Source organism: Equus asinus, chromosome 20, assembly GCF_041296235.1.
Source record: "Equus asinus isolate D_3611 breed Donkey chromosome 20, EquAss-T2T_v2, whole genome shotgun sequence".
Classification (NCBI taxonomy): Eukaryota; Metazoa; Chordata; class Mammalia; order Perissodactyla; family Equidae; genus Equus; species Equus asinus.
Window position 1 is genome coordinate 105,475,023 of NC_091809.1, and position 72,089 is coordinate 105,547,111.

The window sequence follows — 72,089 nt, forward strand, 5'->3', positions numbered from 1 at the left end:
GGCTGTGGCTTTTTCCGTATAGAGTGGATCTTGATAAGATCCACAGATAACCCACAAAGTTTTTACAAGAATGATATATTCAGAAACACTGCCAGCTTGCACTCAAAGTAAAAAAAAACAAGTGAAAAATAGAAAAGAGGTCTTTAGACTCCCAAAATTCCCCTGGCAGGAATCAATCTGAGAAATCTACTCAGCGGCCAGATGTACAACCTTTCATAAGAAAGAGGAAGGATGATTCAGAGCATGGAATCAAGAGCACAGACGGCAGCCATTAAGAATATTTCCTGGTACTTGAGACCTAATCTGGAAACATCCATCATCTGCCCAAACTGATTTCAGAATTGCAATGGACCAATAACTCTTTGATGCCTCCTATTTTCTCCCTTTTTTAGCAGGAATATCTATAGTGACAATTTTATGCCTGTCCTACCATTGTATGTTAAGTGTGTCTGGGGAAGATAATTTTTGTTAGTTTCACAGGTTGAAGGGACCTGTACTCAAGGAGTCATAATTAATGAGCTATCTCAGAGAAATCTCATCTGCACCTTGCTTTAAGTCTCACTTAGAAACAACATTCTGGGCATTGGATGTGAGGGGAACATGAGTCATCGTGGAGCAGAGGGCAGACTGGGGCAGTCAGATTCCAAGATGGTTCCAAATGATCACTGCCTATGATATTCACACCTTTGCACAGTCCCTTCCCATATTGTACTAAAGTTGTTCTGTGTGACCAATAACATATGGTAGAAGTGATAGTATATAACTTCTGATGTTAGGTTATAAAAGAGGCTGCAGCTTCTCTCTTGGTCTCTCTCAAAACTTTTTCTGGGAAAAGGAAGCTGCCGTGTTTGGACCAGCTCTCTGATGATGTTGTCATAACATGACAAGTTACTGAAACACATAGCCAATCGCCGGTAGGGAACTGAGGCCTGCCAACAACCATGTAAGAGAGCTTGGAGGAAGACTCTATAGCCCCAGTCAAGAGTTGAGATGATTGTAGCCGTGGTCTACAGACACTGAGCCAAAACTATCCAACTTAGCTGCTCCTAGAATCCTGACCTATGTTAGATAACAAATGTTTGTTGTTTTAAGCTGCTAAGCTTTGGGATCTAATCATCCCAAGTCAAAGAACTTAGATTTTCTTCTGTGACACATATTTTTGAGAAACAGAAATTTAATGGAGTCATGAGTAAGAGGTTACTAAGTAGGTCTGTACTGAAAAGTTAAAGACTAGATGGGCTGTGCACTTGTATGCTAGGTAAACCAAACCATATTCTCAACACCAAATCACTCTCTGCTCCCTTAATCTTCTTAATTAGTTTCTTTATAAAGTACCATGAAAGAGAAAGTACTTTCTCCTGCAATTGCTAAACATCTTCACTGGACATAAATGTTCTCTACCTTTGATATAATTTTCTTTTTCTCATTTAAAAAAGGATCAAAAGACAGCACAGGCGGATGAATAAATAACACTGCCAGCATGTGGAACAGCTACGTAGTCTCAAACAAAACGGGATCTGAGGTAGATGCAGACACCACAGGGCAGCGCTTCACAGGCTGAAGGGAAAGAATCCAACTGCATCCCTGATGGAGGTTCTCAGCTCAGTCAGCTGGGCCGTCTGAAGTCAAGCCCCTTTTCAATTAAGAGTGTTCTGGCCACTTTCTACATACACCTGGGAGGGAGCTCATCTGGCAGCGGTGGGGGAAGAATTATGGGGCGTGATGTCACCAGGTAATCAGGTAACCCTGATATGGTCTCTCCAACACAGGACGTCCCCAGCCAAACTAGACCATTCATATTCATTAAACGAGCCCCACACTCCTAGTTATTCTCCCTTGCTTATAAGTCATAGATTTCTGATTTCTATCGAAATTGAAATAATATATTTAATATCTGTTTATATTTCATTTGAATTTCCTTTAAATGTCTTTGAGAACTTTGCAAACAGCAGAAATTCATTTAGCAGCGAAGTCATTTGATACAGCAAAACATCGACCAGGGTATGTGTACAATCATTTTTATTAAAACTCTAAATCATCTGGAAGAACAGTCTTTAAAGACTACCGTCATTAATTTAAGGAACTTTAGAGTCTCTAAGGCAAGTTGCAATGCAGAACTCAGGAGGAATCAAGACTCTGCTCCACACGAGTGACATAGCTCACATCTGTTTCTATAAAATGAATTCAGTGTCTCTCTACGTGAACCAGCACTCTAGGCAGCCTGGGTACAAAGAAAGATGATGTAATCTTTATCTTAAAGGGAACTGTAGTTGAGAAGAGGTGTTAGGAACACAGAAATAAACTTTTCTCTCTAACTGACAGACATAGGATGGCAGGTGATCAGATGGGCACGTGCAAGGTGCCTCAGGAGCACAATGCAGAGAATATCCTCTCACTAGAAAGATTTCTGGAGTAAAATACCCACACATTCTATAGAGGACCAGTGGGAGCAAGTAAGGTAGAGTGGATTTTAAAGCCATTCCAGACTGACAACAGCATGCAGATGAGAACAGAAATGTGCTCTATGATAGTGTGAGGCACCGTGATCAGTTTGGTATTATTATAGCATCACCTAAGGGTAGGCCCAGATGCACCAGTTGTGAGGCTTGGTGCCAAATGAAAATGTGAGACCTGTGTTTGAAAATGATTAAGAATGTCAGGATTGCCTCAGTAGGGCATGAAACCAAGTGCTGGGCCCTTCTGAGCACCAGGGCCTGAGCAATTGCTCAGGTCACATGCCCATGAAGCCCGGCCTGTGTAAGGGGCCACATGCAGTGGTTAAAAAGATGAACTCTGGAGTGAAGCAGACTGGATTCACACCCCAGCTCTGCTCTTTATATTGTAAACTAAAGAGCACAGAAGTGCCATCTCGGGAGGCCACATTTGGATTCTGTTTTCCGTGAGGTCTGAAGGAATGGAAAGCTCCAGGGCAGAGGCCTGCAGTGAGCCTGTGCCCTGGGCAGGGAGCCTGGGAGTGAAGCTCTTCCCTAAGGAAAGATTCAGGTCTTTGCACAGAGGAGGGAATGGGGGAGTCCATCCCATAGGAGCCTGAGGGGAAGGAAGTTATTTACCAGGGACCCGGAGGTCTGGAAGGAACAATATCTGAGAGAGGCGAAAGGAGCGAGAAAAAATTACATATGTAACAAGAAAAAAATATGTAACAGAAGGAATTAGGAATAACATTAAAATACCAGAATAGAGTCCTCAACATAGGCGTTTATTTTGATCGTACAGTGATATGTCTATTTGAAATATTCCATAAAGATCATTTTGCAACTCAGCTTTCCTTATGTGCCTGCAGAGAAGTTATAGGACAGACACCAACTCAGTTTTATTATGTTACATAAGATTGTCTATTTTTTAATGTAAATTTACATGACAGGGATGATTTGCCACCATAATTAAATCAGGCTAATGTCTTCTTGGTTATCTGATGTAGACATATAATTATGCCTTTAAAAAATATCACATTCCCGTTTGAATCTACACACAGAGCAAAGGAGTGGCAGAGAAAAAGAAACGGAGCAGTTGGATTGGAAGAAGGAAATAAGTAAACAAGGCGTCTGATGGGCTAAATATAATCTCAAAGCACAGGTGTAGTAAGAATAGGCAAGTAAAATAGCCTTACTCCACACCAGCTTTCAAAGCAGCCTGGCAGCTCTTTTACTTATTTTTATTTTGTTTATCCCTGCCAATATGAATGAAATAGCTAGGACAGGGCATTTTAAAGCTCACTGATCAATGGCAACTAAGAGTATGCCTGTAGTGAAAAAGAAAAGAAAGAAAGCAGCACAGAAAGGAAGGGAGAGAAGGAGAGAGAGAAGGAGAGAAAGAGAAAGACTACAATTAATTTGCTGTAGCGAGGGAGAACAGCACCTTTCAGAGGAGCTTTTGTATTTCACTGGAAGGCACTGGGTTTTACTGATGTGAATTCAGGTTTAATAATTCTAAGGAGGGACAAGGGAAGCAGAGACCAGCTCCGGACTGAATACTGTCAAGAAGCAGGGCCAGTTCAGTGCTTGCTGCTCAGGAGGAGGAAGAATGACGTGGGCTGGGCACAGGGACTGGTGAGAAAGCCAGTCACTCAGAAGGAATTTGTGTCATTTTAGGTTGTGTCCACTGTTTTCTGTTTGGCCCCGGTCCTGTCCAATTTCAAAGCTTGTGGATATCCTGTTAGAAACATCACAGTCTGATTAGCAACAGAGCTGATTTTCCCTCTCTGATAGACCATTAGGAAAAAAGAAGCAAATTGAGGCACAGAATAAAGAATTTCCATCGGTCACTGAACTCATTGTAAGTTCATTTAGCACCAGAAATCAGGTTTCATAACTCCCACGATATCCATCTTTCTAATACCAACATAAAAAGAATTATGAAAAATCTGTCCATTTTTTGTGTTGGTGTTGTTTATGATTAGCAAATAGACAAACTTTCAGATAAGAGTCCTTTTGTGTGTGTGGGATTATTTTTGCATATCACATTCCTATCAAATTCTAAGTAAACATATTCTTAGTAATTAGATTTGTGTGTGTATCGGCAGTAGCAGATTTGTTCTGCAGCAAAATGATCAATTTTCAGGATTTTTTTCCCTTAATGACATCTACAGAAATGATTATATTAAATAAATACCCAGACTGTGAGCGATCTCTTGTGCTCCACTGCGTGTAAAGCTACCCAGCTGAGGGTTTCAGCCCCTGGGCTCCTAGAACATCGACAGAGCTTAGGGAAATGGCCCAAAGTGTGAGTGGAAGCTCCAGCTCTTTGGAGGGGCGCTCAATCCGAAACCCAGAAGACTTCTTGGTAATGCATGTATTTTTCACTATTAACAGACAAGCGTCTTCTCCTTTGTGAATCCATGTACAGAAGCAGAGTGTATATACATGCAAATCCTCAGACTAAAATGAAGATTGGAATGGTACCTTAACCAGAAGCATTCATTTCAGTTTAGAGATTAGGTACCTTCTGAGGTTAAAGAAACTCCTTCTGAGTCATGATTCTCTTATATGACATTAATCAGTGTAATGATGGCAAGTCCTGCCTGACTATGATATGCCATATTAATCAGTGCTTAATCCCAAACCCTGCCTGTGTACCAGTCTCATACCTTGCCTATATCTCACACACGTAGTTTCTTTTTTTAATGTTTTCTATACAGCTTTATTGAGGTATAACTGACAAATAAAAATTGCATATATTTAAGGTGTACAACTTGATGTTTTGATGTACATATACATTGTGAAATAATCACCACAATCAATCTAATTAACATTCCATCATTTTGCTTAGCTACCATAACTAGAATCCTTGTCACCAGGCTTGTTCTCTAAGATGCTCCCATTTCCTTAGTCCTGTTGCCAGAGTCACTTCCAAACACTAAGCTATATTTTGTTCTTATTAAATATAGTTGAAAAAGTTGTAACTTCAAAATATCAGTTATATCATGTACTTTGGACTATTAATTTTCTAAGACTGCTTCCCTATTGTCATAATGTGCTTAGACATCATGAGTGAACAATATTAACTATTATAATTATTAGTGCTAATGAACAGATTTCTGAGCAATGAAGCAAACAGATTATTGTGGTTGTTTTGAAAGAAAGGAACTCTCATCAACAACACTCCCTGGAAACTTACCATTTTAGTACCAGGAAAATGAATAAATTTACCACCTCCTAAGGCATTTTATAATGACAAATTGATGAAAGTCTTGCTCAATTTTCAAACATACCCTCTTACCTTCTTGCCCAGACACCTTCATTACAAACCATCCCTCCTGCTGGAATATCCACATCTCACTTTGACCATAAATCCTTTTCATCTTTCTAGACTCAAAATAAACACCAAGTTTCTGATGAAGTTGCCAAAGGTTTCTACTTAACTGCTCTTGGCAAACCCCACACCTCATGGTTTGAGTGTTCCTTCCTTGTTCTCTCTTCACAAGTCCAACAGCAAGTCCTGTGGATATTTTACCTTCGAAATACATCTTCAGCTATCTCAGATCCATCCAATCCTTTGCATCTCCTTTACTGCCAAGGGCCAAGTCATGATCACTTTTCTCCTCTTCTCCATTAACAGTATTCTGTTTGGGACCATCTGACGCATACCCCTAGTCCATTCTCCACACAACAACCAACCCGACTTTCTAAAAGTCAAACTAAATCATGTCTTTCTTTACCTTACTCTCCTTCCATTGCACACAGATTAGTGTCTCAACTTAGAGTGGCTGGTAAGGTCTTAGAAAAATGTCTCAGCATGCCATCTCTCTGTCCTCATCGATCTATTTTTTCCTCTTGCTATGGTTAAATTATGCTCCAGTCTCTTTCTATTCTAAAATAAGCAGATCTTTTTCATAAGTGTCTTTGAACTTCTCTTCATTCTGCATAGCATGCTCTTTCCCTAGGTGTGCGCATCATTGTCTTTGCTATAATACACCTCCAGCGAGATCTTCTGCAGCCACCCTTTTTAAAATACGCTGCTCACTCCCTGGCATTTCACATAGTCACTTTTTGTCACATCACGTTTTCCCTATCCCTATAAAAATTATTACTTGAAATTATTTTTTTATTAATAGGTTTATGTACAGCAGCCTGCAGCTCCATGTGGGTATTTTGGTTTACATATGTATTTCTAAAATCTAAGAGAGTCACATAGGAGGCAATGGAAAAATAATTTTTGAAAGAATTACTCTCTCCCAACCAGACATCATATTTCTTTGCTCTGATTCCTTATAGCATTTTATTTTCATCTATCGTATGAAGCATATCGTCTGTGCTATAAGTATAAGATGTTGTGCATATGGTCTGTCAGCTTAACTGAAATCAAAGTGTCTTGAGGACACACTCAATGTCTTCCAGATCTTTGTTTCTCTGATGGGAAGCAGAAGGTTGTGAGGAGTATTAAGAAAGGTAAATTATAAATTCTGAAGTGGAAAGTTATATAATTTTCTTTCATATGTGTCTTTAGGCTAGGTATAAGAGAATAGCATAAGTATCAAATATAGGTTAAAAAAATATAACTTTAAGAGATTTTTCCCTATCTTTGATCATATTATTTTTATTGCATAAGTACTTTAATTACAAACTGTAGAAAATGGTAGTAAAGTTAAATTCACCAGTTTTCAGCATGTTATCTCATAATTTCAATTAGTATCTGGGGATAAGGTGAAACGGTCTTATTAACTGCAATAGTGTTTCGTATTTTTGTGCTGTTTAAAGGAAAAGAATTAGAAATCTTTAGAGTAGAGGCTCCTGGAATAGGACACTCCCCTCCTGGAATACAGCTCTCATGTGCATCTTCTACAAGGAAGGACTAAGTATTGAATTTACTTCAAAATAAAACAGCTTCTAATATCTCAGTGCCACCACTATGTAAGTTTTAGTCTTTTTCTATAAAATGCCAATTAATCTCAGTGTGCTACGGAATTGATGTGTAATCTAACAAATTGTCCCTCTGAGTGATATCTGTCTTCACCAAATAAATTCCACTTGTTTGCATCCTTCATCCATTTGTTGGCTCATAAATTCAGTGAGTGTGATGTTCAGGGACTGATTATGCTTACTTAGCTGAGATATTCCCCTTTGCTGTCAATAACCTGTACATTTCTACTTATCCAGATGACCCCAGCATCTGGGACCTCTCGCATTATTCAGTGTATAAGCAGGATGGAAAAAATTATAAATGATTTAACACTACAGACTCCATTTATGTATATTTTTAATGGCAACATTGCTCAGTTTTTGACTTTGTGGATGTGATTTGATTGTTAGTGAGTTACTGCAGAGGAAACTTTTCTCTTTAATTTCCTAAATTGATTTTTTGGTTAACCTGGTTTGTTGCAAATTGCAAAGATGAGGTGGTAAGCTCTCTTGAGCTCACTACTCATTTTGGAATGAATATCTCTAAACTCGTCTTCATTCTCTTTTTCTACCCTATGAACAATGACTGTGATAGCCAGTGTAACATAAGTCAGGTGAGCACGTTTTATCTTCTAAACCAAGCCATTTTGATCATCAAGTCAATACTACTAATAATTACCCTAGGATGGCAGATGTGATCCAGGACCCGTGTCCTCTGCAATCAGGTTGTGTGTCACTATAAACATAAAAAAAGGGCGTGGAATTCAGGTTCAGACAGGCATTTGAAGATTACTACTGCCCCGTGGGCTGTGTGAATTTATGCAAGTTACCTTACTTCCTAAGTGTTAGATTGCTTATCTGAAAAGTCAAAATAATAATCTAGTTGATCTTATAATTTGTGATGCTTATATCAAATTGTAGCAAGTAAAAGAAGGAATTCAATAAATCTTTCAGACATAGGAAAATGAAGTAAAGAAAACAACCCCAAATTTAACATTATTAAGCAGAAAAGTAATCCAAATATTATTATCCTATATCTATTTAAATCCCCAGGGTGACTTTAATCATAATTTCTATGTATTTGTGTTAATCATATAAGAGATTAAGAAATTTTGTATTTTTGTTATCAAATATTTAGGCTTTTCCTTGTTCTCTTTTAATAGATGTCACATTAATTATGATAGCCTGTTACGCCACATTAAACAAACAACCACACAATATCAAATGCAACAAGGACTTATTTACCATGTGTGTAGAGGCCTCTCTGGCTCCAGGTCACTCTACGGGCATCTGTCCTCATTAAAGTTGCTGAGCAGCCAGAAGTGCTCAGAACTTGTGGCTCCATCATCTCCACACAAGGGTTCATCTCTGAGGTATTTGATGAAATGCTGTTTTCTGTTGCCTGCTCTTTCCCTGTGACTTGGTCCCACTGGCCGTTTTTCATAATGTCCTGTAGCAACCTCCCTCCTTGGGACTTGTTTTTGTCGTTGTTTGCTTGCTGACTTGTTTAGTGACTCTGCTGGACTGTTTTAGTGAAATCTGTTCCCCACACGTTGTGCAGCCATGAGTGCGCACACAGCCATCCTGGGATACCATGGCTGTAGCTGGGTTCTCTTTGACTCTCCTTTGCTGATCTCTCTGTTAAGATGTCTGTCTGCCCTGTTAGTAATATGGCCAGCTCTTAGCCTCCACTCCTGGCCAGCTGATTGCTCTACTGTTTTCTGCAATGCCCTGGAGGCACACATTGTTCCACACTCTGATCCCATTAAATCCAGGCTCCTTTGCAGGGATGGTTTTCGATACCAGTCTTTTAGGTATTTTTTGTTTTGTTTTGTTTTGACTCCAGGTGGGTTCTTCTTAGTTGTTTCTTTCCCCTGTTCTCTTCATTAATTAGTTGGGTTTAAACTGTTGTTCTCATGAATCTACCAGCCCCCTCTCAATTGCTTACTGCCCAAATCTCCATTATTTCTGGGAATGCCCTTAGACTTAAATTTCCCCACACTGTGTTGCAAATAAAGTCAGTTCCCCTGAGAAAGCTTTGAATATCTCTGTTCTGATGGTTGGCCTCTTTCCTTTGGCAATATCTCTGCTGCTACTCTGGAAAAAGTACTCTTTTCACTCTTGCTTTATAAAACTGGGAGCTGGCAGGAGTCTCTGGTATTCTTGGCTCACTTCTCATGGTAGGGAACCTCCACCCTATGAGCAAGCTGGAGAAGGGGCAATAGTGGCCCCAGTATTCTCAGTCAACTCGGGTAGAGCCTCCACCTACCAGTGGGGACAGAGTAGAGGAAGGGAGCCTGCAACTTCTCTCACTGGCCTAGAATTTAACCTCTGAAACAAAGAGAAGGGGAGAACGCGAAATGATGGCAATCTGTCCCTCCTGGGAGATTCCACAGCTCTTGACCATTAGCTGGGAAAAGAAGAGATCCACCCCGTCAGCTCGTGCCCAGAGTGGAACTTACATTACAGTGAGCCGGGCAAGAGGGAACATGCTGTGGCTCAAGTACCACAGCTCCCTGTTCTGAACTAGATTTAGTATTTTTCCTGAATAAATACTTCTTTTTGTGCTGTGTGCCCTTGGGGCAATTTCCAGAGACTTTAAATGTTGCGTTTTTGATATTGTTGTTGTTTCACTATCTATGGTTGTTAGCTACCAGGAGGAGGGTTAATGGAGCTCCTCAGACTGCCACTCTCTACTTCCATATCTCTATTAGTGTTTCTTAGTTCTCACTACACATTTTGATAACTTAGGGAGCTATATGAGAATATCAATGCCTAACCCAAACTTGCAGAAATTCTGATTTAACTTAACAAATGACATTAAAGACAACCAAATTAATAGTTATCAACCACATTTATTTATAGTACACTTTAATATCATACTATTAGATAGTATTGATGTTAATAAATATTTCCTTTGTCCTCCTGTCCCTGGAAAAGCAGAATACTAATACCGACCCTAATATCAGTTTCCCCACATTAAACCCAGCATCTATAGGGTTAAAACCAAAACATTCATTCCCTGCTTATTCTCTGGCTTCCTGGTTCCACAATCCACTATCCTCCATGGAGACAGACACCATCAAGGACAAGCACCTGGATTATCCCCTCCCCGCAAAGAGATACAGGCTGGTGGGAAAGCTGCTGACCAGCAAGGTCACAGGCTTCCTCCTCTCTACAAGTGTCTCAAGGCCAAAGATAGGCTGGTGGGAAAGCTCTGACCAGCAAGGCCATATGCTCCCCCTCCCCTACCTAAAACCCCAAATAAAAACCCTTCCTTTTCGGGGAGTTTGGGATTTCAGCATTAGCTGCCCTCTCTCCTTGCTCAGCATTGTGCAAAAATAAAATTCCTGCTTCCTTCCACCACACCCGGTGTCAGAGATTGGCTTGCTGCGCAACGGGTGAGTGAACTCACTTTATGTTCGGTATCAATTCTATTTTTTCCCTCCCCTTTAAAGTTGGATAGATCTATGCGACCAGATATTGTGAAAGACAAGAGGTGATATGTATCATCATTTTGGGGACCAAACGCTTAAGCTCTGATGCTCCATTTTCCATTCTCCTTTTATTTAATTATTTTTTCCTGCTCTGATAAACCTTGAAACCTCATCTTGAGGTTGAGGTGCGACAAGATCAATGCAGCCTGGAATTCTAAGTCCCGGGCAGAGGTCAGTAGCATCGAAGCTTGATATCTGAGCCATCACAGAGACATAAAACTTTGTTGTGTTGGTATCTTTATTTTTACAGTAAAACCTAGTTTTACCTGACTGATACAATTATTATTATCAATTCTCCCCAAAGTGATTTATAGATTGAATGCTATTTAAATAAAGCTACCGACAGCATTTTGGGGGAACTTGACAAGTTGATATTCAAATTGACATGGATGAGCAAAAAATTTCTTAAATAAGAAGTAAAAGTGCTAACAAAAATTATTGATGCATTTGACTACCTTGAAGCTAAGAACATTTGCTCAAAAGACATGGTAAAGCTATAAACAGGAAGTATTTGCTACATCTATCACAAAGAATTAATACCACAAATATATGAAGTTAAACTTTGTCTACAAGAAAAATGCAGAAAAAAGGAAGCAGATATAAAAATTAACATTTCATAAAAGAGCAAACACAAAATGAGATACTCAATCTCATTAGAAATTAAGAAAATGCAAATTGAGACCATAATAAGATAGAATTTTTAAATCACTCAATGGAATTAATTAAACAATCTGAAAAGATGTGTTAGATAGTTTATGGTTCAACTCAGTTTGTTATACTGTTTTTGGATTGTAGTATAAGTTCATTATCCACTTTGGAAAACAATTTGGCATTATCTTTTAAAGTTGAACCAGAGTATGTACTAGCAATTCAGCTCCTAAGAAATATGTATGCAGATATATTCATAGCAGCACTAATTTAACAGCAAAAACTATCTGGATATGGGCTGGCCCCGTGGCCGAGTGGTTAAGTTCGCGCGCTCCACTGTAGGCAGCCCAGTGTTTCGTTGGTTCGAATCCTGGGCGCGGACATGGCACTGCTCATCACACAACGCTGAGGCAGCGTCCCACATGCCACAACTAGAAGGACCCACAACTAGTAATATGCAACTATGTACCAGGGGCTTTGGGGAGAAAAAGAAAAAAAATAAAATCTTTAAAAAAATAAAAACTATCTGGATACAAACCAATAAACAAATTGTATTATAGTCACACAATGAAATGTTCTACAGCCATACAAAAGAATGAGCTACTGCCACATACAACGACACAGCTGAAACTTTAGAGCATAATATCGAGTAAAGAAGTGCAAGACCCCTGAGGTGATATTTAATATGATTACCTTTTAAAGTTTAAAATAGGCAAAATTGAACAATATATTGTTTTGAAGTGTATGGATGTGAGTGTGTGTATAAAAAGAAAACAACAGAAAAAAGTGACAAATACAAAATTCAAAATGGTGGTTCCCTCTGAGAATTGGAGGAATTGGGATAAGGGAGGCATCACATATATAAGCATAAATAATAAGTAATGTCCTAGTCCTTCCACTGTGTGGTGAGTTCAGGAATAAAAAAATAAAAATGCGCCAAGATTGAACTGATGATGCTATCATGTCTTGAAACAAGGGTTAGTTTTAATTTAATTCTGTGCACCTGAGATTCAATTAAAACATTCCCCTGGTAATTGGAGCGTGTAGCCAAGGTTGAGAATCACTGCACCAAGTCAATCCTTAATCCTCGCTATTTATCTCGTGATCTGACACTTAGCAGAGTGAGGATCTCCCGGGAGCTGGTTAGAAGTACTGAATACCAAAGCCCATCCCAGACCCACTGAATTAGATCTGCATTTCCTCACATCCTGAGGTGGTCCTCATGCATGGTGAACTTAGAGAAGTCCTGCACCAGATTATCTCTAATGTGCCTGTTAGTATTTTTTTATATGCTTGAAAATAATTCCAAGCAAAAAATGAAGGGGTAAAGATTAATTTATAAAAGTTACTTTGAATTATTCTTTGAAAGAATAAATTTTGAAACAAATTAAACTCCATATTATTTTAAGCTTTTTGATCTATAATAACTGCTTGAAACAAAAAATTTCAAATGCTAAAAGGTTACATTTGATTTTATGATACCAACTCAAATAGTGAATAAAGGAATTATTGATTAGGAAAGTAATGCTATCTATGAGTGGAAAGCCTTTAACCTACCATGAAATATAGAGATTGTATCAGGAAGTCACATAACCTAACTAGCTCATTTGCATACTTTATAGAGAGTATGTGAAAACTATCAAGTAGATACTTTAAATCAGTGAAACTTCAAGGGTGTGATGACTTTAGTCTTACTGGTACTTCAGGATCTTTGCCTCGAAACCCAATATCCTTTTTACTGTTTTTATGAGCACAATGCAAGAACATACTGGCTTTCCATCCCCATGAACATGTTGTGTATTTTAACACAAATGAAAGCCAGTGGACAGTAAGAAATCTAAGAGATAAACAACTTCAACAAGCTTCCTCAGTTTTAAGTAAGGTTACTTCTTCAGCTATTACTCATTTATCTCACTTTCAGTTTTCAAGAGCTTCCGGCGATTGCTTTCTAAACACGAAAACCAGGTAAAGGGAGTTAATTTAAAAATACAGCCAGTGCTTTCCTACTGTCTCTTGGGTTGGACAGCGGTAGGTATTCCAGAGAGGGTCTGCATGAGGTTGTTTTATCATAATCACTGTAGTAAAAATGATAATATTGAGAAAGATAACCTTTTAAAGGACACAAGTGGGTGCATATATGATAGAGAAAAAACATAAATCAGTTAAAAGAAGTTTGTAGAAAATTCAGGGAAGATTGGGAAGATACTGGTTTGAAATTACATCCCTGACTGCTCCCCTTCTCAGAGCCACTTTGGAAAGCTCTAACTCCTAGAGGAAGGCAAGCTGGTGGAATCATTAGACCCTGTGCTTGAGGCTGAGTGTTCCCACTGGGTGGCAGTGGTTGCAAGCCTAGATCAAGAAGGGGCAGCAGCAGCGGAGGCTGGTCTTGTTTCTCCTCAGGTCTAGATAAAGAGGAAAAAACATGTGAATCCCTGAGGAGCCCTCAGGAAAGAGAACCCGTGAAGTCCTTTAGAGCAGGATTACACCTGCTTGCCCCCAGAATGTGTCCAGGCTGGTTGTGCCTAATTCTATCCTCTTGCCATTTCCCCTGGGTGAGGGGACAAGGGTCTGGTGTTAGAGATTGCGCCCCACCCTCCACTTGGAAACAGCACTTGCACTCCCAGAAACCCGAGGGCAAAGAAGCTCTTTTCTCTTCCTAAATGGAAGGATAGTGGTTCAACCATCTGACTTTTTTTGTGGTAATTCATTCACAAGTCACAAAAGTAGAAACTGCTGTGTCATCCACTGCTTGCTGGATTGCCATAGCACGAGAAACCTTAGTGGCCTGATTGTTCTGTGGTTGGAGGAACAATAGATCACTTAAAAACCAAAGAAAGCAATGAAAAGTAAAAAATTCATGTAAAAGACTCAGACCCTGCTGATGTAAGGTTGATATGTACATACAGACCAAGTGGCTTCCTTGAGAGGGAACTGATTGAAGACTCAAAAGGGAACTTTAACAACAAATTGGAACTCTCACTGAGATGCTACTTAGGCATACACACACAGGCGTACACAGAAAAATTCTGGGCCGATAAAATAAATACAGTTTTTGTAAATACAAAATTTAATAGACAGGATTGCTGTTTCCAGCCACAATATTATAACCAACATGAGGTTTACCCTACTACCTTCAACCAGAAGTGCAATCCTTCTTCACGTTTCCTCAACTTTCTCTCATACTCTGCCTCTTTTCCGAACTCTGCTGTGCCTTCTGGTCTGAATCCTCAACAGGTTCTAATCTCTAATCTGCTCTTCATCTTCCGTTCTAATCAGCTTATATACACAGAGTATTTTTAATTTTTTTATTTCAAAATTAAACTTCTCTTCTTGGGAAGCTTTCCTTTTTGTCTCGTTGCTGATGATTCCAGGGATGTGGTATACCTCTTATCACTTTGAGGTGATTGAATAATCCATATAAAATTAGTACCTCTGAAGGACTAAGAAGGGACTAAGTGCCTCGACAGGACTCAGGAAATGTTAGCCATCACTACTATGATGATGACTACTGCTGCTCTTACTACTGCTGTTATACTTACTTTGAAATCCAATACTGCTGTGCCATTAGATTTTTCCTCAGGTATCAGTTTTACCTTTTGTAGAGATTTTTTTCATTTATTCGTGTATCGAGTTTCTTCAATTGTTTCAAAATTCTTGATTGTGTGCTCTTAGGGAAAGTGCCAAGTGTCATGAATTCTGGCTCATTTTCAGGAAGTTAAGGAAGGTGAATTACGTGGTATCTCGAGGTGAGCTTCAGTGCTCTCTTCGAAGTGTGGAATCTCCCTGTTTCCCAAAAATGTTGCCAATCACGACGCAGCCCCACCTTTCTCGCCTGAGATCCCTCATTCTCTGTGCTGGCTTAGAAAGAAACTCCAGGACTTCACGTCCTTGCAGAATCCTAGTCTAGCTATTCCGGCTCCATCCAGTTCTTCAGTGCAGAGTACTTTCTTGGCATTGCTTTTGCCTTGGAACTCGTAATATAATTTTCTGATACAATCACCCTATCTGCTTTCCATTTTAATCGTAATCATTGTTCCTTGTTGCTATGGGCTGAATTGTGTTCCCCCCAAACTCATACGTTGAAACTCTACCCCCTAGTGTGATGGTAAAGAGATGGGGCATTGGGAGACAATTAAGGTTAGATGAAGTCTTGAGGGTGGGACCCTTGTGATGGCATTGGTGCCCTTATAAGAAGAGGAAGAGAGAGAGAAATCTCTCTTTCTCTCTCCATTACCTGAGTACATAGAGAGAAGGGAGCCATCTACAAGCCAGGGGAGGACCCTCATCAGAACCTGACCATACTAGTACGCTGATCTCAGACTTCCAGCCTCCAGAACTGTGAAAAAATAAAGCTGTGGTTGTTTAAACCTCCTAATCAATGGTGTTTTGTTATGGCAGCCCGAGCCCTAAGACACTTGTCCTTGAAATATTCTATTTCTTGTTTTCATGATATTTCCATTTCTTCATTATTTTTTAGGAATTTGGAGGGAGATAGGAATCTAGTAGCCTCTTTTTATGAAGTGGTTCTGACAGGTTTAGGGTGCAGTTTTCTATAAATCTTAAAATAAAATATTTATTTAGGCCAAGGAGAAGTACAGAAACATTCCAACATTTCATACCCCAAGGCTAATTTACTTCATCATCAATAGAACTTGTTCAACCAATAAATGAAAGAAGAAACGTCATATAATTATATGAACATAAACACAAAAACACTTGATGAAATTTGCCAGAGATTCTCAATGAAAATTGGAATAAAATGGGAATAATAGCTGTAACAGTCAACTTTCACTGATCTATGTTGCAGTAACAAACAACCGTGAAATCTCCATGGCAATAAAAGACCATTTCTTTTTCATATTCCATTTTACTGTGGTTCAACTTCTCTCTTCTCTGCTGTTTCATGTATCTTCTCCACTTAATGATCCAGGATGAGGAAGCAGCCCTGATCTTGAATACACTGTTCTCACTTCAGAGGGAAAAATGAACTTTGGCAGAAACTTGCAATGTCCCAAGGTTTGAATTGGACATTGTGTACCACGGTTTCTGCTCATGCCCTGTTAACTAGAGCAAGCCACACAGCCCAGACTGCTGTCCATGGAACAGGGATGTAAATCCTTCCACAGGAAGCAGCACGAGGCAGATTACAGCAGACAGGGGAGTATAATGCTTCTGTATCGAGGGCAGCGACTAACTGGGAGCAATAATTCAATCACAGAGGTGACCAGCTTCAATATGAATACATTTCATAAGGAACGGTTCTTAGCATACCTCATATTTAGTGGTAAAATGCTACGTTATTTTTATTAACAGCATGAATGAAACAGGAATGCCCGCAATCAGCGTTATTAGTAATCTTTGTTTTACTGAATCAATGTTTTAGGAAAAGAAAATAAATAATCAATATAAATAGTCAAAAAGAAGACAGTACATTGTTGCTATTTTGATAATATTATTCAATATTTAGAAAGCTCAAGTGTCTCTATTATTAGGAAGAGAGAGAGAAAGAGGACTCGGGAACAAGGTGAATTTACAAAAAAAAAAAACGAAAATTCTCTACATAAATTGGTGATGGAAAACAACAAAATCTTCCTTACACTATAGTGGGGAAAACGATACAACAACTAGGGATAAAAATAAACAAGATCATTTAAAAATATAGAAAGTTTCAAATAACGTAAGGCAACACCTGAAGACAAGATAAAATGCAAAGTTCCTACATAGAAAGATTTAATGTCATAAAGACAATAATACTCCTAAAAATTAAATATAAATTTAATGGTACTCAAATCAGTACCCCAGTTGTTTTTCACTCAAGAAATATATTTTCAATTTCATATGGTTCCAATGACACTGCCTACACTAATTGTCCTTTTACCTCGTTGGTTACTCCCTTTCTACATCTTTACAGCTCTCTGTTTTCCTATTCATTATCTAAATCTTAATGTTTCTTGGAAATACGCTATAGCACCTCTTTCTTACTTTTGTTACGCTCTCTCCTTGAGTGACATCAGTCATTTTTATTTGAACTACCAGTCTATGTCCGTAATTCTCAAATTTGCATTTACAATATTACCACATCCTTTTAGGTTTAGACAAGTATATCTAGTCAACTGATTGACATATCCATTTACAGATTTCATAAAAATTTTAAAATTCATCTATCTAGAACTTAACTTCTAATTTCTTTACGCAACTTGCCTGTTTATCTCTTTCTCAGAGCAGCTTTACATGGAATAGCCCCAAACTGGAAACAACTCAGTCCACCAACAGGTGAATGAATAAACAAGTTATGATATATCCATACACTGAAGCACTGTGCAACAATAAACGGAAATAAACTATTGATACACTCAATAATATGGATGAATCTCAAAATAATTGTGTTGAATGAAGTAAGTCAAACAAAAAAAGAGTGCATATAGCATGACCATATATAGAATTCCAGAAAATGCAAACCAATCTCATACGACAGAAGCGTATCAATGATTCCCTGGGGATGGATGGAGGTGGGGGACGGAGGGATTATAAAGGGTCATGAGGAAACTTTAGGGGGTGATGGATATGGTTCTAAGGTTTTTACATATGTTAAAATTCACCAGATTGCATACTTTAAATGTGTGCAGTTTAGATCATGTCAATTTTACTGTAATAAATGTGTTAATAAATGTCTGCACCTCCTACTATCTGAAGACTTTCCCTCTTTAGTGTCTATCATAGACACTTTCTTTCCTATATCTTGTTCTTTGTCAATGCTGTTTCCTCTGCTTTAAGCACTCTTCTCCTTGCTTTTTATATGGTTTGCTTCTTCTCATCTTTCAAGTACTTTTCTTTAGAGACAATCCTACTCAAGTTGAGGGCCTCCCTTATAATCGCTCCCCTTTATATTTTGCATGTTTACATATTTTCACCAATATTAGTTTCTCTTGCTTCCTGAAAGGAATGCAGCCCTGTCAACACCTTGGTTTTAGTCCAGTGAGACCATGGTGAGCCCATGTTATAGTTGACCTAGACAATTATAACATATTAAATTTGTGAGGTTTCAGCTGCTAAGCTTGTAGTAATTTGTTGCGGAAGCAAGCACAGCAAAAATAATACAATCAGTCTCTGCAACTTGACTCCAAATTCAGTTAGAGCAAGGACCAGGTCAATGTTGTTAACCATCAGAGCCCAGCATCCTGTAAAACTGTAAAACCTTGGTGCGTGGTAAGAGTCCAGTAAATGTCAGTTGGCTGAATAAACTACAACATTATCAACAATCTAAAATCTAAAATGTTATATCAGATTACTATATTAAGCACTTTTCTTAGTTCTATCTATGTTTTTGGCGATATTAGTATGTACATGCATAATGCAAAATGTTGTGGATTGTATGAAGATGAATAAGCTTTGTCTAAGCCAGTAAATCCTTAAAAATGAAAAGACGGGAGAAAAGAAGGACATGATCCTTGCCTTGAGGAAACATTCTATCTTATGAGTATGACAGATAGATGTGCAATGAAATATTACACAAGACATTCACTAAGAGACTGAGATCAGAAACAGTGCTGTGTGAAAGAAAGTGAAACTAAGAAGTGATTCTGATTTGAAATGTCAGAAAAACTTTTATGGGATTTGATACGAGCATCAAAGAATTAGTAGAATGTCAATAGTCAGAAATGTTGGAAAAGTCGTTCTACCCAAAGAAAGTTAATTTTGCTATCAACCTATGTCAAAGTGAAAAATTTTAGAGGTAATCATGATGCGTTCAATGCATCATATTTATTCTAAATGCAAAAATCAATTGTTGTTTGATTTTTCTGGGCCACAACTTCACTTGATTAATGAGATGTTTATTTGCTGACTATATTTAACTTTGGAAACTTGACAAAACGGAAAATATTTTAGATTTTATTTATTGAATATACTTAGTATAATTTCCTCTTTGATTTTCTCTCTGCCAGTCTCTTGCCATCTCTACTCTATTCTCCTTTACCTGTCCCAAGTTTGAAATCTTATCACTCTCAAAATTAAAAAAGTCAGCGACCTCTCCCAGAGCCTCACATGTACAGCAGGCGTAGAATACACTACTGAGAGTCTGAAGTTAGAAACTAGATCCAGGTTCAGGCAAAAAGGGTGGTGAGTTCAAGACATGTTGCAAAGCGTGAAGCTCAGATGGAGATCTAGTAAATAAAATTGATTAAATTATTTATTTCAGGGCACATGCATTCAAAATTCATTATGAGCTCTACAATTCACAGGTCCTAACAATACGCAGAAAAAGAATGTGACAGAGAAACACGTCTCCACTTTCAAGAAGACTGAACCTGCATATCAGCCTTTCCATGCAACACTGACAAATGTACATGGAGACCATTTCATTATTTACAGAATATCGTGTAAGTTTCCTAAAGGCATTTCATTCTGTGAAACACAATCTATCATGAAAGGAAATTATAAAATCTGTGTGGATTACAACACATTACGTTTCAATCTGTAAAGTTTATCTGTGGGGAAAAAACCAGTAGTTTGTTGGTGAATGTGTAACAGCCAGCTCTTTATGTGTAGTTCTGACATGAATGCTAGTTAATGCTTTTAAGCTAACAAGTGAGATAAAAGAGAAACAACTAAGACGTGTCAGAAGTTCACCCATTTGTCAATGACATGAGTGACTTCTTTGCTCATTGGATAGCAGTGTTCAAATTCTAAGAGAATATTTCCTCATTTTTTTGTGCTATTTACAGTGTAATGCTACAGACGCAACACAATTTTAAGTTTAATCTGTATTATTAACATTGTGTTTCTTAAATCAAGACAATACAGAAAACAATAAACCAAGCCCCGATCTGTAGTTTCTTCTCATTTTCATGGTGCAAATATTCCCTCCCCGGCCAATTTCAAGCTAACGGTGTGATGTCACCGAAGGCAGAGTTGGAGTGAGGTACAGAGCAGTGTAGCATGATATACCTGTACCATACGATACACCAGATGTGCAGAACCTCAACAGATAGCAGTGAAACATAGTAAAATAATAGAAAACGATCCATTTGAGAATTTATTACCTTTGTTTATATTATAATTTTCAACTTAATTGCTATAACACCAGGTAAGTTTTCATTCCTACGGAAGCTTGCAGGTAAAAGACAAAGCTGTAAGTCTTTCTATTTCCTTCTAAAAAGCCAAAGAGTTTCCACAAAACCTGATGTAGGTAACTCCTTATCTCCTTGGCGTGAACTATGTCAATTGACAACAATTTTTCGATACGTGGTGCCACTAAGTGCAAGCAACTGATGTTAGCCCTAGATTAGTGTGGTACCTCTCACTGCCCTCATCGTTGTCCTCTTCAGACCATTTTCCTTACCCCGTAAAAAGTGGGCTCCTAAAGTGCAATTTTGATTATGTAACTAGATGGCTTTTAACCCTTAATATCATTGTTCTTCGTAATGAACTCTGTGTTCTTTAGCACAACATACAGAATCCTTTCTCTCCCTTCCATTCTGGTCATTCCCAGCCCTACCACGCTCAGTCTTCCTTCAAAGGATTTGGGGAGGAAGTGGATGTGAACGGAATAAGGAGTTGAGACTTGAGATCATCTCATTCAGAAGGATCTTTCTCCGCTTCCCTTTGCCAATTTCCTTCTTTAAAATCCCTCCAGGACATCCTTTTTGTCACCATCTGGAACTGAAAAAAATGTGAAATCAGAGTTGACAGTAAAAGAATGGAAAGGAGTTTTAAAATCCTGGCCAGACTGCATCTGTGGAGTCTCCTCCAGTGCACATCCATTTCTTGATGCAAAATCATCTGTGTGTCAGGCCATTCCAGCCCTGAATTCTCATCTAATCTAGATACCAAACCAGTGATCTTAGAATTGTGCATTGCTTCCGTGGAGTTTTGGTCCTTATGCTAACTAAAAGATGGAGTCAAATTTAATTTTTTTAGCATCCTGTAGACAAATCATCTGTATGATTATCTGAATTGATTAAATAGTTTGTAATTCTGTGGTTGCAATAACTGTCCAGAATGGGCAACAGGATCAAAGCAGCTATTAAAATGCAGAGAAGGATGTGGGAAAAAAATCACAGGCAAGTTTTTTTCAAAATTATATTACACATTAGAAGGGGAAAGAAACTAGCACTAATTGAGCACCTCTTCTCTATCAGACACTTTGCTGTACTATCTACGGACCGTACCTTCTCCACATAAATGCCCTTTGAAGTCAGAATTATCATTTTCATTTCACAAATGAAGAGATAGAAATATAGGAAAATAAGAAACAACAAAAATCACACAGCTATTCAAAGGCTGATCTCGAGTTATTATCCAGGCATTTTGTTCCAAGGTAGACTCTTCTCTTTCCACTACAAGTTTACCAAATGGGAAGTGATTTTCATATTATCTGTAAATAAAGGAAATTCTGAGAGAAGAAATCAAACCTAATATGAATTTAGTACCCTATGTAAGGCCTCACATTGAAAATATAATCAATAAATAGATATACGATTGTTAATGTTTTAAATATTTACTATATATTCTGAATATTTACATTTGAGATATAGAATTTATGGTTCTTGTTTTCAAAAATAAAATTATCCTACTGGCATGTGTGACTGGGTGTATAATTCAGAGTGAGAGAAGCTTTTAAAATTTTGTAATAACTCATTGTGAAGAGGTTCTAAAGAAAACGGATAGATGACCATTTCATTGATTTCCAGTTGAAAGTTTAATTAGGTATATAATGAAAGTGTTATCATTCTTGGGGGATAAGTAAACACACCGTGTTGATTTCTGTCTGAGTATCACTCTTAGAACATGGACATTTCAAACCTAAGAGGAGATCAGGAAGAATTACTTTAAGGACTTGCTGTATAGGTTTTGCTAAAACACACAAAACTATGAAAAAACCTTATTTAATATCTGAAGAGGAAGATTTTTTTCTAAGTTCCAATTAAAGTCTACCTACCAAAGTCAATAAACATCACAAGTGTGTGTAATTCTTGTGAAAAGAGAATACTCTAGTTTCTGAAATGGTGCTATTACCAATTTGAAAGGGTAAGCTCTTGCTATTGTTACAAACAGAAAACCATCCAGTAGAAAACCACTTCAGTATCTCAGACACATCCGTTGAATACAGATGCTACCTTTGTGTACTGAGCCAGGCACTGTTCACACCTCCACTGCCTCAGACAATATGTGTTTTTATTAGGCAGATTGTTTTACTCGCATTGAAAATGAATTGCTAACTAAAAATGTACTTACATTTTATAATTTGAATTCGTAATTACTTATTGTTTCTAACACTATACATGAGACAGCTTGAACTTATCACGCCTCACATTTCCTGGGTTTTTTTTCAATTTGCTGTTCTGACTGAAATTGTAAACTATGATCACAAAGAAGCTAGTAAATTATCACAAAGAAAAGTAGAAGCGTAAGTAGAATACAGATTAATGTCTTTACAAATTCATTTGTCTTATGCAGTCATAAGCTGTTATTTTCTCTAACCTTCCATATAGTCAATGCTTGTTTTAATAACTTTGGGAGCCAATGGGTATATTTGTTCCTATACTTGTTATATTTGCAACTTAAAAATTTATTCGTCAAAACACCATGAGGTTTCAATACAAATAATAATGGCAACTGTGGCATTTACTTCCACTTTATAAGTTTGAATTTTCAAGGCTTTCCTCCCTAACAACACAAATAATTTAGAACATTTTAATGCCATTCCCTCTCTTTCCCTATACAGAATGAGGTCAAAGAAATGCAAAATATGCTCTGATGTCTTTGTTCTGAAGTTTGCAAATCCAAGACAATGCCAACAGATTTTCAAGACAGGGATTGAGTCAAAGAGTTTGGGAAATGTTAAGTCAGACGAATATAAATGGGGATCTTTCCGGAAAGATTTCTCGTACCCATAACGTGAGGTTGCACAATGTTAAGCTCTAGGATAAAGATTTACCGGGCAATGTTTTGCAAAATTATTGAATCATCGAATTCTATTAACATCTCCAAGACCAGTTATTTGAAGAGAAATAGTTTGTAAAAACAGTTTATGAAGATTATTTCAGTCATAGCAGGCAGGTGGGAGAGAGAGAGAGTTTGGAGGTTGAGCAAGGTGTAAGTGGATAATATTTTTCAAAGTATAAGGTGATAATATTTTTGAAACGTATACAGAGAAGAGGTATTATTACTATGATTACCACTATTATTATTATTTTATCCATTACTAGATTCTAAGCAGTCATTCTACCCAAATGGAGGCATATCTCTTACGGTCCAGGAGTGGAACAAGGACTGACTCCAGTATTGTTATTTACTTTTAAAACAAAAGTTATTTTCCCCCTGTTTCACTCATTTTATTTTCTTCATAACACATATTTGCTGAAATTGTCTTGTTCATTTACTTACTTGCTTTTTTTCTTATCCTCTCAATTAAGGGAACAGGAAATTTGTCTTCTCCGCGGTGCGTCACTTGTGTTAGAGCAATGCCTGACGTGAGAATGTTGGCATTTGTTACACATTTTTGAGTAAATAATATAGAAAATCTGATACTGTATAGCTCGAGGTTTTCTTTAATTGTGTATTTTGTTTATTTGTTTATTCAATTATTTATTTATGTATTGATGCATTTATTTGTGGTGTGAAGGTGGTCAGTGAATCCTCTCTCCATTTCACCTTCAATTTTGCTGTATAAGGATATTATTGAGTATTATGGAAACAACTTCCAGCAGGAGTTGCAGGCTGGAAATATTGGGCCAGAATTTGCTAATTTTAATTATAAACGATGTGGTGTCATTTAAATTTAAATTTATATAATTGTATTCCTTTTATTAAAATCAAAATTAAATTATAAAAATTGTATTTTGTCATATATATGTGTGTATTTCTGAATCACTTTCATCTGTTTTTCACAGACAAAATGAAGGAGGCATGAACCATTAGAGTCTCTATTGAATGAGCGAAGACGCGGAGGAAGTACATTGAGATCTAAGCGGCACCGCTTGTCTAGGGTAATGGTGATTTCTGCAATAACCTTTAGGAATGAGAGTACTAAATCTGGGAGAACCTAGAAATGCAAGAATTAGGAGTTTGAACTTCATCCAATTATCAATGAATTTAAGGGCCAATGTTTCTTACTCCTTAAACAGTAGAGATATAATTAAATTACGTATCCACCCTCTACAGAAACGTCTTCTTTTTTCCTTCCGAAAATTGTTAGTGCCTTTCTGAGGAACATCATTTGGAAAACGCTTGGAGGATAAATTGAAACATCAAGTTTAGATAGAGAAATGTTAACATAATTGCCTAACAGTTAATATCCAGGTCTGACTTCAGATCCTGACACTCGAAGGCATTTACTCTTGGCCACGGGCAAGTCATCTCTCTCAGCCTCACTTTCCTCACCAGTAAAATGACAAATTCCTCTACCAGGCTTTTCAGAGAAGCAAACGGCGCACTTACAGCAATTAACACAGAACCTGATATATGATATACAACCAGCAAACATTAGTTATTATGATATTTTTTAATAAATTCTTTGATAGTTCATTTCTCCCAATGCCTATAGGGATTTATAACCAGGCAGGAAAAATTCTCATGAAATTTTAGTTCTCTGGCCTAATGATACTACTAAGTCTACTTGATTGTAGCGTCTCTTGCTACAGTGATACTAGATGCCTCTGGCTCTGTATGTGGGGCACTCTACCCATGTACGCACTAGTGCACCAGAAAATAAGGCTGAGTTCATTACGAAATCTCATTTTTGGTCACAGTGGTTTAAAGAAGTACAAGTTCTTTGCTATTGCTTTCCCTAAATATTCTGACTATTCCCATGTGTTCCTAAGTCTGAAAATAAAGTCAGCCATAATAAAATAGATTCAATAATCGCTTCATGGACACAAGAGGCAATATGCATGAATAGTTAGTTAATATTTTGGACTTAATACTGGGTAATTATATATGAATTTGATGCGGCTGGACATGGAAATAATGGAGAAATTGCTGTCAAGGTGAAAATATTATTTTAATGTGTTTAAAGAGGTCATATAACTCTAGTAAAGAAATTGTCCCTTATCATATTATCATTATTTGGCACATATGATTTTCACGAAAATGAAAAGACAGAAAGAGTAAAAGAATAAGATATAAATTTTAAGTGGCTGATATCAACACATATTAGAATTTAGGTTTGAGTCTGTCAACATATCCCTCAAATTGTTTAATTTTTCTTTTACTATAAGTACTACATACACCCACATTATTTTTTAGTCAGCTAACAATAAAAGACAAATTTCCTAAGGCAGATAAAAAGAGATGAGTAACATGTTTTTCAAATGTGAATGCTTTGGATGTACAGAGATGCTTCTGTAAACTGAGTCAAAACATTTTGTGTCATATGTGCTCAAAATTTTAGTCAACTTATCTATCATTTTATTTCATGAATAAAATATACCACTATAATTTTCTTTTGAACCTGGCTGCTTTTGTACTTTAACCATCTTTTATTCTTGTCTGAATTGTATGTTACCTATATAACAACTGCGTTAGCAACAAATGGACAGATCAATGTTAATTTTAACTATTGCTCCAAGGATTTTAAATTTAAATTATTTATGAGTTCATTGTGATTTGTAAGACAATCAATGCAAGAACAGACCACTCATTAGCTGGCTGTTTATCTGTCTTTCCTATAATTCAAATCTGGAAAAGGAATTACTGCTGTCAGATGCCATATACATTTGTTTTTATTTAATACATTTCTTCTTCTTATTATTATTATTTTTAAGAATTGGCACCTGAGCTAACAACTGTTGCCAATCTTCTTCTTTTTTTTTCTCCCCAAATCCCCCTAGTACTTAGTTGTATATTCTAGTTGGGGGTCCCTCTAGTTGTGGCATGTGGCATGTGGGATGTCACCTCAACATGACCTAATGTGCTGTGCCATGCCCTCGCCCATGATCTGAACCCTGGGCCGCCGAAGAGGAGTGTGAGAACTTAATCACTTAGTTACGGGGCGGGCCCCTATTTCTTGTTATTAATATGATCAGCAATAATAATTTTACCCAGGGTATAGAGTTACAGGTCAGGGAGAAGGAAGACCTTGTAAATATCTTCTTTTGCTGATGGCTAAATATGTTGAGACCTTAATATAGCTTTTCAAAATAAAATGAAAAGAACAATTACAACAATGGAGACAAAGCTTAAAAATAAAGATACATTTAAAAATTAAAGTGAATTCCAAAACAGAAAACATTTAAAACGACAGAATTGGGGCCAGCCTGGTGGCAAAGTGGTTAACTTTGCACACTCTGCTTCAGTGGCCCAGGGTTCACCAGTTCGGATCCCAGGCATGGACCTATGCACCGTTCATCAAGCCATGCTGTGGTGGCATCCCACATACAAAATGCAGCAAGGTTGCCACAGGCTTTAGCTCAGTGACAATCCTCCTCAAGCAAAAAGAGGAAGATTGCTAACATATGTTAGGGCCAGTCTTCCTCACACATGCACAAAAAGAAAGACAGTATTGATCATTTATGATACTTTTTAAAAAATGATCCCCCTTATCCTTTGAAAACGGCTAATAAAGCCTTTTTAAAAATTACAGAAATTAAGTAACTATTTTTTTTTTCCAATTCAAATCAGAATGTGGTTCTTACAGCTATGTAATTGTCAGACTTTGTGGAATAATGACAAATTGACATCACTGTGACTGACTTAAACAGTTGATAATACGGACTAGGTAGACAGTAATTAAGTAGTAGTGTTCCAGAAAAATAAACAGGTGCACACATACAAGGATGTAGCTTCAATGTCCATGAATGCAGAATAGGAAGCTACAAACAAAGAAGCTTCGTCATCTGGCCTGCCGCTGACCCACTGCACATCCTTGGACAACAATTAAAGCATCAAAGTCTCAACTTCCTTCTCTACAAGATGAGATTAGCTCCAACACCCCTGCCAGTAACCAAATTCTCTCATTCTGCAGCACTATTCAAGAGAGCTTCTCTTCTTTACTCTTCGTCTCTCCTCCCTCTCTCCCTTTCTTTCTCATTTTCCCCATCTATACACACACACACACACACACACACACACACATACACACTGGCAGAGAACATAGATGCACACATTTCATTGAAGCATATATATATAATTTTAATTAGATTGTTCAATTATTATAAAGTTTTGAGCTATAATAAATTTAAAAGTAGTTTTATCCTTAAATGCAAAAGATAGAAGTGTGAGAAATAGATTTTTCTTTGATTTTTAAGAATTATCTTATTATAATTAAGTTAATAGAACAGATAATTAATGATGCAAAATAGAATGAATCTGGAATTCTTTCACTCCTGGCTAAGTAATTTAATTGGATAGAAAAATATAATAGATTAGCATAGATATACATATGCAAGTTCTCAAATATAAATGCACTTGCATTGGGTTTTACGAATGACCTGTTTAAAATGAGTTCATTTAAAAATGATGAAAGTACATTCTTGTCCTTTCGTTTTTCTTTTTTTTAATTTAAAGACTTCTATATAACCTGGCTAATGAAATTTGCTTAATCCCACTTAGTATGACAAAAGAAGATGTCCAGGAGAAGCACTGTTAGGATTTGCTTTTCAGTCGAAATAAATCCTAGAGATCAAGCTGCCACCTATTATTCGAAACCTTTACTCAAGGACATTTGCATTACAATTAGCTTATTATTTATGGTATACATATCTGCGACTGCTGACTATGGCATTTAATTCCTTTTCCACAGTCAGTGGCTGTAGAAATGATTATGACTTCAGTTAGAATAGTCACACAGGAAAGGAGAGCCGGAAATATACACATACGTGCATGTGGCTGTGCCTGTGTCTCTATGTGTGTTTAATACACACACGTACATGCATTGAATTACCTAATCTTATGTTGCCTAAATTATGTCCACCCCAGCTCGCTTTTAACTTGAGAGTCTAGGTCAGTGGTCACTATTAAGTGGGTCGAATCCTGTGTTCCCCCCTCCCACCTGCAAGACCTTGTATTGACATTGATTATTTGCATCCTTTTGTCCTCACTTGAGAGCAGTAAATACGTCTTTTTGCATTTGCCTGGGACACAGATCTTCAATACTCATTTGCTGCATGAATAACAGGAAAAGAGTGTTTAGAACTTGAGATAATGGATTCTAAATATGAAAGAGAAAGGAATTTCAATAATTTAGTTATTAAACTTGGAAGATTACTATAATTTGGATCATATTTCCTTTATTTTAAAAGACATTGGGAAAAAAAATTATGTAAGAAAATAGAAAACAGCAAAACTGCAAAAACTTCTTTTCAGTGAACATTTGGCAATACTGTTTAATGAGCATCAAGCCAATTTTTTTTATAATGTATTGTTCTAAAAATCACAAAGCATTTGCACATCCTTCTTTGTTCACTTTACATCAAATCCCTGTATGCTTTTCAATCCTTCAACAGACATTTATTGAAAATCTATCATACGCCAGGCACTTGAGATAGGCTGTAAAGTTTAGTCTGCTCCCTCAAGAAGGAACTATTTTTTTTCATGAAAAAAGTTTAAGAGGATATAACAATCATAAATAAGAATACATGTTAGGACATTTTCAGAGTAAAATCCTATAAATAATAGAGCTTTTTAACTATTTCATAAGATACAATACATGCGAGCTGTATTTATCTGAAAGCATAATTATTAAAGCTAGTTTGCGATTGGACCTTCATGCTGTGCTAATAACCACTTCATTTCCTAGAAAAATAGGTTCTAGGTAACAAGGAGAACTGGATATGAGAGAGTACAATTACCCCAATTTTTCTTCTCCACATACATATATAGGCAAATATCTGTATCAACTGATAACATACACATTACTTGACTGGAAAATACTCAGTTGAAATCTCTGGATGTCGATAGTTGTACTATAGGACCATATTAGAGTCAAGTGATGAAATTTCTAAACCTACGGCCTCCACAGGTCCTATAAATTTCATCTTCTAAAGATCTTTCTACTAAGTTCCTTCTCTCCAGTTAAACTTTTACTCAGAGTTGGTCTTTTTACCCCCATTTGCTCTCAGATAAAGTTCTTCATCCATACCACCGCCTGGTTAACTCTCCAAAACGCAGGTCTGATTGTCACATTTCTCTGCTTGCATGCTTTCACTTCTCCATGCTGTCTAAGGAGGTCACCCGAGCGCCTCGGCAAAGTACACCAGGTCCTTCCCAGTCTAGAGCCCCACCTCCTCTCTGGGTCTTTGAGTCCCCCTCTCTTCTGAGCCCACATTCCAAACTTTCTGAACAACAGTGAGTCCTTTGTCTTTTGCTTCCCTTTGGCTTTGCCTGTGCCCCCAGCTTGCCTGGAATACACAAACTCTGTGAACACCTCCTCCTCCTCTTTATATTCACTCTCTTCTTCTACCTTCACTGAAGATTATTAAATGCCAGCTAATTCTTAATCACTGTTCTAGGACTGGAGGAAATAGATGATTAAAACACATATTCCGTACTTCATGGAGTATTAGGAAAAATAAGCATGTAAATAAATAATTATTGGATTGTGGAAAGGTATAGTAGAAGCATAATAAAACGATATGTGAACAAAGGAAGAATTATAGAAAGTTTAAAGGAAGTGACATTGACTTAATATTTAAAAGAATATGTAAGACACACATGATGACAGATGCCCAGCTGCTAATTTTCTGGGCTAAAAAATGGGAATAACAGGGCCGGCTCCGTGGCCAAGTGGTTAAGTTCGCGCGCTCTGCTGCAGCGGCCCAGGATTTGGATCCTGGGCGTGGACATGGCACCGCTTGTCAGGCCACATTGAGGCGGCGTCCCACATCCCACAACTAGAGAGACATGCAACTAAGATATACAACTGTGTACAGGGCGGGGTTTGGGGAGATAAAGCAGGAAAAAAAAAAGATTGGCAACAGTTGCTAGCCCATGTGCCAATCCTTAACTAAAAAAAAAAAGAAAGAAGAAAAGGAAGATTGGCAACAGTTGTTAGCCCAGGTGCCAATCTTTAAAAAAAAATTAAAAAAAAAAAATGGGAATAATGGATTGAAAGTCAATCATTTCATACAAAGATCTTTAAATTGCCTCCCTCTTTCAAATTCATATCTTGCTCTCACCCTGTCAATTATCTAGGTATCAATTTCTCCCAGGGTTGGAGGGTAACCTGACTTACCTTTCACATGTATTTTCATGTAGAACTACACTAAGTTAAAGTTCCTCCATTTCCTTGCTTAAGCTCTTTTTACGGCCTCATGAACTATGGGTCTTCTAGAATTTTATTTACTTATTTTGTGTATTGATGACCTACCTATTAAATTATTTTTGAGGTTCTCTTAAACCTGGATGAACTTAAGCTTCTCCAGCATAAGTATCCACACAAATTATTTTTTTCCTTTTCCCTCATTTATATAATGTACTAAATTAAATCAGAGTCTTAAATTTCATAAGCATTCTCATATTATTCCTCAAAGTACTTTTGGTGTGTATGTGGAACTGTTTGTGGTGGTTCTCAAACTTTGATTTCTCCAGAATCACCTGGAGAGCTTGTTGAAACACCGATTGCTGGTCCTCTCACCCATTGTTTCTGATTCAGTGTGTCTGAATTGAGCCTAAAAATTTGAATTTCTAACTCTGTTACTGCTACCCTGGGGGGTCACAGTTTGAAAACCACTGTGCTGAAAGAATAACATATTAGAATGGAGCTTTTAAAATTCTAGAAAAGCAGTAAACCAATAAAACTTAGTTTAATCCCTATGAGAAAATCAATAAAGTAATTATAAAGAGCAGATCAGAAAAGCGATAGTAGTTGAAAACTGAACAGAATAAATATACTTCAAAAAAAGATTATTTGTGAGTTGGACATGATGACTATCATGACAGTAAATTTAATTTGGAATGGAGGGGATGTTTTCTAAACAAATGTTTCTTACTTTTTTTATTTTCACTATCTCTTCAGACTGGCTAGACCTAGCAATATGCTTATTTTTCTTCTTATAAGAATAACTATAAATTCCATAATCTTACTAAGAACTACCTGAATTTTTCTAGCCAAAACTAGCCTATAAAGAAAGAAAAAATTTTGAGGAAAAAAATAACACTGAAATTGATTCTCCTGCAAATCTCTAGTCTCCATAAACTTATTTCATCTGCTTTTCTTCTCTTAAGACAGTGATTAATTCCTCTGCACTAAAATGTCACTGTCAGAACAAACAGTCCTCCATCCTTCTGTTCAAAAGAAAAGTTCATTTCTTCTCTAAGCCCATGAAATAACCTCTATGAAAGTCACAAAAACATTCTAGTGCTTCGAAACTCCACACTTCAAGAGTCTTATACACTTTTCTAACAATCGAGAAAATAAAGAGAGAGCCAGTGTTTCCTAGCTACGTTGAGTCGAGGAGGTAAATAGGATTGAGAAGGGATTGGTGAATGTGATCAAAGGGTACAAACTTGTACCTATAAGATAAATAAATTCTGGGGATGTAATGTACAAAATGATGACTAAAGTTTTCAATACTGTATTGTATATTTGAAAGTTGCTAAGAGAGTAAATCCTAACAGTTCTCATCACAAGGAAAAAAAAATTGTAAATATGTGAGATCATGGGTTAACCAAACTTTTGGATAACCATTTCACAATATAGACATACATCAAATCATTACGTTGGACACCTTAAACTTATACAATGTTATATGTAGATTATATCTCAAGAAAACTGGGGAAAAAAGGAATTGAAAAGAATACTTACGGCACATAAGTTATGGAATTCAACTGGGGCCATTCCTATCCATATGCAAGGCCCCCTTTAATGGGTACATTTGTTTATATATTGAACTCAGAATCCTTCACCTAATGTCAGTAGCTTTTACTTACTGTTTTCTTTTGAGATCAATAAATCCTTTGCAACGTCTTGTGCAAAGCACCACTTTCTGTCCCACGGTGAGGAACTCTGGCTGTACGCTGCTGAAGGCTAGGCTCCCAGGACGGTGCTCCTGTGGTTTGGAAACCCCATCTTCCTCCATACAGTGCTGGTGTGACTCTTCTGTTTCATGCAGGACATGCACCCTCTAACTCCTGTGGCTCACAGAGCTCTTGAAGAAGCACACCTGGACGAGAAGGAAGACTCTTTGTTCACTAAAAATGCATTAGCCCAAATTAGCCAACAAGGGATTATCATCTTCCTTTCTACTAAGTTAAACACTCCATTAAGATGGGTTTTTCCTTCAAACTCTGAGTTTTCAAAGCAAAGCCTTTTCTTACTTTATTCATGCAGTGAAACACACCTGTATTTTTCCAAGGGGCAAACTTTCCTTCCCACGAATATATCAGTAAACGTATAATTAAAAAAGGATTACACCTGTGGCAGCAACATTTTTCTGAAAATCTCAACAATTTTCTCTCAGAAAAGTTAAAAACAGAGAAATGTGCCGTCATTTGTTGCTGCTTGTAACAGAAGCGAAACCGAGTTTCATTTCCTGGTGATCCGGTTTAACAGCAACCTGAATCTACTTTTATTTCACTTTTTTTCTTACTTTTCTTTGAATTATAAAGAAAATGGAAATAAACAGCAGGAGCAGCATATAATATCAGGAAATATACGACTATTCAAAGCCACGAAACTGGTACTTAAAGTTAGTGCTGTTCTCATTAAATTTTTAATTTTAGGTGAATAAGAGAACTAATTGATATACTAAGGAAATATTAGAAAACGTTAGTCCAACTTAATGATTTTAAAAATAAGGATCCAGAGAAATGAAGAAATGTCACTCATCATTTGATACTTTTGCACCTTGCCATGTTCACCAATTGTCTTGCCTTGTCATTGTTTTTAAATATTTGTTAATCATTACAATGCAGTTTATCACGTTCTTAAAATCTGTTTTTCAAAATTACTGAGGTTAATCTTCAATCACCTGATTTTTACAGAGGTTTCTCAGTAACAGAATGGAATGTTGAAACATTGTTATATTGCCCTTCGTGAGAATAAAGTTTTTATTAATTGCTTTCGTTTCTAACGAGAACGGGCCTAGGGGATCTGACGGAAGGTGAGCATCATGTACCATGATACTCAACTAAGAAACAAAGTACAGATATTGACAATATTTTATGAAGTACTGAATCTTTCTTAAGACGTGAGGTTACATAACCTAGTGGAAAGTTAACTGTAAAGGCTCTCAAAGGGCTAAGATTAATCCCAAGAGTACCGTTAATTTTCTGGTATTCCCGTAGGTGTGACTCTTTGAGCTTCAACGAGAACATCTGCGAAAGGAAGTGAATGGGTTAGTCAGATGACTTAAAACATTATGACTTTCTCTAAATTGCTTTATATGGTCCTAGAAATAGGGCACCAGAGTATCTCCACATTCCCAGTTTTACAAGCTTTAGCCATCTCTTTAAGAGTGTAATTTCACTGCTTCAATGGCCATTTTGCCTGTTAGAAACCAAATTCTTCGTAATGCTCTTGTGTACAATTTCAAGGGTCTAGAAATGAAGATCACATGTGAGATATCAATTTTTCCTTCCATTAAATTTATGCTCACTGAAATAACTTTAAATTAGAGAAAATACTTTTAATATGGCAGCTTATCAAACCGTAGTGTCGTTTTACTGGGCTTTATTCACAAGATGCATCTTCGACTCATTGTTAATGTAACAATGCACTAGCAATTAAGCACTGGGGTTTCTTGGCCTAGTTAAATATTACTCAATTCACTCATTTCTCACATCTGTCACATCTGATATTAGCCCATCGGTAACAGAATTCTAACTGCTGCAATCTATGTTCTAAAGATGAGTATTTTAGTGCCCTTCGGAGAAGCTGAGGCATATAATGCCATCTTGCTTGTCTCCACGTAATTCAGCTCTTCTTTAAACAGCTAAAGGAAATTTCAATAGAATCTATATAAAATGCTCATGTTTGCTGATATTTCCCTTGTGTGAATTAAACTTAATCTGCAAATCTAAGAAAAACATTTAGTTCATCATTTGGACAATTTTTCATTGTACAATTATTTTCATTCAATAAAGGCCACAAAAACTCTCGAGTTTAGTGATGCTCACTGCATTGTATAAATAAGCTAAATCACCTGTTTGCATGAGATAAAAGTTTCCTTTACTAGGAACTCATTTGAATTCTCACAAAATGAAGACAATGGCTTAATGATTTTAACGACAAAACCAGCTCAGTTCCTTGACAAAATCATGGATTTAATATCCTGGAATAATTTTATCCACTCACATAATATTTAAGAGTCTCATTGTGCATAATTTTAATTATACACAGTGTCATTTAACATGAAAGCTCTCTAAAGTACAGCCACATGAGAATGTATAGAAAGAGACTCTGAAACAAACATTTTGAGAAAAATAAAATCCATTGCAATCACTTTCCTTCAGTGGCTTAGATCCTTTAGTAGATTCTAATGGCCCAGTGAGCCTGCATAGACTTATTTTTACGTTTGGAGTTAATGTGATCACTGTAGCATCTCACTGCCCTCAATCTTTTTGTTTCCCTTGATCCTGAAGCTAAATGCATCACAGATTCTGGGCTCACAACAAACTGCTAAATGAAGTCTGCTGCCCTTGTACGTTTGGGAGGGCATTTCTTCCTGCCAGCAATCTCTTTCCCTCCATCTAACGTACTGTTATCGACTGTGGCAGTCTCAGCACCTAGCATGATGTTGAAAACTGAAATTTGTAAAGCAATTTGAGAAATGGCAATAGCTATCAAATATCTTTGAAGTTTATTTTTGTAGAATTTTGTGTTTAAAATGTCTTTCATTTACATTTTAATGTCTTCATTTCAATTACGTAAGGCATTTGAGTAGGCACAAAGATTCCTTTCTGCTTTTATTTCTACATTTTAAATTTTATAGACTCCATTTTATTATCACAGAAATGAGCTAATTTTCATCATCATTTAACAAAACAATTTTCTTGTCTTTGTAGAACCCAAACATATGAGAATAAATTGGTTTTGAAAATTTACAAATAGACTTACATGCCCTTAATTACATAAATATGTCAAAACAAATGCTAAATACATTGTCCTGAGGCTAACCAAGTTTTATTCAAAACTTTAACAACATGTTTGACCAAAAATAACAAATAAAAAAAGTATTTTATTCAACATTTCTTAACTTTTTCTTGCTATATTTTCATGAAGATGCATCAATCTATTAAAGAAGTATTTCCACTGTACTTTAAAAAATTTATATTACCTCAGTTTCCCTTAAATGACCTGTTTTGGAATATGTCAAATGCTAGCTCCCCAAAAGTACCACCAAAATAATCTATTGGTAAGTAAAGCTCAGTGCCTTTCTTATAGCAGTAAAGGGGGTCATTTCTTTGACAGATCATCAGTAGCATGCCAGAATGGTGAGAGCAAATTTGGGATATTTACGCAGCTTTTGACAGGAGTCGTGTTCAAGGCCGGTCTTTCACGCAGGGGCTTAGTCAGGATCTGTAAGGATCCTGAGAGAACAATTTAGAATTGGTGGACTCAGTGTGGTGAGGCTTGCAAGGGGAGATTTTCTAGAACGTCTGAGAAAGTTATTTGATGCTATCTATTGAAAAGTTGAGTAATCTGATATTTGTTTAAATAGGTTTGCTAAAAGTTCCTAAAGGAGTAATAAAGTAATTTCCATCGTTGATCTCACCAGGCAAAGGGCAAGAGTTTCTCAAAATAGTAAAGTTGTATTACTGTACACAGTAAACTATGTAGGAAATTGGCTTAGGTTCTTCATGTCTCCCTGTTCCCAGCCCCCTTCCGACCAACTCCAAGCCCACTCCTCCCATGATCATTCTTCATCCTGATCTAAAGAACAGACCATTAACAGCTGGGAACGTGATCAATCCAGATCTTCACAGATATTTATCATGTGTTACTTACATATACATTTTCCAGGGGTAGTTGTTTCTGTTCAAAAAGGCCTCAGGTTGTTCTGTTCTATTTGCTTGAAGATCATTTGTGGGGTCATTGATGGTGTAGCATCAAAGGTGAACACTGCAATGTAGACAAATACTAAAAGAATGAGATCACCAGAGTTTGTAGTACATTTCTCAAGCAAGAGCCAAGAGTGCCCAGATTAAGCAACATAAGTAGAGTTCATTACCAATCTAAAAAATCTCCAGAACTGTATATAAGTGATTAGCCCAATTTTCTAACTTTACTGTTCGTTTGCTTCCCAAATATTTTTAGTAATATTTGAGAATAGTAATATTTAAGTAATTTTGAATAGTAATATTTAAGAATCCAGAAAAGTGTGCATGGATGTAGTCACAGCCTTCTTAAGACTTTACTCCTAAAATAGCACATGATCCCTTCGAAGGCTAATATTATGTCAAAAGCATTTCTACTCTGCACCTGTCCAGTTTGTGATCCGAACAGGCGGTAAGATCTATGGCATTGGGGGCATTCTCTAGCTCTAATGCTATCATGTAAGCCTAGCATGTTGGATTCTTCCTCTTTCCTTGGCTTCTTGTAAAGTACAAAACTTAAGAGACTTGAGGAGAGAAGACAGTAATTCAGAATTTCCCTTGAGTGCTTAAGCTTCTCTTTCCTATTTGGGGTTTGGGGGACTGGAATTGGCCACCCCAAGATATGTCTCTTTGGCATGAGGATTATTTGGGGCTGGTTACTTTTAAAAAACTGCAGACAAGAAAGAAACTCTGAAAAGAAGAATTTACTTACTCTTTCTTAAGAGACATTTACATTTGTAAAGGAAATCTCCATCTGTAAAGGTGTCTCCCTCTCTGTACCAAGAAGAAGGGGGGATGACCTTATCTCTAGAAACTCTTAATCAATGTGGAAGACAAGGACTTAAATCTGCATGATAACCTTACCCTTGTTTACCGTACTTTTTGGTAACCTCCCATGATCGACTTCCCCCTACCCCCAACATCCGCCTTTGTCTTTACCGGAGGGTGGTATTTAAGATGAGAACATCAGCCATTTTGGCGAGTTGCTCAGCTTGCCTAACCCTCTCCCATGTGTACATGTTATAAAGCTTTGTTTAATTTTCTCCTGTTATTCTGTCTCATGTGAACTTAATTCTTTGTTTGGCCAGAGCAGGTAGAGGGAATGTCTTCCTCCCCCACAGGGGCTTAGTTTTTCTCCTTCTTAAATTAACTTATCCAATGATTTCTTTCACCAAAGAGGGAAAATTGATGTATCCAAAAGGGCGCTGGGTGTTGTCACGGACTTTCTTGAAGGTAGTCATCAGTTGACCAATGTAACAAATCCCTGTTCAATTTCTAGGTAGTTGCCAATAGGCTTTTGAGCCACAAGTCCAGTAATCAGTCATTGGGCAACATCCAATGATCTATTTTCAGCCAAAATATCCCTATTGGTTGTCAAGTAGCATTATAACATTTTGCTTCTCCTGATCCTTAAAATCTTCAATTTTGGCTCAATTTATAAAAGTATGAGTAAGCCAACAACTAAATTATCTAATATCCTCATGAACAGGGGAGTCCTTAGAGATGTCAAGGAAGAAACCAGCAGAAGAGCATTTAATCTAGTAATTTCATTTGCAACGAAAATTTCTCCCTATTAACTTGATAGATGTGGAGTCACAAAGGACAAAAGAATGTTCCTCAATTAAGCTCTGAGGGTGACAGTTATGGGCTGGGACATGGGGACTATCTGAGGAGGATTAAAGCCCCTAGCCACCTGATTAGCAACTTCAAGGAAGAGGCTTAAGGTTAAAATAGGAAACAAAGTGCTTGATTCCCTCTCGGAGCTATTTCTCTCAGAAAATTTACTCAAATACTTTGAGTTGATATAATCTCAGTACAGATATTTGACTTGATAAATATGCATAAAATGTAGTGAATCTGTAGATGGTATAAATGAGAAAGATTCCTATTTTCTAAGATATTTTAGTGTTTAGTTTGTGATTTATTCAAACAAGTTCTGAATCCGCTCTGAAATATGACTTATCTTTCTTATGGTGATTCATTCAAAACAAATAGAAGGAATTTTGGTGGCAGCCATCACTGAACTTACATCACTGGTACTAAAAAACTGTCTCCATTGTTTAGTTCTGTTTAAGCAAGATACAGAAAACTGATAATTCAGAGAGAATTAAGTAAACTCTTTTATAACCTATAATACTTTAAAAATAGCACTAACTCAAAGGCTATAAGATAGTCAATGTTCTCATTAAATTGCAACAGCGTAGTTATTAGAGGTTATGTAGTTCATAATAGGAGTCCAACTTGTTCTGTCTTTATGCAAATATACTTTTCCAGCATATCAAACTCTTTCCCACTGAGCAAAATTTAATATTGGATGTGTTTTTATGCAATGAGAGGAAAGATTCATGAGAATTATTTTGCCAGCAGTAAGAAAAGTCAAAAGTACACCCAATGTTATAAGTACATATTTTAGTGTATATTATCAAATCCTCCAGTTTCTTTTTTTTTGTTTTTTAAAGATTGGCACCCGAGCTAATAACTATTGCCAATCTCTTCCTTCTTTTTTCTTCTTCTTCTTCTCCCCCAATCCCCCAGTACATGGTTGTATAATCTAGCTGTGAGTGTGCCCTGTTGTGCTATGTGGGACACTGCCTCAGCGTGGCCTGATGAGCAGTGCCATGTCCCCGCCCAGGATCCGAACCAGCGAAACCCTGTGCCGCCGAAGCAGAGCGCACAAACTTAACCACTCAGCCACGGGGTTGGTCTCCAGTTTCATATTTAATCATTATCATGAAACTAATTTAACCCTGTAAATATGAGTCAGGCTTAGAGTGTAGCATATCTTTGAAAAGATTTGACTCTTTGTGAAGCTTAGGGTTTTTTTCTGCCCTTTTTCTGACATTAAAACTCACTAAATCTTAATTTCTTCTTTCCAGGATTCTCAGCAAGAAAGCACATAAAGTGAAAAAATGAAGGAAATTCTGGAGCCAACCCAGTGGCATAGTGATTAAGTGTGCATGCTCTACTTTGGCAGCCGGGGTTCGTGGGTTCGGATCCTGGGTGCAGACCTAAACACCACTCACCAAGCCAGGCTGTGGCAGCATCCCACATACAAAGTGGAGGAAGACTGGCACAGATGTTAGCTCAGGGAGAATCTTCCTCACCAAAAAAAAAAAAAGGAAGAAGAAGAAGAAAGAAATTCATTTATAGGCACCTGAGATTTCTAACATATAGGTAATGAATACAAGAATGATATAATTAGGGGCTGACCCCATGGCTGTGTGGTTAAGTTTGCTCACTCCACTTCGGCATCCCAAGGTTGGCAGGTTCAGATCCTGGGCGCAGACCTACCACCACTCATCAAGCTATGCTGAGGCAGCGTCCCACACAGAGGAACTAGAAGAACATGCAACTAGGATATACAACTACGTACTGGGGGCGCTTTGAGGAGAAAAAACAAAAGAGGATGATTGGCAGCAGATGTTAGCTCAGGGACAATGTTCCTTAAAAAAAAAAAAAAGAATGATAGAATTAGATTAACCTATTTCCAAGAATTATGTAGGAAACTTTGTTGATAAGAAAGTGAATATTTAGTTGGAGATTTAAAAAATGTCTTTGTCTAATGGTGTGAAGAGGAAAGAACTTCTGTAGACACTGGGAAATTATTGTGTGGTAAACTTCTGTTGGGTTAGCAGTAAGGGGCCAAACATAATCAAAGTATTAAGACAAAGATTATTTTGAGAGACAGTGTGTTTAATAGTCTGAGTTACCCACGGTAAATCAAGAAGATATTCTCAAAAGCAATGTACTTCAAGGGTCAAAATTAATTCCAAATGGTTAATAGGAGGACATTAAAATATACTCTATGAAAACTGATCATTAGGGAAAAAAGATGTCTATTTTCTTCTGTTTACCCGAAAAAATATTGTTTAATCTTAATTTATGAAAAATTGACAAGGCATGCTGCATCCATACTTTCTTCCAGGAATTTTGCCAGTTTTGTTATTATGTGGAGGATTTGCAACAAACTATGCTAAGGACTGAATTGTATGTCCTTCAAATTCATGTGTTGAACCCTAACACCCAGCATGATGGCGTTTGGAGATGGGGTCTTTGGGAGATAATTAGGTTTGAATGTGGTCATGAGGGTGGGGTCCTCATGATGGAATTAGTGCCCTTATAAGGAGAGACACAAGAGAGCTTGCCCTCTCTCTCTGTACCCTGTGAGGCTACAGTGGGAAGTGGCCATCTGCAAGCCAGGAAGAGAGCTCAGAACCTGACCCTGCTGACGCTCCATACTCAGACTTTCAGCTTTCAGAACTGCGAGGAAACAAACTGCTGTAGTTTAAGCCACGGAGTCTATGGGATTTTGTTATGGCAGCCCGAGCTGAGAAATGTGGACTACCTGTGACTAAAAAAGTGTCATCCAATGGGAATGCAACTGAATGCAGTTTTATGGAAAACAAAGGCACATTCACTGGAGGATTTCTCTGAATATTTCCAATAATCCAGAAGACACTACAATCGGTAGGTTCTCCCAGGATAAGCAGCACTGATCTACTGTAATAATCCATCAGCTCATCTATCCCACAGAAAGTCACAGCATGCTCTGTAGACTGTGGCGGAGATCATTTTGTTGTGGTGTCCAAAGAGGTTGTGAAAGGTAAAGAATGCAAGCTGACTTCCTCTGAGGTTTTCCAATTCATAATAATGATGATGGTGATAGTTCATTATTTACAGATGACTTTAAAATACATCACTTGATTCTCATCTTATGGACTGGGTAGGGCAAGTACCATTTCTACTGTTTCATAGATGAGGAAACTAAGCGCCTAGTGATTTCAGAGGTTACCTTTATCACATCATAGTGACATGTGCTGTGTTTCCTATGCATCCCAGTATATTTATACCCCATTTATTTGATTCCACTGATCTCTTAGTTATGCTTTATTATCACATTGTTTGAATGTAAAGGCTTCACGGTATGTTTTAATCTCCAATAAGACTACTTGCCCACTGTAGTTTTCATTTTCACTGTTTCTTTAGATATTCTTGAATGTTTCTTTTTCACATCAATATTACTATCAGCCTGTCTAATATCATTAAAAAACTCATTTTGTTTTGTTTGGTGGGGAAAAGATCATGTTAACTTTAAATTTATAAGCTGATTTAGGGGCAATTGACATATCTATCCTGTTGAATCTAGCTGAGAACAAGGGATGCTTTTCCATTTGTTCAAGTCTAATTTGTATCTTTCACGAGTATCTTAAGCTTTTGCTCATGATCGTTTTTAAGTTTATTCTTACATATTTTATTTTGTCTGTGGCTGTCGTACGTGTTATTTATTCTACCATTATACCACATAAATTGTTATTGTTGGGGTTTATGAAGGTAATTGATTTCTATGTGCCAATTTAATACCCTGCAATGTTACAAAATTATTTTGATTGATCTACTTTTTTCATTGATGTTTTAATGATTTCCTGATATACTATCATAATAGCTACAAATAAAGATTGTTTTGCTTTCTCTTTTCAATTTATTGTATCTTTAATTCATATCTTTTGTTTCATTGCATTTACTCTTCCATCGATTACAGTGATAAATTATACAAAGGAGACAGGAACAAATCATATGCCTCGTGTGTGGTTGTGGTGCTTCCCATCGAGTAAGATGCTACGTGCAGGTCAAAGGTGTCCCTCTCCATCTTCGTATTAAAACAATGATGACTAACTTCATTTTTCTCATGTGTTGCTGTCAGAGATAGGAGTTGAATCAGCCAAATCTTTTTTGGCATAGGGGGAGATTATTGTATGATATTTATCCTTCGCTCTATTAATAAAATGATTTATATTATGGGTTTCTTATATGAACCACCTTTCATTCCTGAGATCAATCCAACTTGACATTGATGGATTACTATTTTTAATGTGGTTTTGGATTTTGATTGCTAAAATTTTGTTTAACTTTCGTGCATTGATATTTATAAGTGACGTTATAAGTTTTGGTAGTACATTTATCAGATTTAAGCATTAACGTTATACCTGCTTACAAAAATGTAAATGTTCCTTCATTTTCTGTGCTCTGGAGTAATTCTTGTAAATTTGAGATGATCTGGTCTTTGACGATGTGGTAGAATTTGCTTTTGAACCATTTGGGCATGGAGGTGAGAGGGCAGCTCTTGGAGAGCATTGTCTATTTCTTCTGTGAATATCAATTGGCTTAGACATTCTATCTCCAAAGGTTTAAATTTGATATTGGGTTTAAAATGGTATTCAAGTAGTTAACTAGACATGTGGTGATCAACTTCAAATCATTATGGTGTACACTTGAAACTAATATAGTAATGTTATATGTCAACTATACCTCAATAAAAAGAAATCATCTTAGGCTAGGAAATTCTATTTTATCCAGCTTCTTACGAAGGGTTGCAAAATAGGCTCATGAATTTTAAAATTTCTTCTGTGTCATTGGTTATTTTCTCTTATAATTTATTTTGTATATTTTTACTTTTTCTCCTTTTTCTTGATTGTTAGGTAGTAGTAGGTTCATTTTTTATGTTATCACTGAATAGGGTTTTTAGTTGTTAATTAAGGATGGGTTTTTTGCATTTTTACCAAATCAATTTCTGCTTTTCTTTTTATTATTTCCTTTTTTGTCTCGTTTGAATGCACTCAAATTATTGAATAATAAAAGAAATTCTACTATATACTTTATCAAATTCACACAACTGTTTGCCTCTGCCTCATTTGTAAAATCTCTCTCTCCCCCCCATTTCAAAGTAACTGATGCATTTAGTTCCTTTAGCCTTAAATATATCAGCGTATATTTCCTATTAACAAAAGATATTTTCTTACATTCCTGTAGGACAATTCACAAAATCAGGAAATTAACATCGATACAATACTATCTATGTATCTAATATACAGTCCATATTCAGATTCCCTCACTAATCACAGGAATGATCTTCAAAACTTTTTCTTTCCCCGAGCTAGAATCCTATCCTGGATCATGCATTATATTTATTTAACTGCTGTATACTTTTAATCTCGTTTCATCTGGAAAAACTTTAGCTTCTCTTTGTCTTTCTTTTCATTGATACATTTGAAAAGTCCAGGCCAGTTATTTTGTATAATGATCATCACTTTGGGTTTGTCTAATATTTCCCTCTAATTAGATTCAAGTTACGTATTTTTGGCAGGGAATACCACAGAAATAAATTTATCACAGCACTGATGATGTCTGATCACTTGGTCATCCTGGGATCTGCCAGGATTCTTCAATGTAAATTACTATTTTTCTTTTGTTATTGAAAAATAATCTGAGGAAAATTTCGATGCTATGTAAACTTCTCAATACTTGTATAATTATTTTTTGATGCTTAGATTGACCCATATTTGGCCATTGGGACCCCCTACAGGCTCATTTCTTTGTTATTTTGATATGTCCTAATTATTCCTTGAGTACTTCCTTACTTTATTACACAGACTTTTCAGGCTCATCCTGTACATATTTTTTCACCCCAGTCTTGAAATATGTCTTTACTGGGGGAAGTCCTGATTCCTTTTAGAGAAGAACGGGTTTAGAAAGAGAGATCTGAATAATAGGTGTGCTTATGGTTACTGTAGTGTCATTGCTTCTGGGCTTTCTCAGTAGGCAGAGTTGGGGAAATATACATATATACTCTCACACATTCCATATACATACATATGCATGTATCTATATTCACATCTGTTTACATGTAAATATCTATATCTAGATATTAAATATTCTGAGTTCATACTTATCTCTCCATTATAAATCAATACTACAGAGGACTCTCTAGTCTTCTGCCTTCTGATATTTGTAATTCTCCTCTGTGACAATGAGAAACCCGTCTCCCATTATCCTCAGTATAATTTCTTGTTTGCATAAGCCATTTCCAATTATTTTCATTCTATAAATCTGAATTTCCATCTGTCAACATGTCTCTTCAGAATGAAGAATTTATTTTAGCATTTCTTATCAGGACTATCTGATAGAGAGTTATTTTTTTGCTCCAATCTCCCTTTTTCTTTTCTTCTAGGATTCCCATACATTTGATTATTGCCAAATATTATTTCACAGAAGGTTGATAAAGCCCTAGATTTTCAGTATGATTTTCTTACAAAGCGTGGGAAAATTTTACAGTCTTTATTATGTTATCCTTTGGTAACATGAACTCTGCATAATCATCACCATCTAAGCTTTCAGGGAAATCAAATGCTGTAGCATCAATCTATTGATCATAAATATCAGCGAACGATTCGACATAATGGCTTTAAAGTAATCAAGATTGTTATTATTTTATGGAGAGAACTTCCCTGAGGGAAAGAAATAATTTTACTACCACTCTGTGTCCCCCACTGTGCCTAGCCCAGTGAGCAGCCACTCAAAAGTCTGTTGCTGATTGCTTATATGTCCCCTACTGATCTCGCCATTTAATTCTCCATCTCCCCGGGGTCTACTGCAATCTCATATTAGACAAGCTCCAGAGAGTAGAGAAACAATATAGTGTATTATGTGTCTTTACATTGGTGGCTTTTTATTAAAAATGCATACTATGCCGGCAACATTGTAACAGCAAAAATCAAGGGATAAAATTCAGTACTAATTCTACCTCCTTAACAAATCAACTTTCTTACGCCTTCATTGCCCTTCAGACCTTACTGGTACACTCTACAATTTTGCATACCTAAAATAGCAAGGTAGTTAAAGTTTTATATTCAGCATTGATTACATTTTAACAAGACATCTGAATGTCTGTTATATGCATGGCACACAACTACAGGCCACGCTCTGAAAACTCACAGAGAAATTATGTTAACCCGTAAGCACACTGAAATGACCATGGAACACAGATTACTGAAGATGGAACAATACCTGTTGTAAAATGCTGGATTTTTATGTAAAGAATAATAACTCTCTTAAAATTGTGGCTACAGAAATACGTATGCTATGCATATTTTATTCATTTATAAATTTACTGCTATGTGGAGAAAATGCAGCACAAGGATGGAAGAGAAATGACTGAAAACTTGGATGGAAAATATGTTGAATCTGGTAATGGACTGGGAAGAAGTTTAAGAAATGAAACAAAATAGCAAAACGAGTTCAATATTGTAGGATAATTCTACTTGTTTGATTACTATTGACTCTCTTCTCCCAAAGAAGACAATTTGGATCTCAGTCACCACGTGTTAAAGTGAGGAGTGTGGACAAGATATGTAATACCCAAGTTCTTCACGCTGACATTCTGAATGGTACTCTACCTATGGTATCTGTGGTATCTACTGGTATCTATCTATGGTATCTAACAATGTGGCCTAGGCGAACAGAAGGAGTGAATCAAATCCAAAATCACTCAGAATTTTACTTGGTGTTTCATCTGGTGGTATAAAGCCTAAATGCTTCTCATATGTAGAAAATAATCTAATTATTATGTACGGGAACCATACACAGGGGGGTAGATTATTTGCATTCCATCTTAATATGTAGCATAAATGGTCTCTATGCTAATTTACCAGATTTAACACTGATTCTACTATGGAGAAGTGAATATTTAAAGGGAAGATAATGGCATTGAGTAAAGGTTTGGAAACTCTGAAATTATTTTTGAAGTCTGTTGCAATTAAAGATAGATACTTCCAACTAATAAAATACTTATGTCTCCAGCAATCAAAAATCAGCTGGATTCAGTGTGACACATGCCAAATGCTTATAGAATTGCTATAGAGATGAGATTGTTTAATTGCAAAAGTAGAATGCAAAAATGATGCTATGCAAAAATTCATAGCTAAAATTTGCTGAGCACACACTATTGGTCATATACCATGTTAGGCAATTTTCATATACATTATTTTATACTCAGGAGAGCCCCCCCCAAATTTGCATTGTTCTTGTTTATAGACGAGAGAACAGAGAACTAGTATGGTTAGCAAATAACCTGAACACTCACACCTAGGAAGTGAGTGATGGATCAGAGCTTTACACACAGATCTGTCTAAATTCAAAACCCATATCATTTTAACATCTAGTTGAAAATTGGCACTCTTCTTGTTATTAACAATGGACGCCATATTGGGGGAACTACCATCCTAACCTTTCTAATTCGTTAGTAGAATGAATTACTCATGCACACACAGCACTATAGATGAGATTAATTCTGATGTGTTGTTGAATTCAAGTTATTAGCTTTCAATGATTTGGACAAGTTCTGCCTTCAAAAGCACTATCAAGCTATTTCGTCATTGTTCTTGATCTTACCACCAAATAGATATTTCAGAGATTATAAAACATTGTTACATAAATTGTCTGATTTGAGCCACACAACAATCCTGTGACATAAACCAGGGATGAGGACCATATTCATCAAGGGAGGTATCAGTCTCAGATCGGCAGAACCCAGTTTCTCTAGGTTTTCTGAAACTGAGCGTAATGTTTTTTCAACTACATCACATTTATTTTTTAACAAACATGCTTAAAAATTTCCGTTTACAATTTTCTTTCACAGGGAACCATACTTTTTTTTTTCTAGTCCTAGAAGTGTACCATGACTTACCTCCTCACCATAAGGAGTTCCTGACTCCTCTATGTAGAACACTGTCCTTCCACCTTCCAAGGCCCTTCACACAACCATTTATATCCTTCCCCTCAAGCAATCTCAGCTTTTATGTACAATCTCATCTTCCCTTTCCACGAGCGTCTCCTCAGCGAAGAGGAGCAGCATTTTACCTGCTATACTATCTTATGCCATCAATCTTTCTGCTCTAACAATGACCACATTTGTAACTTTATATTTATTTGTGAAAAGATTTACTTAATTTCTGTCTTCTCACTCCTCCCCAGAGTTGTAAACTCTGCAGCATCACGACCTTCCACCGCACTCATTTTCACTCTCTCCACAGCACTCGGCTTGATTGCTCAGTAAATGTTTGCGGAATTCAACTGAATATAGTTGCTTATTTCAAAATGTGTTACAAGTGATTTAATATGGAGTGCAATTAGACTAAACGAGCCTTTAGAGGTGGTTATAGATGAGATGCTAACGTCACCAGGCAGCAACCTGAAAAAGAAGTCTGCACGGAGGGAGCAAGCAATCTGCTGTCAGGGTAGGTTTGTGTCATCTGGTTTGCACCTCTGCCTCAGGGATAGGATCTGAGGCCTTTGAAGCAATGGTGTTTTGTTTGTTTCTTTGTTTATTTTTCCCTCTTGCCTACGTGAAACACAGAAAGATCTTAGACAATGAGAATAAAAAGGAACTTAGTTTCTTTTTGGAATTTCCGGGATAAGCACATTTGAGAATGAGGACAACAGAAATCATCAGTAAAGGTCATGTGGGGGCTGGTGGCAGAGGCTCAGCAGATGCAGTGAAATCCTGCTGTGTCCTGGCTGGACAATAGTAAGGACTAAAGCCTCCTAGCAATGAGCTCATCCTGGAATGCATGGGAGACGCTGTCTGTGGATTCTCAGAAAAATATGCTGGAGCTTTCAGTGGACTGTAGCCCCTCACTCATTCAGGCAGGGGCTGTGAGTAACTTTACCCACGGTGTGGTTAGGACTAGAGCTATTTGGGTCACAAAAGAGACACATTTTCAGAGAAGTAAATACATTCAAGTTATCTATTTCCCAATAATTTGATTAGAAATTTTACTAGGCTATGTTTCACTTAATAAGGAAAGGCAGCATACATATTCTTCGTTTGCTAGAAAGCAGATTTAAAATGGGCAAGTAATGTACTGCCAGAGCTGTGAACTCCTCCAGTAGGTATTTATGAATGGAGAACAATGTCTGAATTAGAGAGACCTGGGTTGGAATTCTGATTCTCTGTGAAACTCTGGTTAATCTCTCAGATTCTTAATCATCTAATCTCTAAATTTGAGATAATGCCTTTTAACCTAGTGATGATATTGAGGTAATCAAATGAAATGGCAAATATTTCACGTTTGCTACTTCAGAGTACGTAACAGACAGTTAGTACTCACTGGGTCTCTCTTCCTTCGGGCCGCGTTCACTTATTTCTCTAATCCTTGATTTCTTCCAATGGAACATTTTATGGTGTTTCAATTTATGATGTTTATATTTAAATAACTGTTTTAGTACAGAATAGAGTAAAATACTTTTATCTTCCTAACTCACATTGGAAAAAATGGGAAACAAATATTTGATAGATGAATTCAAATTTATATAGCTGGTATTTAATTTTTCATAAAAAGTTTGCCAGCACAAGTGCAAAATGAAAACGTAGCTATCGTTATAGTCATTTTTGACATTTTTACAAATCAATGAGTGACTATTTTTAAGAAGAAAAAAAGCATGACATTCATTTGATAAGGTTGTGATAATGATTATATTTTGAGGTATTGATGTTTATAAGAGACTGAAACAGACAGGTCACAGGATAAGAAACTGAGACAGAAAATAGCTACTTTGGGAGATTTACATAAAATATACATAAGGATAGCCTATTCTTCCAAGAGTCATATATTTGACAACCTTAATCTCTAGAATGAAGATGAAAAAGAGAAAAACGAAGAAATTAGATAGCATTATATCCATAACAAAATGTTTATAGGATGGAATTGTCGACATAAATAATCCATAACCAATGTATAAACGAAAATTGGGGTGAGTTTATTCTGATCCAAATGTGAGGACCGTATAGCCTGGGGCCTTCCTTCTCTAAGGAAGAAGGGCACCAAAGAAGTGGGGTGTACAGAATGGTTATAAACCCTCAAAGAGCATGTTTCACATATGATTGAAACGTCCTTTTTACAATAGTCACCCAACTTCTCTGTTGGCACAGCAATTGATGGACACAGCAGGTAGTAGGTCTGCTGTCTTGGTGGACACAGCAGGGGGGCAGTTCTGGTGTCTTGAGCTGGGTGCTCATAGGTGGCCCAGCAATCAGTTCCTAGCCTAGGGAAAGATGCTCATCCTTAAGGAGATGCCAATGTGGGGGAAGTTGCACCTTTACCTTAAGGCCATTTGTTCTTGCCTTTGCAACCTACGAAATGCTTCAAGCAGGTATACAATGCATGTTCAACAGCCATGCATGGCCCTTTTGGAAAGACAAAGTCAGGCCAAATTAGGTTTACACCAGATGTCTTCCTCATACACTCTAATATATGCCATTGCTTGCCATTTTTATTTGTCAGAATATTGTGCCCTCCATTACATCTTCTTATTAAAAATATTTTTCCTACTTGTAAAAGAAATACATTCTTATGAAAATTATGGAAAATATGGAAAGATTAAAGACAATAGCAATCATTCACAATCCCACAATAGTGAAGCATTTCCTTCTTTTTTCCGTATGTTTTTGTAAACTATGAAGGTATCATAATTGCCAGACACAATAATCACAATCACAGAATAACAAGTTTGAAAAATTGTCATTGTTCCGTGCTTAGTAATAGTAATTGCTACTGTCTATTAACCACTCAACAATTTCCAAGCAATGATCCACAAATGTATGTTTTTATGCAATTTATATTACATACACTACTAATAATCTGTTGAAGTGATTACTAATACAGAGACATTACTGGTGATAAATGTGGGATTTAAAGACGTTTTCTTATTGAAAGTCACATACATAAGCTGTGGATTTCAGAATCAAATCCAAATCTTCCAAAATTTAGAAGCTATTTTCTTACAGACATGCCGTGAGACTCAAGATAATTTACTACTGCCTCCATGTTACATGGCTTGCACACATTTAAAATCATAAACATGTAAAAAATTAGGAAAATCTGATGGATGGTCAACAAAGAAAATAGTCCAGAGAAGCAAATCCAGAAATGGCCCAGAGGTTGAAATGATCAGACAGAGCTTTGAAAATAACTGTGATAAAAGTTCTGAAGTATCTAAGGGAAGAAGTGGACAACGTGCATGAAAATATGGGCATTTTCAGTGGACACATGGAGAAACTAAAATCAATGAAAATTTTAGAAATAAAAAATTACTATCAAAAATGAAGAATTCATGATATTAACAACAGAGTGAATACAGCAAAGGAAAGGATCAGGGAACCTGAAGAGAGGTTGATAAAACTGTCCTGAGACATCAATAATGATGATGATAATAATACCACAGTTTAGTAAAATACAACAGCATGTACCACACTTGTGTGGGAAATGCTAATTCGTCAAAAGTAAGCATATTTAAAGATCCAGGAAAGGAGAGACGATGGGGCAAATGAAATACTTGAAGACTGATGGCGATATTTAGGGAAAGACATTAACCAAGATATGCACTAAGCTCATTGAACACGAAGCATGATATAAAACAAACATAAACCAGGCAGGCATGTGATTTTTCAAACTTCTCAAAGCCCACAGGAGGGTTGTCATGTTGTTATATGTTTGCTCTGAAAACGCTGAGCTTCAAATAATATATAGGTTTCTTCACATGGAGTATCTCATGAAAACTTACTGTGTAAGTATTCAGTATTCCCTATCTTGCACTGTTAAAAAACAGGTGAATCTAGCCAAAACAAAGTTGCTACAGTCTTGTACGTTTTCAGTTTGCAAAGAAATGAGATCTTGTAAACCGTCTGTTAACTCTTGCAGAAGTGTGTTAGTTGTACAAACAAAGGGCTTTGTCAAGAGCCCTTTTTATGAGCTAATGAAATTGAAGAAATCTTTGGTGAGATTACTACTTTGCAGATTGTTGATGGATAGTTACTGGCTTTAAATAGATGATTTCCTCAGTTGACATGTTACAGCCCCTGAATAAAATTAATCAGAAATTGCAAGTACCATGAAACTGTATGCTGATGAAATTTAAAGATTCAAAAAAAAATCAAACCCTTAGAAAAATAAGGTGGAATAACCTACAAAATATTATGAATCTTGAGGGAAAATATAATAAAAATCATTATTTTTAAATACTTTCTTTAAAGAAATATAATCTTATTCAAAATCCATTTACTATATTATTAGCAATTTTAACATAACTCTTTTCTCTAAATGGAAAGAGAAGTTTGGTTTGCAAAGGAATTTCACCCTCAAATTATATTATTTGAAAAACAAATTAATTGAAATTTTGTATTGGCAAGTATAAAGTTCCTGGCAATAAAAGAAAAAAGTGACAAATTATTTTTCAATTGTTACTTGATGCTTGTGCAAACTTTATTATTGATGATAGCTATCAATAAAAATGAACACATCATCTATAAACACCTTGATCAGAAACTGTAGCTCATCATTTAAGCATAAAATCAGTATAAAAAATACATTCACAAATACAAATTCCAATCTCTCAAAGAAAAACAATAAAATATTTTATTTTCCTTCTATTTATATAAAGAAAATGTGTTGACTTATTTCACCAGGATTTATATAGACATGCCCAAACCTCCACTACTTTAACTCAAAATTTCAATTAAATACACTTTTCTAGACGGACGATGATAGAGAAATCACTAAGTGCTGAAATATATACTCTTTCTGGATTGCTTAGAAAAGAGAAAGAGATCTGAGATTTTTGCAGTTGACAAAATTCTGAAGAACTAAAATCTTGGATGAATAGCTAAACTTAAGACAATAACAGTTTTAAGAAACCATGCTAAAATATTATCTCGAGTTTAGCATGAAATGAGAATATAAATCAATTGAAATTACAAAGCAAATAAAATAACAAAAATGTTAAGGCCACTTGGTATTTTTTCTGAACCCTGTTGGTTTCCCCGGTTGTGGAAAACCATAGTGGTGAATGGACCATGGAGAGTTAAAAGTGTCTGACATTATAGATTCTAACATTTGGATACAAGTGAAATGCTCTTCATTGAAGTTCAAAAGACAAGAACTAGTAAGTTGCACAGAAATGAAAGATTTAACCCAAATATGCTCACTTGAAGATACTGACTCTAATTTAGTGTTCAAATTGGGACACTTCTGAGAGAGGTAACCCTGTTAATAACAATGCCATCATGATTGGCACAAACCAGCCCAGTCCATATTGTTTCCCTGATTTTAATCTGAATAGCAGTAAAAGGTATAATTCCCTCTTGCTTAGCAAGACAGCTGTGTACACTGCAAAGGCTGCATGTCACATCCACACTATATTGTGTTCCAGCTGTCACTAACCCTAGAACATTCAGTGTGAACGCTGCCCCCTAGCGTTGCTGATTTCATCCTTGCACCTGCCTAAGCATTCGAAGGCTTTACATATTTTAAATTAATCTGTCCTTCATAACAACTCTGAGGTACATGTTATTATTATACTCTTTCTGCAGATGAGGAAAAAGAGTTAAAGAGCTTGAATTAACCTATCTGTAATCTCACAGCTAGTAAGGGATGGAGCTGGTTTGAATACAAAAAAATTGTCACTCTATTCCTTGCTTTTCATCATTAAACTTCAATTTTCTCTATTAACATTTTTTTCTCCAGTATGACTTCCTCAGCATTGGGTATAATGCTCTGAGGGATACACATTTGGGGATTCAATATACTTCCCCAGAATTTATTCCATTCAAATTATTTGTGTTGTATTAGTAAAAAATATGCGCGCAAATTATACAGAAGTGAGCTGGGGACATTCACAAAGAACAGTCTGAAGTGACAGACTGTAAACCAGAGCTTCACTGCTGCCACTTTTATCTTGAATTTGAAAACAAATCACACGTTCTCTGAATTCATTCCTATGTTTATTATTCAAGCTCCGTGAATTCCCAGTCATTTAAAGATTCCAAACGGCCCTCCCTCAGCAGTCACTTGGTTAAACAGTTTGAGCTGGAGTCACTACCCAATGATCTAACAGGCTCCTCGCAAAAACTGCCTTTAAGTGGGGAATTAAATCAATCTCGGTTTTGAAATTACATCAAAAGTGAAGTAAAATGTGTGTTTAGGTCTCCTGAGCCCCTGGTTTTTAAGATTAATGTCGCAGTATTTATACACTTGTCAAACGGGAACCTAACTACGCCAATCCCCCACTGGAGGGAAGAGGGGGTGCAGAGAGGGAAGAGAGAAGCCAGGGGAAAAGGAAGGCGGTGAAGGTACCAACCCGAAGCATTTGCCTGGAGTTCGGCTCCTCTCTCTCTCACAAGGTTCCTAGTCACTGCACGGCAGACGGGTCCTGCGGAAGGGATGCTAACATGGCGACTATTAAAAGGGTTAACAAAGTGTGTCCGTCTTAGGAAAAATGTTAACTTCCCAAACTATTGTAACGTTATTTGGACTTAACAAATAAAAGCAAACTATCCATCTATTTATATATTTTTCTTCAGATAAGGGCTGTTAATAATTGAGAGACTAGAGAGATCGATGATAGATATAAATATGTAGATAAACAGATAAGTTTTCTCTCTGGATCTATATAAGTCAAATTAATGTTTCCACATGTGAAAATGTCAAAGTGGATCAGTGCACCTTTTAGCCCTTGACCTGTCACCCCAGGATGGTATGACACACCAGTAATCAAGCTCTGCTCCATATAAGCAAAACATTTATTGTAAAGTTGTAGGTAGGGATGGACAGGCAGATAAAGAGTGACAGTGTTCTTGTCTTGTAATGGATAATTTTAGACTTACTAGAAAAAGTGAATCAAGCACGTGTGTTAAAAATGTCGGAGTAACCACTAAAGAACTAGCAATAAAACATACCGCTCCCAATCAAGAGTGGAAAAAAAATTAGAAAAAAATTCATGAGTCTGTTAAAAGAAAAAGAGAGAGAGAAAAATTAAAAACACACTAAACATCAAATAATGATAAAATAAAGCATAGATTTGCTTATTAAATTGAATTATTATTAAATTTCAAATAATAAACGTTTCTACAGATTCAATGTTTTAATAACAATTTGCAAAGTAAGGAAAGCTCAGGAGGACCACCAGCCGGCCCAGTCCCCAGCTTTCCCCTATAGTATAGAGCTTATCCTGCCATAACTGGCTGTGTGGCCTTAAGCCATTTACTTTGTCTCAATATGTTTTAATTAGGTCTCCCATTCCAATTGTTCTTAGATGGGCAAAATTTATTTCACAGTTTTTCCACTAATTTCTAGAAGTTAAGCAAAGGATTCTATTCATTAGTAGATTTAATATATATAAAATACATATATATATATACACACATTTTAAAAAATATTTAAGTATCATTGTAAAATTTCTCTAAGATATTTAATAATGGCCTCTTGAAATACAAAAATACCCATCACAAAGTTTTTGGTTTAAAGATTGATGTCCTGTATCTAAAGAGCAAATGAAGATTTTTTTTTTAATCGGCCTCTATCCAGAGAATACAACTAATTTTTATGCTGATTCTTCCCTCTTACTTGGGGAGGTTTCACAGCCAGGGGAAATGGGTTAAACTACCAAGACTGGGGTTGAGATTCAGATATCTTGTTGGAGAAGATGGGATGGGACACAGGTCTCTAATAAGAGCTACCCTGCAGAACACTTCTCTCAGCTCCTTTTAACGAGTGTCACAGCAGTGGCTGCTCTGGATGAAGGACCCACTCTTCACGTGGCTTACTTCCCCTAGCCGCAGCTCCCCCCGTTAGTGACTAGGCATTTTCGAGTTGAGCTTCCAACACGCAAGTAACTCTCTCTGCCTTTCGAGTGGTAAGGCTAAAAGCCCAGCACATATCAACAATTCAATATTAACAATCCAAACACAGCATCTGAAACTAAATTTGAACTAATCTTCCATGAATAAAGTACATCATCTGGTTACTGATAAGGCCCGTATGTCTCAATAACTTTATGGCATGGTCTGGCGATAAAAGCATCAAGTTCTATGAAAGATTGTCATTTGCTTGGAAGGCTCAGGTCTTACAAAAATGGAAATTCTTCCTAGGAACTCCTACAACCAGCAATCCCAGATCTGAAGATGTGGTAAACTGTCAAATCATAGACTCTGCACATTAGAAATCCTGACACACTCATTTTTTGAAAAATTATTTTGTTGCAGTCACATTGGTTTATAACATTGTATAACTTCATGTATATATTATTATATATCAGTTTCTGTATAGACTGCATCATGCTCACCACTAATAGTCTATTTTTCATCTGTCACCATACATATGTGCCCCTTTACTGCTTTTGCCCAGCCCCCCTTACCCCCTCCCCCTCTGGTAACCACTAATCTATTCTCTTCATCCATATGTTTGTTTGTCTTTCATATATGAGTGAAATCATACTGTGTTTGTCTTTCTCTGGCTTATTTTACTTAACCTAAGACCTTCAAGGTCCATCCATGTTGTTGTAAATGGAACGATTTTGTCTTTTTCATGGCTGAGTAGTATTCTGTCGTGTGTGTGTGTGTGTGTGTGTGTGTGTGTGTGTGTGTGTGTGTGTGTATACACCACATCTTCTTTATCCATTCATCTGTTGATAGGCACTTGGGTTGCTTCCACATGTTGGCTATTGAGAATAATGCTGCAATGAACATAAGGGTGCATAAATCTCTTTGTGGTTTTGGTTTCATGTTCTTTGGATCAATACCCAGTAGTGGGATAGCTGGATCATATGGTATTCCTATTTTTAGCGTTTTGAGAAATCTCCATACTGTTTTCCATAGTGGCTACATTGGTTTTCATTCCCACCAGCAGTGTCTGAGAGTTCCCTTTTCTCCACATCCTCTCCAACATTTGTCACTTCTTGTCTTGTTAATTACAGCCATTCTGATATGTGTAAGGTGATAAAGTCATTGTAGTTTGATTTGCATTTCCCTAATAATTAGTGATGTTGAATATTTTTTCGTGTGCTGGTTGGCTATCTGTATACGTTCTTTGGGAAAATGAATGCTCATATTCTCTGCCTATTTTTCTGATAGGGTTTTTTGTTTTTTTGTTGTTGAGTTGTATGAGTTCTTTATATGTTTTTAAAATTATCCCCCTGTAGGATATATGATTTGCAAATATTTTCTCCCAGTTGGTGAGTTGTCTTTTCGTTTTGCTCATGGTTTCTTTTGCTTTGCAGAAGCATTTTAGTCTGACATAGTCCCATTTGTTTATTTTTTCTTTTGTTTCCCTTGCCTGAGTAGACATGATATTCAAAAAGATGCTGCTAAGGACCTGCAACTAAGATATATAACTGTGTACAGGGGGGTTTGGGGAGACAAACCAGAAAAAAAAAAAAAGATGCTGCTAAGACTGATATCAAAGAGTGTATTGCCTATATTTTCTTCTAGGAGTTTTATGCTTTCCAGTCTTATGTTCAAGTCTTTAATCCATTTTGAGTTAATTTTTGTGTGTGGTATAAGACAATGGTCTACTTTCATTCGTTTGCATGTGGCTGTACAGTTTTTCCAGCACCATTTATTGAAGAGACTTTCTTTCCTCCGTTGTATGTTCTTGGCTCTTTTGTAAAAGATTAGCTGTCCACAGATGTGTGGGTTTGTTTCTGGGCTCTCAATTCTGTTCCATTGATCTGCTGATGCATTCATATTTTTAAAATATTATTTGATGTCTCCTTGATGTATGTTTTTGATATGAATATGTGTGTAAATGTAGCTATAATTCATGACAATGTCATATTCAAACTGGTTTTTCCTGTCTTTCTGTACTTTTTGAATAACAGATTGAGCCAAGGCAGCTGCATGCTTACCAGCTACCTAGAATTACTTTTCCCTCTAGAAATAAAAATAATTTACTTTTATCATTTTAAATCTAAGCTACTTCCTTGGAAACTGAACCTTATCCATGGCAGTTTTGAGTACAGTATAATGTATTACATTTAAAAAGGGTACTGAGAGCATTTGAAATTCTTATTAACCAGAGAATCATTAGAACAGATAACCATGCAGCCTGCCCAAGTAAAATTATGCTCCCCATATTCACATTGACCTTTATCAAGGGTTGGACATAAAGATTGGTGCTATCTAGGTAACCAAAGTCATATCCTTCCAAACTGCTGCTTATGTAGACAAACTGTTTAGATCTCTTCTGATGAGTGGAAAACATATCAGGAAGATTCTATGGCAATGTAGTGTGGTGGGGGTTTTTTTCCCCAATTAACGTGCTAATTCCTTCTGGCAATTTTCCCTCCTAATGTCAATATAGAGCCATTCCATTACAAGCAAAGGCTCTGGTTTTGTAATGAGACTATTAAATACTTAACTACAAAACTAATTCATATGTAAGTTTATCTGAAGATGAAAACTAATGAAAGCCCAACAAAATATGAACTCTAATATTTGCATAATTCTCCCTGCAATTACTCTGGAGAAACCCTTGAAGCATAACGCTCAACCACTGTTTCTGGCTGTTTTTCTACTGCTTGTCAGGCCATGTCTGCTTAGTCATCAGCTCCTCGATTCCAAGAAAACTCAAGCTAATAAAAAGAATTGCTCCAACAGCATCCTCATTGCCCTTGAGTGCAAATCGCATTTAAGAAACTGCTTCATATTTCTGAGCCTGAGACTTCGAGATGACAATATATGGATATGAGATTGTCAGTGGCAGAGTGCCCTCACACATCCAACCCTAGGACAATACTTTGATTTACAGAACATGAGGCACAGATTTGGCTACTAATCAGGTACCAACATTTATTGCCTCCACAGACCCAGTTTTTCTGGCTCCATCTCTTCCTGTGTCTTGAGCTCATGGTCCCTACAGATCCTGTGAAAACAGTCATTACATTGACTCAGTCAAAACTACAATGGTCCTATTTCTCAAAATTCATTTTATAGCCATTTTTTTTCAGAAAACAAGATCTTATAATTAAACACTAGCTTGCAACAATGAAAATAATTGTAGCTATACTGTTATTTCAACTTAGGAGTTGCGTTAAATAATTATTACGCTGTGGCTTAAAAAACAGAAAATTCAGTCAGAATAACCTAGGAGTCAAAGAATTAAATGTTATTTTCTCAGCTCCAAATTAAGATCTTAATAAAAGCTGGTATTCAGATATAACAAAGAACTGCTTAGGTATGTGTTTTGTTTGTTTGTTTGTTTTTTTGTAAGAAATCATCCATAGCTTGAGAATAAAACATAGACATTTTAATTCTACCTAGTTTTTCTCTTCGATGAATCTTTTAACATCTTAAGTTATATCTCAGTGTTTCTTCTGGGCCCTAAAGTCATGTGACTTATAAGTAGGTTTTCCCTCATTCTCCCCAAGCAAAGTGTTCAAGATAAAAGGCCCAAAAGTGTATCAGCCTGGACAAAGCTGCCCAGCAACCACCACTGTCCACTACTTTGGAGCTTCCTCAACACATCGGTTCCAAGAACAAAACTATAGTATAGCAGAATGTTCCATAGATAATAATTGATCCCATACATCAATTATTAAGAAGACAACAAAGACAAAAAGAGAAAACTTCCTGGGTTCCCATGGGTAAAATGTTATCTACATACTAAAAGTCAAATTTACTACAAAATCTCCCCGTCTTTTATAATCACTATCATTGTTGTCAGTATTTTTATTTTATCTTTGCAGACGTGAATGTTCACAAAGGCTTTTTTTTTTTTTTTTCAGGGAAAGATTGGCCCTAAGCTAACATCTGTTGCCAATCTTCTTCTTTTTTTTCCCTCCCCAAAAGTCCCAGTGCATGGCTGTATATCCCAGTTTTAAGTCATTCTAGTTCTTCTACGTGAGCTGGTGCCACACGACAACTGACAGCTGGGTGGTGTGGTTCCAAGACAGGAAAGGAATCCAGGCTGCCAAAGTGGTGAGTGCCAAACGATAACCACTAGGTCATCAGGGCTGGTTCCACAAAGGCTTTTTAAGAAATAAAACTTCATTGGTCTACCCCACAAGTAGTCTTGTACTAAATACGAGCAAGTGGTCTCCTTAAATAGCATCTTACAACATTTGGCATGACAAAAGAAACACATTTTAATGCACCTTTTCCTTGCTTCAGGAGCCTTGAGAAAATGACTTCTCAACTCATTTAAGCAAGGTATAGTTTAAATTATTTTTATATTTCCAGAAAGAAGGAATTTATTCAGCTTTTCAATTATTTGGTCACTTGTTTCTTTTGTTTCTTAGACTTTTCGTTTCTCGCTGAAGCCACTTCCCCAGAGGTGGACAAATGGAATAAAAACACATGAGATAAACAGCAACCACAGCTCATGTCCCACGTCTTTGTTAGACCCAAATACCACTGGTATCCTGAGCAGTTAAGAATAGATGCTGTCAGTTTGGGTTCTCCGCAAAGCAGTCTCCCTATAGAGATCAGCATAGACTGCACATGTTTATTAAGGAATGCTTTGGGGAGCAACGTTGCAGAAGAAAGGATGAGGAGGCAGGATTGGGTGTAGGGAGAGCCGTGCTGTAGCTAATCACACAGGGAGCTCCGAAAGTGTACTATGTCATATGACTGGTTTAGCACAGGGCTGCAATGATCAAGCCATTATACTTCCACCTAGAGGAGTAGTTGGATGCGCCAAAAAGGCATGATCTAGGCAAAGTGTCAATACCTGGAAGGGCTGAGGGCTGAAGGCTGTCATGAGACAGCAGCCGGGCAACACATCTTTCCTTGAAGAGGAATCCAGGTTGCCAATGGCCATTGTCCACCAGACATGCTCTCCAAGGTGACTGCAGACATCTTCCATTGTTCCAGCTATTAGAGTGCCATATTTCACTTTCTGCTAGATTACTTACACTCTCACTGTTTCTCAAATTACACTGTTGACCCTGTTTAATTAAAAAAATTATATATATATGTGTATACGTATAACTGTATATATATTTACATCTTATTCAAATACTAAAGATCATATTTCCTGTGTACAATAGCATGTATAATAATACAAATTTGTGTGTATAATAATATGCAGAGAGGCAAAAAACCCTGGTCATCTGATGGGATTTACATCAGCTCTGACTAGTTGTGACATATATATCACAACTAGTCAGAGTTAATTTAATTTATCATATTTATAATGCCTCTTAAATATCTAAAAATCTAAAACATATATAAATTCCTTACACTTGTATCTCTTAAAATTATATCAGAAAATCACATTAAAAGTCAAATACTGTAGATTCTCACTATTCACAGCAGTTATGTTCTATAAAGCCACCACAAACACTGAAGTAGTGAATACTGAATTAGTGCTCCTTGGGGAAATATAAGGTTAGGTTTCTATGAGCCTCTGGTCACGTTTTCATCAACTCATCAATACATCAGCTTGTTTCATATGTGTTTCTATTTAAAGACACCTTATTTAATATACACTGTTGATTCACCAACATTGAACTCACGGCCGCAGCACTGTGCCTGATGCCTGATGAAGCTTATCTAATGTTGAAGGAAGCCTTCTGCTGAAGGTGGATCACAGCCTTCTTGTGCTTGGGAACACTGGATGGCACTTCAGGCTTAGGGGCCACTTTCAACAGAGAAATTACCAACAAAAAGCACAAAAATGAGGAAAAATATAGCACTAAAAGGACTAAAAAAGGACACGTGTATAGTATGAGGGCTAAAACAAGATGGCAGAGCATCTTCCTACTTGACCTCAGCTAGGACCGCATATATCAGATGACTCAAATGTTTTTGCCTCTCTGCCGTGTCCACAAATGATTGGGAAATCACTGAGAATATTGATTTGAGAATTACAAAGAAATTTTGATAAGTTGGGGAATTTGCAAATATGGAAGCTGTGAATAATGACCATCAACTGTAAATAAAAATACGCCCATAAACTCCAAATTGAAATTAAACAAATGTGATAAGTGATATTCCTTGGTTTAGTAGTGTTGAAATCCCAAAAATGTCCTATTTCTTTAATTTCTAAGTTAATAATAATGTACTGAATGCTGTTTCTAATAATAATATTTTATAAAATTGTATCTCATACTTAAAATTCTTGTACAAAGACATTATTTTAATAAGATAAAGTCATTACATTATAAAGCTCTCTCCTTTTCTTGCAGATACGATAGGACATGAGGCTTTACTGTGCTCAACACTGAGAATCAAAGACAGAAAAATTTTATTGTGTGTTATTACTACTAGCAAAATGGAGTAATAGAAGTTGGCAATCACAAAGATGGTACCCGTATAATTATAGCTACTACTTATTGAGAACTTATGATTCTTGTGATATGTTCTTTTATCTCCATTTCATAAATGAGGAGATTGAGACACAGTGATTAAAAAACTTGCCAAGATCTCACAAGATCTTGTGATATGTGACTTTGTATTATATCAACTTGACTAGGTTGTACTACATTTCCAAGAATTCACTTCCCTGTATGTTTCTGGTTAGGGTGGGCCACAAGAGACATTTTTTTGTGACAAATGGAGGGCAGAAATGAATCAGCAACCAATTTTTCAGCTTACATGCATTGCCACTTACTGAGAAAGTGTGCAACAGCTTTGTCTTTCACTAGATCCTCCCCCAGCTTCTTGATTCCTAGGCCATGTTTAACTCCATGAAGAAGGACATTAGCTTCTCCTATAGACATCCATGCTGTTAAAGGCAGAAGCAGCAAGAACGAGTTCATGTCTTAACATCTCAATATTAACCAGTAAGTGAGAGAGCCAGAGTTTGAACCCAGGTAGTTTCCCTCCAGCGTTAGCATTCATAATCTACACTGCTGTTGAATAGCCCCTCTCCTTAGCTGCGCACATAACCACTCAGAATTAAATACCACGTTCCCTTGGTTCCTTTGCACTCATGTGATGTCCCATACATAAGTTCCAGCCAAAACTTTCCTTAAGAGACAACTGACAAGTGACCCTGCTCCTTTGAATTTTATCTTTCAGCTGTCCTGCCACCTGCACCATGAAAGTGACCATCTTGGAAGGCAAGGATTAAGCCAGCCCCTGGCAGTGGAAGAGGAAAAGCAGGCAGGAACCCGGAACCCAGAGGACTTTGTGAGGTGGAGCACCAAAATAGCTCTGGACCACATGCCTTCAGGATTTTATAAAAAGAGAGAAACTGGCTTCTGTCTTGCTAAATCTCTGCTATTTGGGGTATTTGTGACCTGCAGTTGATCCTAATTATTGGACAAAGTGCTCCTAAGCTTTGCTTCCACCATGTGTGAATGTTATGCAGAAACAAAAAAGTTAAGATTTGCCAAAACAATAAACTTTATTGAGAAAATATCTGTGTCTTAGAGCAGACATTTTGCCAGAAATGGTCTGGCATCCCAACCTATACCATAAGAAATGAGAGTAAAGTTTTGTGTAATTTAAAAAAAATTAATATGGAATTTTATTAAAAAGAAAAAAATGTGTTCTCTTTCTATTTCTCATTTATTCTTTTTGATTCTTTCCTATTGTTGGTGAATAAAAAAGGAATGTTAATTTTACCTCTATAAGAGATTTCAGCATTTCTGAAAATAAGAAAACAAGTTCCAGTTCTTTCTCCCCTGAAACACAACACTTTTATTTGAAAAATCAAGGTGGTATTGCTCTCCAGATTAACTATAAATGATCTCTGAAATATTCTCGCATTTCTTGCAAAATCTATAAGCTGAAAAATGTGCAGATAAAATTTTCTTATGGTATCAGTAGGCACTTAAGAGCTTTTCAAAATAAATCTGCCCATTGGAATGGTCCATAATCATGGCTGGCACTTTATTGTAACCAAATGACTAAGTAAGTAATATAAAACACAGGGACATAGGATAATATGCTTTCTGAGGATCACAGGCCAGGATAGCTTAATGTTCCCTGACTGAAGTTCTGAAAGAATCACTCTTTATGTTGTCGTTGAGCTTAGTGATGTTCCTTTACCTCCTGAGTCTTCTCTTCCCCTTCTGCAAGGCCTCTGTAACCAGCACCCTGCTAGATAATCAGATCAGTTCTCTCTGCTCTGTCTTGTGGTATAGACACTAATAGATTTAGTAAAATCGTGCTTTTCTCAACTTCCCTCTTAAATTCAACCAGTCTCTAAGGATCTGTACACTTGAGTCTAAACCACTTGGTAATCCCTCAATATGAGAGCTTCAATTCACTTAATTACAATTGCTCTAGTGACAAAATGAAAAGCTCTATAGCAATAAAGGGACTTGTTGATCCCTCTTCCACTCACTGATATCTTGGGAGGAATATATGTGCTGAAATAAACTGGTTTTATGCAAAATGTTGCCACAGAGCTTCAAACTAGTAAGTTCTTAGATGTTCAGTGAATGTTTCTTTTGAAAAAATACATGAATACTGGCCAGATGCCACTGCTCTAACAGCGTTTTGTTGGCACTAAAGAAAACCCCTGCGGCTCCTTATTGCTCTGTCTTATGGGCTCAGCAAAGAAATCCTAGCTTTGCTTTGTTGCATTTTAATAGTTAATAGCCTGTATATTGAGACAATACATTGAATATTCATAACATACACAGAGACTGAGGTTATGAGGATCAGATTATTGTTGGGGAACAAAAAATGGGAAATTTATATAAGTTGGAAAAATCTACTAAAAATGCACATCTGAATAGCAATGTATTGCTTCCACAACATATGAAACCGACATAAAGATCCTGTGCATAAGCACAATTGAGACTTGGGGAGTAATTAGAAGAGAGGGAATTATTTGAGTAATGAGAAAGTGCATGTGATAACATTACAGGCCTTAAATATTAGGCAGGGTGGTTCTTCTGACAGAGGGCGAGACCTAGGCTCTGGGACCAGGCTGAGGAGGATTTGGGCTTGGGGCCTGGAGGAGACCACATCCTAGCAGGTTACTCGCCACATCTGAGGGCTGAGGCAGCTCCTGGGAAAGAGGAAAGGCCTATTCAAGGCAGGATCTTAGGTTCCCTGGGGAGGAATGTCTATCACCCTATCACCGTAAGATGGGGTAGGGGAAAGCAGGATCTTCAGAAGGGCTTTTGAGCTCTAGCTACATTCATTCAACTGCTCACTTGGTATCTCCACTTGAGTGTTTCAGAAAGATGGTAAAAGAACCACCTTAAATTGAACTCCACTCTTTATGGCTGTTTCTTTCTAATATTTTCTCCTTCATAATCACAACGCACAAGCAGGATAGCTGACATGTTTGACACCACTCTTTACCTTTACCTCCTAAACATTTAACCAGTTTGTCCGCTCCTCTCTAATGGCACCACCAGCTCCCTAATTAAGGCAAGCACCACCTCCTGCCTGGATCACTGTGATAGTCTCCTACAGAGCTGTCCTGTTACTCACAGTGACCTGTCAAATATGTGTTCCACGTTCTTACCAGACTATTTTTTTCTTTCTTTAATATACTGTTAGTTTCTTTATACTTACACACATATGTATAAGTCTATGCTGAAGTATAAAGAAACTAATGTTTAAATGTTTTTGTTTTGTATAGGTCTTTTTTTTTTTTTTTTTGCATTTCTTGCTCATGTCCTCTCTCGCTGTTTTATCCCTCTCCACACACATCAGTCCTGTATGCCCTCAGGTAACCCATGTAGAACAACTCCTATGTATCAATTTGTCTAGTTTTCCATGTTGATACGATCACCTACAAGCATATGTATATAAATATTCATTATATGCACATATGAACACATGAGTATTCTGTCATTGTTTTATACAAATGCAATCATATCATAGATAATTTTCTGCATTGTAGATTCTCACTAGATAATAATGTGAATATTCCTATAAGTTGATGGCATGGCTCTACTTCATATTTTTATGAGCTGCGTTATATTCCATAGTTAGGAGGTACCATAGTTTTTCTAGTTATTCCTCTGTTGAGGGGGATTCACTTTGTTTGGAGGTTTTTCCTCAGAGAGACCTTACAGAATGTGAGTCGATCATGTCTACACAGCCTGCCTGCAATCCACAGAAACCTATCATGACACAAGTCCGTGTTTCCTCTTGCTCTTACCTATTATCACTTTATTTCACTGTATGCACGCCATCCGCAGTCCTTTCATTTCCTTCAACTACACTGTCTCCCTCCCCCACAGGGCTTGGTGGTACAAGCAGTTCCCAGTGGCTGGAATAAATGCACCCCTCTTTTTCTCAATCTCTCTCTTACACATATTTGCTTTATTAACCTGTTTTCTTCCTTCAGACTTTTAGCTGACTAATTTCTTTGATTCCTTAAATAGGCCCTTTTCCCAGTTGAATACTCCTACAGCACATGTGTCTGTCTGATGGAATATTGGAATTTCATATTTATTTCTGTAATTATCAGTTAATGGTAATCTTCTTAAGTGTAATTTTTCTTGTCGTTGCCATTGAACCCCCAAGCACCTGGCACAAAATGTTGTATATAGCAGCACTCAATGTATATTTGACAAATGAATGAGTAGGTAAATGGTATAAGTGCATACAACAAAAACAGTAAACTATATATAAGAGCTAAAAAAAAAAAAAGACTGTTGGAACTATAAGTTAAAATTCAGAATAGAGGAATGAAAAAGAGACTAGAACAAGGATAAACTGACCCTATAATTTTACATAGTTGCCAAAGCAGAAATGATTTTTATTTTGAAGTATTTTTAATGGCAAAGCAAAAGGAGAAACAGAGAAAACATGTATGGTCTTAGAGAAGCTTCTTTCTCAGTACTTAGCTTCAAAAGAAATGTTTTTATTTAGTCTTCTCATAATGATAAAAATCTTTCAGAAAATCTATTCTCCTCATCCATGTTTGGGGGACTTAGCATCTCTCTTTGGTATAACAGTAACAACAGCAATAACAGGAAAGACTTATACGGCACCTACTCTGAGCTCACGCAAATATTCTCCATCATCTTATTTAACCATTCCAAGAAGTCGGTAAGGAAACTGCAACCACTATCCCATTGTACTCAGGATGGCTGTGCATCTAAAACACGCAGAGACTGAGGTCCTACACCTAACAAGCATCGCAGGCGATATTTTTTTAGCTTATCAATTAATAGAGTCAAAACAATCTTTGGTACTGGTGAAGGAAATAGATAATATATATCAGTAAACTCATAGGAAATCCAAATATGGTTTACTCTCTAGTCCCATTTCTTCTCTGCCCAAACATTTAAACTAAATTATATAATAAACAGCTGAAGGATTGGTCTACATGGCCTCTCTATTTCTGTAGTTGGCTATACTCATTGCAGCCATTATGAAAATAGTGAGATGAGAAAATGAATGTAATATGAAAGAAGAGAAAAATAAGGCAGTCAAAATAATTCACACTTTAGTGAAATGGATGTAAACATATTCCTATTCTAAAAAATATGTTGCTTGAGAATTCTTAAGTTACATCTAGTACAATTCAGAAAATTGTTGATTCACCATATAGAATGTTTCACTTGCTCCCTGAAATGATTAAGGGTAATTTACTTAAATAACTGGTTTTCCTCTCCTGTAAAAATCTATGAGCCTAGAGAAAGAACCCTAAGAACATGTGAAATGTGTCCAACACAATGATTAAGCAAATAATTATAATAATATTAATCGTGTATTGTGTTAGCTATATGCTAAGGACTTTAAACAATTTATTTCTCTGGATCCTTTCAACAAACCTATGGAGTATTTATGTATCATTATTACCATTTTAAGGTGATAGGAATTTCGGCTCAGGTCACAAGGATAATACATATGTAGGACATATAGTTATGAGGCTGAAATTTAAACTCCCTAGGTTGACTTGAGAACACAATCTCATAAACATTACAAAAGAAATGGAAAAAATCAGCAAAAAGTTAGAGAATAGGTTAAAAAAATGAATTCTCAATGACTTTCAATCCACCTTGTGGCTTATCTTTTTAAAAATCACAGTATATCTCACAGCCTGATTATAAATCTTACCTTTCTGTAGCTATTACCACAGTTCCTCCTGCCCTTTAAGCACTTCCCCACCATTCCAATAACACATATTAATTTTTTCTTTTGATCACTGCAGTCCTGTTCTCCTTTTATTTAACAGAATCAAGTATGTTCAGGAATAGCAGTGGACTCTAAATGCTAAATAAGGTATTTACATTAGAAACAGAGACATAGAGTTCCGAGTAAAGGTTCTATTAGCATATTAAGAAATAGCGAAGGCAAAGGTTATCAGTAGAGTAAATAAAAGTAAAAAAAGTGAGATGTGCGATTCTACCCAGAAGAGTAGAAGCAAAGGGAAAAAGAGCCTAAAAATTCAGAAAAAATGAAATCTCAATTACTGGTGCTTGTCTTGCCTTTTAGAGTTTACTGGTTCCTTTCTCCACATTCTCTCCTTTAATGTAGCTGGCTTGTTTGCATTTTACAGATCAAGCAAATTCCATCAGATGTCGAGTCGTCCACAGTAAAGATGAAAACCATATATGCTTTCAGACCTTCAAATCCAGATGCCTTGGTAATTTCGATATGATTTAATTCAACAAACACGACTTAATACACATCCTTTCCAAAGCATTGTAGCATTGTATGTGGGACTGGAGTAGATAATAGTAATAAGAATAATAATAGATGCAGAACCTCCGGAGGTCACAATCAAGCAAATAACTACATGTAAATAAATTATTGGATTCGAAGGTCAAAATAAGGGTTATAATAGAAATGGAAAATATATTGCAGAGAATTAAGAGAGGCATATAAAAATTCTGGGTGTACCTGGGAAGGCATTTTGGAGAGCATAAATGTTAGCGGGCATGGGAAAAAAATTACATTAGCTTATACAGAGGCAAAGAAATATTCTAGACGGAAGTAACAAGTTGAGCAAAGAGCCCAAGGCAAGAAAGGGGAAGAGGTTTCAGAAGACAATCTCAAAGGCGTTAAGACTAAAACTCCTGGTGCATGAGAGTATAATCAGAGTTGAGACTGAAGGCAGAGAAGGGACAAAATGCGGAGGCTTTGAATGAGAGGCTGAGGATTTTGAACTTGACATTTTGCCCAGAGCCAGCCCTCGGCTCATTTTTCTAAAATTCAGTAGGGACAACACAAATAAGGAAGAATCAGGATGGAACTGTTTTGACCCACTTTACAATTGTCCGACTATTGTCAAATGTTTGCTGTGTTTCAGAACACACTTTTCCACGGCTTTGAAATGCGATGACAAAGAACTGGGCAAGCGTATTCCTTAGTTCTGCCAAGGCCAAGTTCCTCAGTGAAATTTGTTTTAGAAAAGTGTGATGATTAGATAAAGAATTTAAGATACTCTTCATCAAATGACAATGCACAATGGAATTCTGAATCATCTTTTTCTGGTTAAAAAAAAGTCCATCTGTATAAAATTAATTGCTGCAGCCAATTATCTAATAAATGTTGGTAGTGCAACTAATCATTATGAATAATCCTGAGCTTAAAAATCTACTAAAAGGAAGACACAGTGCATTATCCACTCCCATCTGTCATAGCCCATAATGTCCTCAACAAAAGCAGCTCTGAACATCACACAAAAACCAGAAAAAATTTGCAGGGAAAAAATGCCTAAATACTTTTATCTTATTTCATTTTTCTTTGTGATTGAAGAAACTAGTTTATCAGTATAGAAGAACTGAAAATGGGAAAGGAAACCCGAAGCTTCTGAAATATACTTGGAATAATCTGCTATTTTTAACAAACACAGGTAGCCCTTAATAAACGCTTGGCAGGGTTCTAAGAGCTCACAGAAGCCTGCTCCTTCAAGGCCAGCAGGAGGGTTTCCGTCCAGTCGGCTGCCATCAGAGGATGACTAGACTAGCCCATCATCTTTGCCGTACCCTATTGGCTAGGAGGATGTCACAGGTTCTGCCCACACTCAAGGGGAGGGGATTATACAAAAGCACAACTCATTGGAGGTAATCTTGGAGTTCTGCCTGTCCCATAGAATAAGTGTTGTCTTAAGATGGTTTCACATTCCTTTATGTTTAGAAGCTTCTAGAGATGAAAGGTAAATGGTTTTCAGTCCCTACTTTTGAGATTCTTAAAAAGCATTACCAATCTCTTTTCCCCCTTAGCATAAATAAACATCTATCTCTTCAATCTTTCTTTAAGCCATTGATGTATTTTGAATTCTCTTCAGATTGTTCATGCTGCCAATAAACATTGGCAGAGAAAAAAAGTATTGAGGAGGGAAAGAAATGAGAATTACCTTACCAGCTTTCTTCTTTTTTTAAGATTTTTTTTCAAATTTTTCCTTTTTCTCCCCAAAGCCTCCCAGTACATAGTTGTGCATTTTTAGTTGTGGATCCTTCTAGTTGTGGCATGTGGGACGCCACCTCAGCGTGGCTTGATGAGCGGTGCCATGTCCGCACCCAGGATTCGAACTGGCGAAACCCTGGGCCACCGAAGCGAAGTGCGTGAACTTAGCCGCTCAGCCACGGGGCCGGACCCCTTCTCAGCTTTCTAATCCAAGTATCTTAATCACATATATTGTATTGAGATATAGTTGTCCTGTTACTTAAACATATAATTCTAAATTTATCTTCCACTATGGTTGTGTACCCAACATATAATCAGTCAAGATTTAAAGTCCCAAACACTGAAATTTATAATTAACAAACAATTTTAAAGCTTGTTTTTCCTGAATAGTACTCAAAGTAGGGAAACAGAGCACACTAAGAAGTCAGAATACTGTATGCCCCACCCCATGGGGACTGTCCTGAGATTATCCTGCCAGGAGGATAGTCATTTTCTCCTCTTACAGCAAAATATTTCCTTTGAGAAATTCATAGTCCATTAACTTTGACGAAACTATCCAGGAAAAGAATGTCAACAGAACAGGAACTGACTGAAGCAAAACTGGATACACTCGGGGATGGAGCAGGAGTTGTAGCCTAGAGCAGCACTAAGCCACAAGGGTAGCAGGAAGAAGAGAGCATGGGAGAAGGAGGTACAGGACGTAGGGACCAACAGCTTCCTATTCCACATCTTTCTCCCTAATATCTGGCATTTTCCCCATTTGCTTGCTTTAGGCCTGAGGACTCCTAAAATATATAACATGTATTTCTGTGAAAATTTCCAGCAGGGCATTCCAGGCTGCCCACAGCCAAGCTCTGACCTACTCTTCCAGCCAAAATCCTCAACCCAGAACCAATACTCTCTGTTCTGGCTATAGCACATCATGTACCGTCCCCCAAATAGGCCTCAGTTTTCTCATCTGTAAAATGAGGCACGTTCTTTATTTCCATTTCCATTCCTCATTTTCATTCTGGGGGTAATAAGAAGCAAGTGAGGTAATGGCTGTATGCCTGCCTCAGCAACTCGGTTTAGAATTCAACTTATTTTTATAAAGAAAGATTCTTCTTATTTCCACTTCAAATTAGTTGAGTCTTGAAAGAACAGGAGAAAGACTTATTATTATAATAACAATATTATTAGAGATTAGCAGAGAGAAGAGGTCCAGAGCAGAGCCTGACAGGACAGCTGGAAGAAGCCCAAAGATCAACCCAACACAGACGGAGAACATTTGCTGTGTGATGAGCTTGTGCTCGCAACTGGCTTCCTGCTGAGTAACTTTATAAATTATAGTAAATTATGCTAATTCCTCTAATTACACTATGGTAAGCTGAATTATGAAAAAAAAATATTGTAAGGACTTAGAAGAAGGAAGGATATATTTGCCCGGAGAGTCTTGAGAGATTCAGAAGAGACACTAAGAGGACTTGATATCTTGGCAAGAGCCATCCAGTCCAGTCAATGCCCCATTTTTCAGGTGAGACATGCAACACCAAGAAAGTTAAAAATTGCTTGAGATCACACAGCTAAAAATATAATTTGAAGTGGTTTCATTTGAAGTAATACACACAAGGATATAGAACAGTACTCAACGCTGGGTACATTATAAGTACTCAGGACATGTTAGAATGGACTATTTTTTATCAATATCAGTATTATTATTGTTTACATAGTTAATTTGTAATCCTGTGTCTAATTTTCGAAATAATGCTCCTTCCTTCATGTCTCATAATTTTTCTGTTGGCCCTGCTTATATATTAAATTGCTTTAACTGTTTGTTTGTTTAATGCTTAAAAATATTTATCTAATAGTTCTCTCTCCTACCCTGCCAGAGCAAATATTCAGCCCATTCTTTGCAAAACTTCTGATATCTGCATTGCAAATAAATTTAATATAGGGCAAAATTATCAAGGGTAATATTGTTTAAAAGTGATTTATTTTGATTTCCATTCTACATGTATTATTTATAAGTAAGGAAGTACTTATTTTGGATAAAATGGCAGCTTTTCCCTGACACAGTTCTTTTGGATTTAACCCAAAGAAAGAGCTGGAGCAGGTTAAAAAAAAGTATTTTCATTAAGAATTTTCAGCATATGCTATCGCAATGAAAAGATTGCTCAATCTCTAGATTTTTCATTTTCTTGTAGAGAATGATATTCCATTAATATACCACATTTTATAAATTCACCTTTTAAACTTAAGGTACCACCAAAATTGAAATTCTGGTCTGCAAACGGTAATAGACATCAAAGAAGAAAAGAAAAAATAAAAGAATACAACCAAACCTACCAACCTTTGAATAGATTCTTTTTTGATGATTAAACCTCAGCTGAAGAAAGTGGAATCTAAATTGTCTATTATTTAAACTTGGATGGAAAACCCAACATAGCTCAGTGAACCATTTTCTTCGCCCTTCAATCTCTCCAATTTTAAAACCATATTTACCCTTCAAAGCCAAGTATCATTGGCATTTTCCGTGAAGGAAAAAGAAAAACAGGAATCAAAAGAACTAGTTTTTAGTTGGGACTGATTGTGAAGCAGACGCTTTTGCATATGTTCTTACTTAATCCTATTGATAACATGCATGAAAAAAACTGGGCTCAAAATGTGAAGTGACATACACAAGTTCGGAAGCAGCGGAGTTGGAATTCAAACCGACACCTTGTGGCACACTTGTAATTACAGATTTTAAGTATT

The 72,089-nt window shown here is 36.7% G+C and overlaps 2 long non-coding RNA genes across 2 annotated transcripts; one reads left to right on the forward strand and one right to left on the reverse strand.

The window, feature by feature from the left end:
• Positions 1 to 10,647: 10,647 nt before the first annotated feature.
• Positions 10,648 to 41,951, forward strand: LOC123279027 (uncharacterized). The gene is made up of 4 exons (XR_006516815.2): positions 10,648 to 10,756; positions 19,741 to 19,878; positions 24,394 to 24,489; positions 39,352 to 41,951. It is a non-coding gene; the product is annotated as an uncharacterized lncRNA (long non-coding RNA).
• Positions 19,872 to 33,299, reverse strand: LOC123279028 (uncharacterized). The gene is made up of 3 exons (XR_006516817.2): positions 32,779 to 33,299; positions 32,369 to 32,601; positions 19,872 to 21,160 (listed from the first exon to the last, which is right to left on the reverse strand). It is a non-coding gene; the product is annotated as an uncharacterized lncRNA (long non-coding RNA).
• Positions 41,952 to 72,089: the final 30,138 nt, after the last annotated feature.